This window comes from Zalophus californianus, chromosome 3 (assembly GCF_009762305.2).
Source record: "Zalophus californianus isolate mZalCal1 chromosome 3, mZalCal1.pri.v2, whole genome shotgun sequence".
NCBI lineage: Eukaryota > Metazoa > Chordata > Mammalia > Carnivora > Otariidae > Zalophus > Zalophus californianus.
In genome coordinates, this window is record NC_045597.1 from 193,645,429 (window position 1) to 193,716,905 (window position 71,477).

Consider the following 71,477-nt stretch of genomic DNA (forward strand, 5'->3'; position numbering starts at 1 on the left):
GCACCCGGTGTGAGACTGGACCGTGCCCTCCTATGAGAAAGCAGCTGCCCGCCTGCCTCTTTGTTCCGACATGTGCATGGCTGCGAACCACCGATCCAGAAATGGGTAGCTGGTAAACAGGACACAGACAGATCCCAAGCCAAATGAGTGGCCAGCCGGCTGTTGAAAAACCTGGGCTTCTGACAAACAAGATGGGTTTTGGCAAGCAGGACAGGAGCTTCCTTTGTCTCTGCTGTAGTCCAGAACCCAACGTAACCAGAGTCTGCTGCCACACCTGCTCGTTGAGGGGGAAGCCTCCTCACCTGCTGCTCTGGCCACGCACCTCGTCTGCAGGAGCGGGGCTGGCAGAGCCAGGCGGCCTCAGGAGCACCCGGCGAGGCCTGCTTGCGAGGTGGACATAAGTAACTAATTCCCTCTGAAAGCACATGGCCACACCGACATCGCTCCTGGTCCTTGAAGCACTGAACCTTCCAACACGGAGTATTTAAACACACGTGACGTTATTTCAGCTCTGCAGCTTTTAGGCGTTATAGCATTTTTGTGAAACTAAATCATGGCTGCTCTGAAGTAAGGAGACCTGACACGGGCGTCCACGAAACCCTCCAGGTCTCCACCTGGAGAGAAGGCTGGGTCACTGTTTATTTGCTTTTCCCTGCCCAGTACTCACACGGGAAGCACGGGGAAGTGACACGGAGCCTTTCTCAGCACCTGCAAACCACCAAGTGTGCAGGCCGGCAGGGAGCGCGCACCCCAGGGGTGAGACTCGGGCCCCACCGCGGCCCCTGGTGCCGTGCGCGCACAAGCTGGGAGGGACGAGTCCGCGCTCGGAGCGAGCCGGCTCCCGCCCCAGCAGTCCTGACCCCACGGCAGGCCCGCCAGCCGTTGGGGATGCTGCCGTGGAGAGCGAGCTCAGTACGGCCGAGACATCAGGGACAGCCAAGATAATTAAAGATGTTTTTCTTTTGCTTCCTCCTCTCCTTAATGGTTTGTGAGGCACTCAGTCCAAAGACACCCCACAGCTGGCTGGGTGCCGCGCACTCCCATGCAGCAATTAAAGCAGGGTGTCTCAGGGAAACGCAGAGCTTCCTGAAGTCTGACTCCAACTCAGACGCCGCGGGGAGACTTTCTTTTCAACTGTTAAACACCCTCTCCCCAAAAAGTAAGAAGGGATGGGGAAAGGAAGGAAAGAGAAGAGGGGAGGAGAGCAGGGGAGGGGAGGGAGGAGGAGTAGGGGCACACAGGAGAGAGAGAAGAGGAGGGAGGAGGGGGGCGATGGAGGGCAGGAAGAGAGGGAGGGGAGGGGGAGGGGAGCAGAGGAAGGGAAGGCAGGGAGGGGGAGGGGCCGGAGAGCGGTCTGCGGCCGCCTCTGCACTGAGCACTACTGGACGGCGGGCGGGTGCCCACTGAGCACCTGGGCGAGCACGGGGAGCGGGTGCCCAAGCGGCGGCCAGTGAAGCCCGTGTGGCCGAGAAACCGAACTCTATGCTGCATGAACTTCAAGTACCTGAATTTCAACGGGGGGCGGGCGGCCGGGGGCCTGTGAGCGGCCGGGGGGGGGGGGGGGGGGGGGGGGGGGGGGCAGCTCCAAGGGAGAGGGCTCTCCGCTCACAGCCGCCAGCCGCCCTGAAACACTCACCTCTACAAGGAGCTCGCAACAAGTTTTCCTCTCCGTCCAGAGCTCGTTCCTGTGCTTCCTGAACCTGCGCTCCCTTCCCAGGGAGCAATGTCAAGGCCAGCTCCGTAAACACGTGGGGACCTCTTCCCGGCTCTGGCCTCTCCCCCTCACGTCATCCCGCTCACCCGGCCCCCCGCTCACCCGGCCGTGACTATGCCGCCAAATCAGGTGGGATCAGCGCTTCAGAAACCCTCGGAGTCCTGGCCTCCGTCTCAATAAAGCAAACCCATCATAGTACACAGTCAGAGACGTGTAAGCAAACACGTGTGTGCACACACTTATGTGACGTGTGCGGGTGCAGAGGGAGGCTGGAGGGAAACGCCGTGGCATCAGTTTCATTTCCTGATGTCTGAAGAAACCAAGTACCAACTCTGCACGACCCACAACACAACTGTAATGAAACGAAATTCTTCCAGTAATATCTGGTCTTTAATAGCAGATTTTTCTTCCCAGTGATAATTATGGATCATTGCCAAATAAAGCCAGAAGGCCGCAAAGCCTCCTAAACCAAGAGGCCCCATCCCTCGCCAGCTACTCTACGGGGCAGCCTGCTCCCGGCCAGGCCGATTCTCCCACGGTGCCGCTTTCGGGCTGTCTACCCGCCCCCTAACCTCACACTGTAAAGCACGGAGTCCACAGGAGCGGGGCAGACAGGGAGTGTCCTCGCCATCGGGATGCAGACCGTGGAGGACGGCCCATCACTTCAGCCAGATCCACTTGTCGCCCACGTCCGCGTTGTACCCGGGGCAGTACTTGCGGCCCGGCAGCTGTGGGAGGAAAGGCCACGGTCACAAGGGTTCACAAGGCACTCGAGCCCCCAGCTCGCCGCAGCGGCCTGCTCGATGGCATATCCCGCTGCGAGTGTGAGCTCCCCGCGGGAACAGAGCCCAGCTGGCCCACGCGCGCCCACAACATGCAGCTGCCTTGGGTGGCCTCTGGCCTGGGAAGCAGCATGTCTGTTCTCAGGCTTTGAGGGTCATGACTGGAAAAACCTACTCACACCTGCGGAGGGCACTGCTTTCGGCAGCGTTCTGGCTGGAACAGCACACTCTCGGGAGAGCTCAGGTGAGTTCACCACGGGGCCCTCCGCCCTCCGCAATCTCTGGGGCAGGTTACGGAAGCGGACAAAGGAGAGTGGTGGACACCAGGCCCCAGCTCAGTGGGAGCTCCCAGGAGCGGGGGAGGAAGCGGACCGGACCCGGGAGGGCTGTCTGTCGGGGTGGCAACGGGACTGGGAGGACAGAGGTCTCCTGCTGGCCCTCCCACGGTGCCCCAAGACACCATGCCACACGGCCTCAGGCCCACTCCCACAGGCAAAGGAGTCTGCGGCAAGAGCCAGGGGCCGTGGGCTCTGGTGGCCACAGCGCAGGGTGGGCCTGCAACGGAGCTGCACACGGCCAGGGAAACACTCGAGCACACTGTTTTGCCATGTTACATGAGTGCGAACAAAACACTGAATTTACTTTTTCATATTTTCAAATCAATGTGGATAAACAGATTTGGACATACTACCTACAAAAACCTTCCACGTTCTGCCCTTAAGTACTAAAGTATTTAAAAAAATAAATCAGTCTCCCCTTCTCCTACTCAGCAAAAGGCATCCAAGTGCAGCCACAGCAAGGGCAGTCGGGGGCTCCGCACGCCACCAAGAGCAGACTGAGTTCTGACGACTGGCTGGCTTGAGGCCCCGCACCCACACCCTCTCCCATGCGGGTCACGCAGGTTTGCAGGGGGATTCTGTAGCCCGCAGAGGAGGTCGGGCTGGCGGGGGGCTGGCGGGGGGCTGATGGAGGTGCTAAGCCTGTGCATTTCAGAGCGGAGGACCAGTGTAGGCTGGCTGCTTTTTGGCCCAGGAGACCCTGTTAATGGGGCCATCCAACGTGCCAGGAGCATTCTGGGAATGCAAAAGGAAGACAAAAGACGAGACCCAGCTCCCCAGGAGCCCAGAGTCTTGGGGAGAGACTGGCAAGGGAGCAGGCCTCACAGCCCCACGGCCATGGCAGCAGCACAGGGAGCCCAGCGGGGGGCGTGTGCGTGTGGCTGCCCGCAGAGAGGGGGGCACTCTGGGGGGGTGGGGGCAGGTGCCCGGGTTGCTGTACAGGCCACAAGATGCGGCAAGTGTTAGGAAGATGTCGGTTTCTCTGCTCTCTGATCCCAACATGCACTTGGGCGTAAGGTGGGTGCAGGCGCCGCAGTGCGCCCGGGTGAGGGCCACAGGGACTAACACCTGTGTCTGGCTTCCTCGGGCCCCGGGAAGCCCTGCGTACCAGGGGAGCAGGGGGAGGGCAGGTGGCGGCCCCAGGGAAGATGAGCGCCCGACCTGGCTGCGGACACTGCGTGGAGAAGGTGAGGGGCAGCGGGAAAGTTGTCTGAGGCTGCAGAGGCAGGGCTGTGCTGAGGATCCACGGGTACGCTGCCACCACCCAGCAGCCCAGAGGGGACGCCACCCAAACTGACGAGGGTGCCCGGGGAAGAGTGCAGGGAAGCTGCATGGAGACACTGACCTGTGGATGAAGAGGGTCTGGGCAGGGACGGGGCAGCTCGGGGAAGCTGGGACTATGACGATGACTAAGAGCGCGTGTGTCCGCACCCTGAGAGTGGGGGTGACAGCCCCTGTGCCAGGGAGGGGGAACTGTGTCAGGCAGAGCAATGCCCCAACCCCCAGATCCTGTGCCTGCGAGACCTCACACGGCACAGGGGCCTTTGCGGATCACTTGGATTGTCCACGAAGGCCCAGGGTCGGCACAAGGGGCCCATGAGAAGGTCAGACCAGAGGAGGAGATGAGACCACGGACGCGGAGGCCGGGTGATGGGGCCACGAACCACAGGGTGCAGCTGCCTCCAGAAGCTGGAAGCGGGCAGGAAACAGACCCTCCCCTCAAGTGTCCACAAGGAACACAGCGCGGCCAACACCCTGATCTCCTACTCCCGACCTCCGGAGCCCTGAGACAACACAGGTGAGCAGCTTCCCAGGGCACACATAGGAATGCTCTGCTCTTCGCGATGGAGACACTGGGGCACTTCTGTTCACACTATGGGGCACGCTGATGGAGAGGCCCCAGCCGCGGGAGACAGTGGGCAGCCTGCTGAGAACAGGCTAAGGAGGGAGGGCAGGCCGGAGCGCCCTGGGCTCGCGCCCCCCGCCCCCCGCCCCCGCCCCCGCCCGGGGCCCCCATCCAGGAACACCCAGCAAACGGCCGCCACGGCACAACAGCCCCAGCAGGAAAGAGCAGTGTGGCTTTGCAGCGTCCCAACAGTGGGCCTACCAGAAAGGGACTTCTCTTCCTGAAGGACCACCCCCAGGCACTGTGTGCAGGGAACAGAGAGCTGACCTGTCAGGGGAAGAGCTCGGGAAGGCTCTCAAATGTCACCCATGCCTGCGGCGAGCCGCTGAGCGGCAACAGTCCCCAGCCTCCATCAGTGGAGTCCCCGGGGCTCTGAGATGTCCCAGAGCGCAGCCGAGAGGAAGGGCTGGCGAGCAGCAGCAGCGGGGCTCTGCTCACGTCTTGGCATGGCGGATTTTAAGCCACCGAGCAACTAAAAGCGGGCAGACCAGCAGCAGCTGCGCACGACCTCACACACCTGCTCCCGGGACCACTCGGGCTGGCGGTTCGCTGGCCTCTGATTTCCCAGATCCTCAGGGTCCCTTTCCAGCACGTTTAAGCTAACAGAGACCCCAGGGAGAGTTTCTGTTCGGAACATTTCATACCGAGGGAACGCAGAAATAAGCTTTTTCTTTTCCGACACTTCCTATCCGCATCTGCTCATTTGAATAAACCTGCAAACCACCAAAACCCGGTTCACACCTGTCACATGAGAGAACACGCCTGTGATATCCCGAGAAGAGAGTGTGTCGCCACCTTCCCACACGGGGAGCAGCACTCAGGAACCATCCCTCCCCGCACACCTGCCTGCAGGTGCGCTGCTGGGGAAAGGGCCGTCAGCCCACCCCGCGCCGTACCTCCTACTCTTCCTTCGGCCCCTCACCCGCTCCCCGGAAGGTGGGCACCGGCCCGCCCACACAGACAAGGGCCACCCCTGGCGAGCGCTGCGGCACAGCCGGGAGAGCTCTGTGGGACGGGGCTGCCAAGTGCCTCCAGAGCACGGGCCGCCAGCCTTGTGCAGGAGAAATAACCACCTAGTTTATTCAAGCCACAAATATTCTAGCTTGTGTTTTTTGGTTCTCCCAGCTGAACTTACTTCTAATCTTAATTTCTTCCTTCTTGCACAGGAAAATATTTCAGAAGAAATTCTGACTAGTGGAAGGCCCCCTCTTCACTACCTACAGGTTTTCATTCAAAACCTCTGTGGAAGTATTACGTCAACGGTTACTTATGACGTGTTTAGAGAAGCAGGGGAGTGGGGGAGGGGAGGAAGGGGAGGAAGGCGGCGGCGGGGTGGGGGAAGGGGGAAGGAGGGGGGGGGAGCAGGAGCAGAGAGGAGGAGGTGGACAGGGAAGGGAAGGAGGAGGAGCAGCAGGAGGGGTGCGCACACTGAAGTGGCCTGGGCCCGGCGGCAGGGACACCGGGGAGGGAGGAAGGAAGACAACCAAGGCCGCCCAGGCTCCAGCGCCCCCTGTCCGCAGTCCCACGTGGCACACAGCACCTGAGGACAAGGGCGCTAGACATCTGACTTGGAGGCACCGTGCCCAGTCTAATACTTTCAGGAGGCTGTCTCCCCACCTTCCCCATTTTCCATTCAAAGTCGAAGAGTGAGTTTACTAAAGAGAAAAACTCGGCAAACCACAAAGATGCAGATTCACATCTCTCGTCCATGGGGTGGCCAAGCTGCCCTGTGCCCAAAAGGGTGGTGAACTGGCCCACCTGGGGCTCTCCGTGCTGAGTGGGCCCCACGCCCCCATGAGCCCAGCAGCCTGCACCGGGGGGCCGCCCAGAGAGGCCGCTGCTCTCCTGGAGGGGCATGAGGTTGGGCTTCCCCCCAGGTTCCCCCTGCGCGGCCCCCGTCAGGGTTGTGGGGGAGGCATGCAGCCCTGCAGCCCAGAGACCAGGAGCCTGGATGCACAGCAGCTTCCTCCCCAGGGTCAAGTCTCCTCCTGGTGGCACCATCCTGACTGGCACAGGACAGACGAAAAGAGTCAGGGCACCACAGTGTTTGCAAAATCATTCCCAATTTCCCCAGATTATTTAATTGTACAAAATCTGTGTCTCAAAGGTCATGCCTAATTTCAACTAACATTTACAACTGTGGAAACTGCGATATCCCTGACCCTCCTGGTAAGTAGCACGCGACGGCTTCCTGGAAAACCCCCAGCCACGCACGCACACGCACGCACACGCACGCACACGCACGCACAGCTGGCACACCAGCCCTGGGAGGGCACATGCAGAAGCAAATTCTCGCAGGGCTGCCTCTCAGGGCCCTGGGGGCTGGGGGACAAGGAAGGTCAGTTAGTGCTAACTGCATACTTTTCATACGTTTCGTATTTTCTAGCACACAGATTTCTTTCTTTCTTTCTTTTTCTTTCCTTCCTCCCTCCCTCCCTCCTTCCTTTCTTTCTCCTTCCTCCCTTCCTCCCTTCCTTCCTTCCTTCCTTCCTTCCTTCCTTTCTTTCTTTCATTCTTCCTTTTCCACAAAAGAAAGGCTGAGTAGCTTGTCCAGGCCAACAGCTAGAATGTCCATGGAGCTAGAATGCAAACCCATGTCCTCCGGCTCTGAGTCCGCCCCGACCCACTAGGCCGCCAGCCCCGCTGGCCCCGCACACGCACCCATGGGCCCATCACCTCCCAAGTGGCCAACCCCTGCTCTGAGCGCTCCTGATGAGAAATAACCCTTCGAAGTGCCCCTCCAGATTTATGTGCTTAAGGTGAACTTGTAGAACTGGAACTGCTTACTTAAGGAGAAAATAAACAACAGATGCTGACACAGCAATCAGAATGGGTTTTAATATGCAGAAGACTCTGGTCCAGATGATGACGCTCTGCTCACATTGTGTGGGTGAGTCAGGGCTCCCACGTTCCCTTGTTATTTACTGCCTAGTGCAGGGTCAGCAAACTACGGCCCGCAGACCAAATCCGGCTGACGACTGTTCTGTACAAACAAGGTTCGCTGGGGCTAGGTCCTGCCACTTGCTTGCACTCCACCCCGCGGCAGAACTGCGTCCTTGTGACAGAGGGGGCGGGGCCTGCAAAGCTCAACTCTTTATTCTCTGGCTCGTCTTAAAAAAAATGCCCGTTGCCCTAAGAGAAAGTGACCAAGGTGACAAGGAGATTAGGGGACAAGTGAGCCAGGCAGCTCCAGGGGAGGCTTCAGAGGTGGCAGAAACAGGTACCTTTTGTATGCAAAGGTGCTACAAGCCAGGTTGGGATCTGTGCCCTGAGGTGGCTAACGAGGTTGGAGGTGACACACGGAGGCTTCTCCCAGTCGCTTCCCTCTCGCACACAGCGGGGACGCTCCACAGAGCCTCACATGCCAGTGGCTTGGAAAGACCCAGATGAGAGTACATTACACACATTCACTCACTCTCCTGGGAAAAAACTCTTGAGTTCCTTCTACATGTGAAGCACACTGTGTCCTAGTGGTCTTGAGGGGCACGAATAAATCCCATTTTCTCTAACCTCATGAAATACAGAGTACGTAAAGCTAGTCAGAAAGCGGAGGTGCCGGAGGATGGAGAAACCGGGCCTGACCAGAGGCTTCAGGTACAGACAGGATGTGGTCAGCAGAGAGAAGGAAGTGGCTTAGGGGGCAAGCTGGCCAGTGAGGGCGACAAGACAGTGCAGAGCACGGCCTGTGGGAGCAGCCGCACTGACCGCAGCCACCTGGATCCCAGCAGCCCTGGCCGCAGCTCTTCTGCTGGGGACAGGCCACGTGAGGGCCACCAGACCAACCCACGCCACGTACCGGCCACAGCTTCCCCCACCAAGGACACTGGACAAACAGGTCAGCCTGGCTAGCATCCGTGGGCGGAGAGCTAGAGGGCCATGGGCAGAAAAGGAGGCCTGTCAAACTGAAGGGGACACACCTGGTCTGTGGCTGCGCACGACCCTGCACGTGTCGGGTGATGCTCCCGGAGGCGGGCAGAGGACCCCGGAGGAAAGAGCGTTCCTGGGGGCTGCTGGGTGCTCCCCTAGGGCCGAGGGACTGAGCTCCCAGCAGCCAGGGCTCACCACACACCCAGGTACCAGGCTAACCCTTCCCTACAAGTCAGGCTGCTCAAGACTCACCAGAAAGCTAAGATACCAGACCCCAAAAGCTTAAGCTGATTTCCACGTATCTTAGCTCCCTGCCAGAGTATACACTCTAATGCCCCTCAAAGGAACGAAACAAGATCAAGTACGCAAAAACAGAGACCTCACAATGGACGGCGACCACTGTAAAGTCTCCAGCCCTGGAAAGAGGAAAATGTAACCCGTATCCAGGGGAGAAGAGATCAAGCCGACTCAGAGGTAACAAGGATGATGAATTAGAAAACAAGACCGCTGAGACAGCTATTATAAAAAGATTCAGTATGCTCAGGGAATTAACTGAAAAGTGAAAGTAATAAGAAAACCAGAAAACATAAAAAGAAACAAAACTTCTAGAGTTAAAAAAAAAACAAAAAAACAGGACTTCTGAAATAAAATGCCACCGGATGGGTGTGGCGGCCGCAGCAGTATGCTGCTGACATGCCCAGAGCACCAGCTCTCCCCGTGTCCACCCCCCGCACACGCAGGGCCATGCCCCACGGAAGGCACCCGCCTGCAGGACACAGGACCCCGCCGGCCCTGGGCCACCCCGCTGGCCTGGCCAGATCCACCGGCACTGCTGCCTCCCTCCCTCTCCTGTCCCAGATGTCACATGGCACCAAGGACTACGGGCTCCCCTGCACCTCACATCCCTCCCCTTGACCCTCCACAGGTGTTTCCCCAAAGTCTCCTCAACCTCTGACCCTATCTCGGCTGCCTTTCTCAGAGGACTCAAACACAATGTAACTAATAGCGCATTATATATACACAAGAAAACATCTGTGAACTTGAAGACAGGACAACAGAAACTATCCAAGAGAAAAAACAAAGAAAAAGAAAAGGCCAAAAACAAACGGATGGAGTCTCAGTGACCTGTGGGTCGCGAACTATCAAGAGTCCCCAAAAGGGAATAAGAAACAACATCTGGAGAAATCATAACTAAACATGTTACATACAATATGGAAACGATGGACTGTTCACACCAGAGACGCTCCGTGAACCCCAAGCAGGATAAGCACAAAGAAAACCACCTGGAAGCACGTGGTCACCAGGTGGCGGGGAAGTAGTAATAAAAAGATGGAGAGAGAGTCTCAAAAGCAGCCAGAGAGAACAGGTCCCTCAGGCACAAGGATGGCACACAGGAGGACTTCACGCTTGTCCACAGAAGCCGCGCAGCCAGGGGTCCAGGAGGGGTCTCAGGGTGTCGGAGGAAATGAACGGCCAACTCAGAAGTCTATACTGGGTAACTCCATCTCCGAAAACCAAACAGAAGTACGGGTATCTTCTTCGAGCAAGAGCTAACGATGTGTTGCCAGCAGACCTGGGCGGCGGGAGCAGCTGCCACAGGAGGTGACTCGGGCCGCCCGAGAGCCGCCACACGGAGGCCTGGGCCTGCAGAGATGGCGCACCACACAGCACAGCTATGAGCCAGGGCCAAAGGTCACAAAAACACCTTAGCTTGTTTTAAAGGTAACTGACCATGGCACAGGCCAGGGGAGCTGGACAGAAGTCAGCCCACTGCGTGTGAGCTGGCGGGATGTGACTGGCCACGCGTGAGCAGACACTGGCGAGGGACAGACACGCACTGTCAGCCCAGACCAGTCGTGAACGGTGAAACCAGAAGGTGCAGTTAATGAGTTAGCAGCAGAAATAAAGTAGAAGAAGATGATCAATTAAGCCAAAAGAAACCAGGAAAAGAGAAAAGATGTAAATCTGAACCTCACTTGTTACAAGGTTGAAGTGTGAGGTGAGAAACAGCAGGTCCCCCGCTCGAGGAGCCCTCGCCCCTACCCAGGGAAGCCCCTCCCCCAGGGCCAGAGGGCGGTGGCAAAGGCCGCCGAATCATCCACTCACGCACGGACCCCTCGGGGCCAGGGCTCTGGCTCTTGCCGAGACGGCCGCTGGCTCTCGCAGCCCCGCTCACCAGCCGGCGCCGTCCTCCTCGAGCACGGCCTCTGCGGGGACGTGCAGCACAAACCGCCGCTTGGTGAGAAATCACGCCGGGGAAGAGCGTTCGGAGAGGCCCAGGACAGGTGACAGGACGCCCTCAGCGGGGAGCCAGCCCCAGCGCTGGCACAGGCACCCCCCCATCGGCCGAGCAGCGGGTTCTCAAGCATCCCCAGGCAGCCCTCCCTGAGCGAGCAGGTGACCGGCTATGCCAGCCTCTGCCTCGTCTTCGCCCCTTGCTCTTCTGGGGACACTTCCAGTGGCCAGTTCTTCCTGCCCAGCTCCTGCCGCTTCCTCCAGGAGCCCCCTGACGCCAACAGGGTGACTGTGTCCTCTCTTCCCTCGTCTCTCCTCTCAGCGCCCAGTGCAGTCACTTGCCTGCTTGTCAATGCGAGCGGGCAGTCACCCAATCCCACCACCAGCACCACCTCACACACGCTGATGCCACGAGGGGCAGGTGGGTGCTGTCTCTCCTTGGGAAGATGTCAAGTGACCTGCCCGTGCCACCTAGCTGCAGGCAGCAGGCTGGACCCTCAAGTCTCAAGCCCAGGAATATGTTCCACGACACCGTATACAGATTAGTAAAATTAAACCGCAATACCTAGTGTGAGGTAACTTTGGGAAATGACGTAATAGGCACCTGCACGCTGCCTTCATTTTTACTGAATTCCATGCCTTCCCCCCAGTGTTCCGTTTGCCCCCCCGGTCCGTTATGTCTGGACCTCTGCTCTCCAGTTTCTAGCTGTGAGGTGCCTGGCGTGTTCAGGGCCCGGCCCCCACTCCACGCTGGCCTGGGGGGTGGGCTCTCAGGGTCTCCAACCCCCTTTCAGGTTGACTGCAAAGTCCCGTTGGAGAACTTCTGGCTCCAGGCAGGCGTGTCAGGGGTGCTCACGGGAGCTCACAGTTCCTTAGCTGAGTTCTCCTGGAGAACTAAAATAGATGTGTTAATTCCAGCATCAAGTCCTCTGTTATGGGACTGTAAAAAGGTGAGTTTTTTTAAAAAGGGTCAAATGAAACCCTTCCTGTTTTGGATCTGTTTCACCCCACTGGGGGTAGGAAGTGGGTTGTATCAGGTACAACAGACTCTGCTCTTTCCAGATGCTCTGAGGAGCTCAAACGGCTAAGGAAGTTTGGAGTGACTTGGGGATTCCAACTTCCAACTTCTGTTATCCATTATTGCATATAAATGCCAATGAGCCCTAAGAATTTTTCATTAATTTTAAAGAGCATTATAGAAATTTTTTAGTAAAGTCACTTCTTTGATACACTATTTCCCCGATTTTACATTACTGCTAAGCATAAATCAAGTCTAAAAACTCTGAAATCAACCCCCCAATCTTGTTTTATCAAGGACAATTTTCAAAAGCCATCTTTTTAAGAATAAGTATCTTCTATTTTTAGCACAAACACCACGGTTTGTTACAAATACATCCATATTTAGCTGCCAAATCCATTGCCGTAAGTATTACAGTATCGTATACTTTAAATGACTCATATTAGCTGTGAGTGGAAAAGCTCATAACTCAAGCCCTTGTTTAAATACCTGAAAACAGTATTCTTTCTAGAAATTCTCAAACAGAAGAACTGAGGGCGCACACCGCAAAATCCGGGCACCCGTGGTTTGTCAGGTTGTTTGCGAGGACGTCACCCTGTGACTTGGCACCAGCAGAGCCCCAGACAGCACGTGATAATCCGCAACCACACTCAACCCAGAGCACCCGGTGAGAAGTCCATGTTTTACACTAACTTTCCTGCCCAGGGGATGCATGTTATCTTCCACACGCAGGAAGCTAAACAACGGGGAACGCGGACCGATGAGTCTCAGTCCCGCGCTCCGCAAAGAGCTGCAGAAGCAGCATACATGAGCATGTCCTCCAGGCCCGCGAGCGAAGGGCAACTACAGACCCCACGCATTTCCTCTCACACTCAACTGAACAACTTCTAAACGGAGAATCCGTAATTTAACACAAAAAACAGGTACCAAATTAAGTTCTGAGGCCTGAACGTCAAGAGGAATCTAGGAAGCTTTCTCCGTCAGCAGGCTAAGGTCAACTGACCCCGAGGCTTCCCGTTTACTGCGAGTCTGTCTTTATCCAAGTGAACCCCACAGAGGCAAGAGCACACGGCGTTAACATATTCCAGCTAGGAAGCATCGCTATTCTAGACGATGCTAACTTGGTGCTGAGACAAAAACAACTTGCGATAGTAAAGAAATAAAAATAGCAGGAGAGAAAGCGAAGACTCTGTCGTCCTGGCAACTGTCTCGGACACAATCGGATTTGTGGAGGGAGCACAGTATCTTAATAGCATCTGGCCTCCCTAAATTGAAAAGACACCGAATCGCTAAAGCAGAAACCAATTCACAGGACTGCACAGAAATAAAAAGTGACCCAATAAATACAGTGTTTGAAAAATGACTGAAAAAATTAGCAGGCTGCTATGTACACATCAGCATTCACGGGAGTGTTCACAGGTCCGTTCCAACGACAGAATAGGGGCCGAGTGAATGGGAAACGTATGGATAGATATTCTGAGACTCCAGACACTCGTGTCCCTCTGCAAACGTCCCTTCGGGAGAAACCTAAGACTGCCCAGGCAGTCACCTGGAGCATGATGGGCGCATGAAAGCCACCCTGACTCCGGCCAGAGCAGCGAGAGAGCGGAACAAACACCCAGGTCACAGGATCAACAACACAAAACCAAAATTTACAAATCCTATTCACATGGAATCTTAGATCCCTTCTGTCCTGAAAAGGTCTGGCTTCACTCGTCTGCACCCTTGGGTCACCAACACAGCTAAGCAGGAAATGCTCACCCCCCACGCTGTCACGCACGGACCCCGCACCCAGGCGCACACGGCGTCCGCCCCAGCAAGCCCTCTGCTGCTGTGCACAAGGGGCTGCAACGGGCTGGAGCCCGGTATATGTGCCCTCCAGGGAACGTGCTGGCCTCCAGCTCAGACAGCCTCTCTGCGCCTGGCGGCTCACTCACACTTGGAAAGAATAACCCGGCCTTCCTGTGGCAGCAGCTTGAGGCCCATACACCAACACTCGAAATTGGCTGTCCTTGTGCACAGCTTCCCCGTCAGCCCTGCCTCTCTACTCTCATCCCTGCCCCAGGCCCCCCTTGTCCTAGGCACCCCCCCTCCATCCTAGCCACCCCTCCAGAGGTCCTCTCCTTCTTACTGCCAACCAGCACGAGGGCATCAAGGCCCTCCAAGAATCTAGCCCGTGCTGCGTACCTGCTACTTGCCAACGGAAAGCCCTCACCGGCCAGGACAACGTCTTCCGAACCATCACCCCGAACTTCTGTCCTCCACATCTTCCCTCATTAGGGTGCTACCCTGAGCCAACTAACCTCTGGGCCCCACTGCTTCACCTCAGAGGATTTCTTGTAATCAATGAGTAATCCCAAATAAAGCCCACGGATCATCATAGATTTAGGACTGATAAAAGTCCTTTCTACCTCTTCTCCTTTGCTTTCACATAATACATGACTCGCTACCCCCAAACCAGCCACCCTGCCTCCAGCCTTCACAAATGTTGCTCCTTCTCCCCCAAAACAGGGGGGAGGCCCCTCTTCTATTTGGAAAGGGACCCCAGGCCCCTCTTCTACTTGGCAAACCATCATCCTGTAAATCTCGAGATTCTTGACATCTGACACTTGAACCCCACCATGAATTTGGGAACTACAGCATGTGCTATGCTCACGTGTGTGTGGTTCCCACTGGTCGGCAAGCCTGCAGGGCACAGGAACTGGGTCTGTCCCTGAGTTCTCCGCATGGTATCTGCACTGGCTGTGCAGCGAAGGGGCACCAGATGGACAACTGGCCCAGGAGAGCTCCTGGCGACGGGCTGCTCTGCAGTGAGCGGCGGCCCTGCCACACACAGGCTGCACAAACTCCATCCTCGGTGCTGAGTGGGAAACTGGGTGCCTGACTCCAGGCCGTCAGAGCAGGAAGGAAACACAGAGCTGAACCCTCAGTCCATCAGCTCCCGAGACACAGGCCACTTCTAGGGGTGTAAGACTGCTGTGCCCAAGGACAAATGGCACCTCAGATTCTACGAGGACAAGCAAAAGTAAAAATCACAAAACCCCAAGAAGCAAAACGAATCCCGTGACCTGGACACCGCCCAGACGCGGGCCCTGGTGCCACAGAGTCTGCCCAGCCATGGGAGGAAGTGGGAATGTTCACCCCAAGGGTCTCCCTCAGCTCAGGTGGGCAGCGAGGCTCAGGCTGGGGGACCCAAAACAGGCAGCCGGACACAGCTGGCCACCACGGGCCTGCTTTCCTTCAAGCTGACCCCTCCGAACACACTGAGGCAGGCCAGCTATGGGGCAGGGGTCCAGAGTCTATGGGGGTCACCTCCACGGCCACTGTGTGGGGGGGTGAGCACTGCCCTCCTGTCGTCCCCACTGACTGGCTTCCAAGAGAAGCCACACAGGCGACAGGATCCACAGGGACACAAACCACCGCGCAAATGTGACACCAGGAACGTTCCGTAGCTGCAGAGTGTTACCTGTAACAGCTCGTCAAGACGCCTTCTGGGAAACTATCCCCAGAGACTCCTCAGCTATCACATCACGTGTGGACACCATGCTAAACACGCACGCAAATGTAACTGCAGGAAGTCAAACAGCTACAATCTACCCTCTACCCCTGCGGCTGGAAGGAGCGCCAGTGAGGTTCACTCAGGGACCAGAGACTGTGGAACCAGCAGCCCACGTACAGGCCGGGCGCTGGCCTGAGCCTGCTGGGCCCCTCGCTCCCCCGCCCGGCAGGTTCTCTACCAGCAGGGCGTGTCTCTGACGCAAAAAGAGCCTGCTCCACCCTGGTCTAATGGAGTGGGGCTCCGCTCCCCCTCTCGGTGGCTCCTCCCGCAGGAGTGGGCCGGCCCTGTGGGAACTCTGTGCCACTCCTCCGGGGGCGGCCACACCCGCCTGGCGCGCCCGGGATCCGTTCCGGGCCCCCGCAACCTCTGGCCCTCCTGCACCTTCTCCCTCACTTCCTACGGGCTCTCGTCCTTTGGCCTATAAACGGACTGAGAACGTCTCAGCCTTTCAAAATAAAACAACGGCCCAACCAAATATGGGAAAGCCTATTTCTACCACTCTATCCAAACTCTCCCTTCAAGGTCCAGCAGTCTGCACTGCCCTGACCTGCCCGTGGCATGTAAACAGGAGCCGTGCTGGCAGCCGCAGGGACTGGGGGTGGCAGGGCCTGCGGGCTCTGGGAGCTCCCCTGCTTCGCTCGCTTCACCCACCCCTCCCTCCCCCTCCTGCGGCAGCTCCGGCACAGTGCGCAGGAGGAAGGCCTGCCCACCCACCGGCCCACCGGCCCACCGGCCCAGGCCCAGGCCCCAGGCTGGCACACGGGGGTGGGGTGGGGGGGGAAGGGGCAGCTGCTCTGGTGGCCCCGGCACTTCTGCTCCCCACCAAGCCCCCCGCGTCGAATGGGTCAGCAGTCGGTTCAAACAGCTATGCTGACAGCACCTGTCACTGTCACTGCAGAATCTAATTAAATGTCATGAAAGCGGCGGAGTCTTTCTCTGACAAGGAGGCCTGGGCTGTACCGCTCCGGGTGGGCTGCTGAAATAAAGCACGGGGGCAGATGTAAAAGGCCGGGGGTGGGGGCGGTGCCCTGCGTTCCCAGCGGTCCTCATACTCTATAAGCCTGGGACGGCCACTGCGGGGGGTGCCACTGACAACCAGGACGTGGCCGGCACGCGGGTTGGACCACAGCGCCACTCCGGCATGCGGACGGGGTGGACAGGCGTCTGGGGTGTCAGGCTGTCCGCTGGAAAGTTCTCTAGCGAGCCACCCTTTCTGGGTTCATCCAGTTCATCAGTGAATTCAGTGAACATAGGGTCAATAACGGATGTCCATGATTAAGTGTGCCTGAGGCCCCACAATGAAAGCCACCGTCCGAACAAGCAGCTTCTGCTCTTACAAACCCCCGTGATCCGTCAGCCCAGCTCGCACCTCACAACCCGTCCACTTTAGAGTACAGTTTCTAGTGTGTCTACACTTGCTCCCAGCCCTGTACCCACCACAGGTCTAGAAGGAAAGCAGTGAGACGAACAGCACGCCCAGCACCGGCCGAGGCACCCGTCCCCACCCCTGCAGCCGCGTCCCTCCCTTGAGCACCCTCCTGTTGGAACCTTCCACAATTGCTTATTTAGCTGTAAACCTGAACATAAGAACAGATCTGACTCTGGGGAAAGGGCAACACTGGCACTGTATACAGGGGCTCTTGGATAAGGGAACGTGGCTTGCCCCGGGGGTCACAGCCATGTTCCCCACCCCCCAGTCTCTCACGCAGACTCCCCGAACACCCTCCGTTTCTCTGCCCCCACCCTCAGAATCCAACCTGGCAAGCAGAGCAATCCTTCCCGCACATAATTCAGATGCTCTCTCTCTCAAAACAGCGCACTGGCTTACAGCCTCATGAAAACGTCAACCCGGGCTTCACGGCACTCCCTACAGCCCCCTCTGATCATGCCCTGCTAGGCATGCTTTCCCTTTCCGGCAAAATAACAGCCCCAAAGCCCTGAAAAAGCCCTTGATATAAAACCTCTAGAAATGCTTTTAAATGCATTGCTGAGCTCTGCAAGAAATCACAAGGGGCTAGAAATGAAGAGCAGGTTGAAAACCAGAGTGGCGAGCTGAAGCCTCCATGGCCCTGGGGACGTGGGAAGAGCTGCCCGGAGACGGAAGGCAAAGCTGCCAGTCCGTGCGTGGTGGGGCACGGGGAGGGGCTTCCTTACCGAAGCACAGCTCCTGGAGGGCAGCACCCTCCGTGGAAGGCAGAAGGGAAGGGAGCCCCCACCCTGCAAGGAGACCTCAGCTGCCATCTGGGGAACCCGCGGCCACGGTCTGTCCTCGCACGGGGGTGGGGGTTCCAGTCTCACCACGTCGGGGGCCCGGGGCCCCTGCTGGTCAGGAGTCTCGGGGCTGGCAGCAGCAAACTGCCCTTACAGGAGTGGGAAGGGCCAGAGCTACCAAAGAGCGTTGGATGCCCCGGTGCATGAAATGTCAGGGGCATACTCACACCAAAAGAGCATCATTGTTTCTCCCAATTCAAACTTAACTGGGCATCCTGTATTTAGGAGGGACTCTCACTAAGTGCCCACGGAGAGAGGCCCACAAAGCAAGAACTTAGTGTCCAGAGTCTCTAGAACACAGAAGGGAAGAAGCCCCCATAGGTAAGAATTAGAGGAAACAATAAATGACGCAGTCCGAAGGTCCTCCAAACCTGGTATTACCAGATGCAGGACGAAGGAACTATACTTGAGATGCTTAAAGAAAAAGAAGCCGTTGAAAAATATAAGAAATAGTATCCCATCCACAAGATTCAGAAAGTGCTGGTGTAAGTAAAAAAGAAATTTAAACCCCGACCCAAAAGAGCAAAGGCAGAAAGAGCAGAAACATCCTAAAAGAGAAAGGGACACTATAACACTTAATTAAAAAAAGGTCAGCACACTGCTCCTGCTTCCAAGAATCAGAAGTGCTCTCCAATAATTCTGAACCACAAGTACCAGCAAGTTCATAGTCTACTATAAAATATGAATACGTCATGGATGTATTACAATCGGCAGAGCACCACCCTCCTGTTTCCTAAGTGTCTATGTAAGCACACTGCAGATACATTTTAAGTTCCTCGTGAAATTACGAGATGTGGCTTTAGTAATTTTATTACCTTTATTACGTGAGTCAGGTTTATAGAAACTTTTCATGCTGTTGGTGGAGTCTGACTAAAACACATTTTCAACGTTAAAAATATTTTTTTTCCTAGAAAATGAGAAAGAGCCTAGCAAGAGAGTCGTTTTCTGAGGGTCCACGCCGTAAGGGCGCCCACCATCGCACCTGTTCCAGGAAACAGCCACAGAATGGCCTCCGTTCCAACACCAAACAATTCCTCCTCTTGAAAGAAACGATTCTTTGGAACGTCCCCACACCGCTCACTTGTCTGCCAGCAGGAAACCAACCAGCGTGTCAGGTGTCTCGGAGGCAGACCAGCCGTACCTGCGGCCTCCTCGAGCATTTCTAGATGGGAGCTCCGCATCCCTTTTCTGGCCAGGGACCCCTTTTCTGGGAGCCACAGATCTCCCCAGCCCCGCAGCAGCTGCGTGTGAGATCAGCCCAAGGGCTTCGTGTCGCTCACCACTATATCCCCACCATGTGCTCTCCAGAGGGACACGTGGTAACAACGGATGTCCAAACAGAACACTCTGCGAATGAGGACAAATGGTCACTGTTATTTACATTCTAATTTCAATTTATCATTTTTTTAAATATCAAACAACTGAGTTTCCTTTGGAAACATGAGCATTCCTCTAAAGGTTCACACAATTCCCACTCAGCGGGCACCTGTAAAGCCTGTGGTACGCACGGTCACTTCCTGCAAAGGGAGCGGCACCTGCCCGGCTGCAGCCGGGGGTCAAGGCCGACACCAGCAGTGACATGGTGTGTGTGCGGTCCGTGATGTGACAGGAACGGGGCTTCACCTCTCTGAAAACAAAAACGGGCTAATCCTGAGAAAAACGTCAGACGAACCCCACCTGAGGGACAGCCTATAAAATACCTGACCGTCCTCTTTAAAACTGTCATAAAGACTAAACACAAGGAAATGTGACGGCCACAGCCAAACAGAGCTTTTGGAGACATGACAACTCAGTCCTGTGGTCCCTGGATGGGGTCCTGGAACAGAAACAAGGCATTAGGGAGACACAAGACATCAAATATGGTATGGACTCTAGTGAACAGTACTGGACAGACGCGGGTCCGTCCCCTGCCACAATACACCACACTCACATAAGACGTCAGCATGGGAAACGGGGTGCAGGGTACACGAGAACTCTCCAGCAGCTTCACAACTTCTCTGCAAATCTAACACTGTGCTAAAAGTGCTTCTTTAACATGCTTACATGTTTTTAAAATTCTTTTAATGCTTAGAAATTTTTAAAGATTAATTAAAAATTTCAGCATTTCTAAGCATTTAACTAAAATTATAAGTCCAATAGAATAGATTATCTTAATACTCACAAATTAAAAATAAGACATTAACACGTGGAACACAATAATGATGGAAAACTGCCAAATCCCCCCAGCATGCCTGTGGTTAAAATGGCTAACATACTCAGCTCCTGGGGGACCGATGCAGAAGACGCGCCCCTCCTGAGCCACGAGGAGAGATGGGCACCGTGTGGAAAGCACCTGTGCAAAGGCACCAAGGCAGGGAGGTCCCAGGTCCCAGAAGGCAGAAGAGACGGGCTGCCTGGTCCCTGCAAGGCCCCCCTCCCCAGGACCCACCCACTCCTGCAGGGATAATTGGGAGCCCAAAGACCCACAGGTGAAGGGCCGCTGGAGACAGGGGGCCAGGCCAGGACCCACCCCAGGGCGGGGCCCCACGGAGCTCGCCCTCCTCAGGAAGCGCAAAGGGCAAGCCCAGCGGACCTCACAAACCTACGCTGGGCATCAGGTGGCTTGGTCTGGGGATGGCCTCCAGCAACCTGCCCAAAGTTCAGTGCTGCCAGGAGACAGCGTCTGCGTCCTCTCAAGGTAAGAGAATGCCATCCAGAGCGTCCAGCCATCTTTACGATGACCGGCACTTAAAGGAAAGAAAACAAGGCACACGGAAAAACAGGCCAGAATGACCAACCGTGAAAGGAGCAGGGGAGAGCCAGGCAATTTAAACGGATCGAAAAGAGGTCCAGACAGTGCGGCTACCAGATAACTTTGTGACGAATGTGCTCAGGAATCAGGGGACAAAATAATTTCAGCAAATAACTCGACATAATAAAAAATGGAAATTCTAGAATCGAACAGGCTAGGATTACAATTAAACACAGAAACAAGGAAAGGCAGGTCTAGGAGCAGATGAGAAAGAGCTGGGAAGACTAGTGCCTTGGAAGCCCCATGAAAAGAACATGCCCGGCTGAAGCTCACGGAGAGACAGGATGGAAACCACACGGAAGAGCACCTGCTCACAGAATGTGCACAAAGGCCCAGAGGGCCGACTGGGGACCCAAGAAGGGGAGCGCTCGGAGAGGAGTGCAGGCCACACTGGAGAGGTTCCAGCAAGTCTTTTTGGAAACTGAGACAAATGTCAGCCAAAGAATGTTAGGGACCCCAAGCAGAGAAGAGACAAAAGTAGAGATGCACATGCAGGGGCTGGGACGTAGGTGCTCACCGTGACACATGAGCCTGTGTGCCACAGGTCACACGCCGGTGACCTCCGGTAGCACATACCCCGAGGCCGTGGGCGCCACACCTCTCGCCCTGTGAGCAGCCTACAAGTGGGGCACGAGGAGGCCGGACCCTGCTGTGCTACCCCGGGGCGGATGGTGCTGCTGCGAGCTCAGTCGCCAGCACCCAGGAGGCAGAGGCCAACAGAGGCGTATGGGCCAAAGAGGCGACCCTGGGAGTCCGCGGCGACACAACCAAGTAAGTGGATGTCCAGGGACAAGAGAGAGCACTCGCTTACAGTGAGACAAAGTGGTACTGGAGGGGCGCTGACAGAACTAGGAAGGCGACAGTTTGGCGACCGTCACAGTAATAACTGAGCCACTGGGTGAAAGTCTGATGAGGAAATGCACAAGTTTCAAAGTACTTTCCCCTGAAAATACATAAATTACAAGAAGTAAGAGAGCAACTGACAGTGAAGACAGCACCTCTACCAAGCGGTCAGAATCGGCACGACCCGTGAGGGGCCCAGGGGAGGCCCGGGCTGAGAAGACACGGTCAATTCCATGAGGCTCCTACAAAAGGCAGGCAGCTGAAGCCTAGTCGTGGGCAAAGAGCAAACAACACCAAACGGAGGGACCTTCAAACACTGCCCGTCCTGCCCTCCTCAGAAGTTCTCCTGCACCAGGTCTTTCCGCTCTACAGAGCATCTCTGGGACAACGGGGGACCTTGAAGGGTCTACGGAGTAGAGTTAGGAACATATGAACGTGAACCTCCTGGCCTTGACAGCTACACTGCGGTTGTGAAGGAGAATGTCCATCTGCAAGAAGGACACCTTAAAGCCACGGTTCTCTCCTTCAAACAGATCCTGGGCCCCACCCCCAGAAGGTCTGTGCGGGAGGCCTGGCCTGGGGCACGAGAGCCTGCGTCCCCACGAGGGCCGGGGGGGGGGGGGGCTGGTGCAGGCACCCCACGCTGAGAACCACCTCTGCACTGACTGCAGCTAAGAGAGCATCCTGAGCGCTCACGATGGTTCAGCCAATGTTATTTTTCTATTCTTGTTAATTCTGTAAATTTGAAACATTCCAAAGTAAAAAACAGATAAAACGAGGATCATGAAAACCATTTAAGAAGAAACTTTTCTGTCAGCCAGGATTCTTCAGGCTGTGGAGTGAGAGCACAGACAGCAGGGGGACGGGGTGGGTACAGGGGAGCCCTGGACAAAGCTGCAGGGGCACCGACCACAGACAATGATGAGCATCGTGTCTCCGGGGCCCACAGTGCTCGGGGGAGTGAGACAGACGACAAAAACAGCACACAAGACAAGAGCTGGGCAAACAGAGGAAAAAGCCCCGAGACCCCTGTTCCGGAACTAGAGACCTAGCTCACCGTGGACTTCAATACATCAAGGATGGATATTTAATTACCAGACTGGCTATTAAAAACTATTAAGAGAATGACAGCTAGGAAGCGAACAGAGGGAGGAAGCAGAATGACAACAAAAACCCCCTAATCCAAAAGAGGGCCAGAAGGGAAAAAACAGAGACAGCAGAAACACAGAAAACACTGAGGAGGAGGAGCTACTCAGACACAAGCCCATCAGCAGCTGCATTGCATGTGGACAGAGAGACAGTCCCAGTATGCAGATGGGATGAAATGCGAGGCACAAGCATTTCAGGGTGCACAGCGCCTGCTGGACACACAGCCATGCGGGAAGGCCGCCCAGGGAAGACAGCAGAAGGCGCCGCACTGGCAGTGAAGAAAGCAGACTTTGGGGACAAGCGCCGCCCACAACAAGGGAGGCTTCAGGGCACACAGAGCAGCGCTCCATCTACACACGTGGCCTCGGCATGTGCGAAGCACAACCGCGCAGAACCACGGGAAGGAACCAGTCCACCAACAGCGGGGGACTTGCACAGAGGCTGTACAGCAGGCCCACAGGAGACCCAGACCAGCATGGAGGAAGGCGACGTGGGCCCCACCACGACATATGTCACCTCGAGACTCCAGCAGAACGCCACACAGCACAGAGGAAGGGGCGCTCTCCTCCAAGACCCCAAAATGTCACCATGTTGACCAAATGCTGATCCAAAAAGTAAGTCTCAAACACATCCAAGGATTGAAATTATACAAAGTATGTTTGTGATTAGAGTAGAATTAAGCCAGAAATCAGTTAACAAAAAGGTCATTAGAAAGATCCCAACTGCTTTTAAGTTATCCAGTATAATTCAAATGAGCACATTGGTCAGAACAGAAATCAGATTAAAATTAGAAAATATTCTGAGTTGAATAAGGAAAACCCAACATCAAGACTTAGGAGATCAAGCCAAATCCAGAGGGCAACATGTCCAGCCTGAAACGCATCTGTTCAAGAGCAAGACAGGGTGAAAAATCAACGATGTCCTTATTCATCTTAAGAAGTCTGAAAAACAGCAAAGAGAAAAAATAAAGAACAGTCATCAGTGCACCAGAATGTGTAACATACGTGACACCCGTTAGGTCCCTGAATGACAAGCCCCTTCCGAGAGCAGAGAAGGGCAACACCAGGACCAGCCACTCGGATGAAGACGGGGACGATGGGCACCCTCAGGCCTGACCGAGTTAAAAGCACAAAAGAGGACATTTTAAACAACTCCATGCAAGAAACTAGAAAATTTAAATGCAACGGGGGCAGAAAATGCCTTGATAAATACGACTTTCCCAAAGAGGAACAGAATACTGAATAGTTCACGTCTATTAAAGAAACTGAATCCAGAGTGGAGAATATTCCAGTGGAGCCCCACCAGTCAATCCTAGTCACACTGAAGGATGACGTGATGCTCGTCTTGCACAAACTCTCCAGAGAGTAGAAATGACGGTACCCTCTCAACTGAGTGCTGATGTCAGCACGATGCAGACAATACGATCACTCTCAGGAGCGTGTCAGAAGAAAGGGAAATTTTATCATCCAGTCTCTCAACAAAATAGGTATAAAAGTCCTAAATTAAAAATGTGAATTAGGGGCGCCTGGGTGGCTCAGTTGGTTAAGCGACTGCCTTCGGCTCAGGTCGTGATCCTGGGGTCCTGGGATCGAGCCCCACATCGGGCTCCCTGCTCGGCAGGGGGTCTGCTTCTCCCTCTCCCTCTGCCGCTCCCACTGCTCATGCTCTCCTGCTTTCTCTCTGTCAAGTAAAATCTTTAAAAAAATAAAATAAAATAAATTAAAAAAAATTTTTTAAAATGTGAATTAGGTTCAGCTGCACACAAAGAGGATAATACACACAAAAGTGGGACTTACTTCACAAAACCAAGGTTGGTCTCACATTAGAAAATCAATCAATATAACTGACGTGAACAGAAAAAGGAGAAAAAAGAATCATCCAGGGCAGACACGTGATAAAACTCAATACCCACACGTGACCGAAATTCAACTAATAATAAAATGCAACTTCCTTAAGTTCTTAAGAAAGAGCATCTACGTTAATCCACAGCAAACATAACCCCTGCTGGTGAATTACTGAGCACGTCCTCCATGAGAGCAGGAAGCAGACAGGGACAGCCACCGCCGCACCTTCTACTCGCCCATGAACTAGAGACCCATCAAGGCAAGGGGAAGAAAAGGCAGTATAAAGATTAGGGAGAAACAGAGCTGTCATGACTTGCCAGCATGCCCCTGTTTTCCTTCTTACATACTGGGACTTTTAAATGTCCACTTTCCATACAGAGGTAATTCTAACAGTCCCTGTGTGTCCATTACGATGGCTGGGCCTGGGGCTCAGCTGGGAGTTTACCTGCTCTGAGCAGGGCTGCCTGGAGGTCCCACCCACTGCAAGAACACCCTCCATGGCGTGGCAGGCTGTTCCACCACGGAGGAGCCATACCTGGTCTTGCCTGGGCTGCTGCACAAGCCCCACCTGTTCTCGACGGCAGGGCACGGCCCCCACCCAATCCCTTGCAGAATGATGAGAGTCTCACGTGCTCTGGGGGCCAGTCCTACTCTCTTGGGACAATCCGGCTCACTCTTTCCTGCTTATACACAAAGACATATATACAAAACTACACTTCACTAACAGCCATCCACGAAGAGAAGAAATTCCTTGTAGGTACCACCAATCCCCCACTTGTAAATGCAATGACTGAAATAAACATACACGCGAATGCACGCTCCCTGAAGACAGTGCCGTGGTCTGGTTCTCCGCTGTCCCTCAACCTCTTGACCTCACGCTCTTCCTTTCTCTACCTGTCCTCACCACCGGTGACCTCAACCCGCACCGTGACGCCAAACATTGGTCACACGCTGACAACTCCCTCCTGTCTGCAAACCCCAGCTCACCACATGTAACCACCTGCTCAACACCTCTTTGTGGGTATCATAAGCATCTCAAACAGGTCCGTCGAATTCTTCACCCTTCCCCGAAACCTGTATTTCTACGTCTTGCAACACCTGCCAGTTCCAACTCGAGTTCTGGTTCCCGAAGCCAAAACCCAGCAAAGAGCTTACTTTCTCCTCTCTTCCAAGAAGTTTCAACAGACTCCGCTGGTTGTACCCATAATCTGACCACTTCTTGAACCTTCTGTGATGACCATCATGGTCCAAGCTCATACTACCCCTTGGCCTACATTCCTATTAAGCCTCTTAACTGGCCTCCCAGCCTCTATGCATGCCCCTATTCAATCCAATGTCGGGTTAGAAACCAGAATGTTCCCATTACGAAGTATGTCACACACACCCTCCCCTCCATTGCTGCAGAGACCTCACACTGGCCCAGGAGGCCTCCTCCCTGTGTCTGCAATGTGCTGGAAATGCCATGCCTCACCTCCATCCCTGCCCGTCTCCCCACCTGGGCCTTTCCCCACCGTACCCCACTGGCTCCCCTCACCTCCCACAGCTCTCCAGGGCTCCGGGAGCATGACTCAGGCTTTCCAAATCCAGCCCCCACCTCATCAGGCTCTGCCCTACCTTCTTCTGGGGACTGAATTGTCTCCATAGCACCCGTCACCATCATCTAACACATTCTCTGTTTTACTGTTTCCTTCTACTCTGATGTACACCCCATGAGGGCAGCCATGTCCCCAGTGTCTAGGACAAGTGTGGCCCCTGGCGCGCTCTCACAAAGTGTTCAGTGGAAAGAGTAACTGCACTGATGAACAAAGGCTGTGAATGTGTGGGAAGACCAGATGAAAGGGCCTGGTGCCCACAGAACCTGCAGCGAGCAGAGCTCAGCCACTCAACTCATCTGAGGCCCCTCCCCACTCGGGTCACAGCTGCACGCCAAATCCCTTGCTTACATTTAGAAAAACTGAATACATTTAGAGAGGAAACCTTATCAGTAACACAAGTGGAAAGCCAGCACCACTCATAAACGAGAGAGCATTAGAAAAAATTACTCATCATCACCACATATCAGTGACTCCAAAATCTCTAAGCTTGCTCGTTTAAAAGTGAGGTCACCAAAAGTAAGAGACGTTAAAGACCTATTATCAGTAAATCGACACACTGACAGAATCAGATGAATTTTTTAAAAATTTAAAAGGGCAAAAAATTCTCACTAGGTAATTGAGTATTTATCTGATTTTAAATCCTCCGTGCCTGCGCCACCTTACAGCCCGCAGCACCGGTGCTCTGGACCAACAAACAACTTCGGGGGGATGGCGGCGGACGCCCTCGGGGCTGCGGTGGGGAAGGAGGCTCCCTGGAAGCCAGATTGCCAGTGTCCCACGGCCTGGCGGGGGCCCCAGCGGTGGGAGCGGTGGCAGGGCCGGAAGGGTGGGCCACGGGTTTTGCACGCAAGCTCACTAGACATGGGGAAGGCAGAGGAAGCCAGAGCGCCAATCCAAGCACCATGGTGGCTGCCTAGACGGAGGTGGCAGTCGTGATGACACAGAACAAAATGAGGCCACTCGTACACGGGGCTCAGCAGGACGTCGGTGCACACGAGGCACCAGCGGCAGGGGGGAGCCAGCCCAGGCCCCGGAAAGCACAGCCGCCACCACCGTCCTGCGGAGTGCCACGCACCTGTACGCCGACAGTTGTCAGAAGAGACCTCCAAACATACCAACTGTGGGGACTGTTGAGTGACAGCCTCTGGTTTTGTGTACTTCCCCAAATCCCTACAGTGAATACAATCACTTCCAAAACAACCAGAAGAGCTTCTATTAAAAAAAATGCCAAGTATCTCAAGTAAGATAGCAAAGCAATGGGATATACTCGGACATCCAATCAGGGCTTCAAGCAACCTGCATGCGTCAGAGAATTGTAGCAATGCAAAAACATTTAAGATTTAAACTTACCTAAATGTTGGCTGCTCAGCTTGGTGATCTAATTTAAATACAATCCTTTCACACATCTGCCGATAACAAACCCAACCACAGCTGATGTAGAAATGGATCGTGCCCTTAGTCTTGCACTGATGTCAGGATTCCCAGAGAAATCTCTCCCTCATCTGCTGGCTTCTACAACACAACTTATAAGTGTCCTCTAAGTTCATGAATTTTGCCTGAAATGACTCTCCAAAAACAACTCTGAAAACAAATAATTCACTAAAAAGGTATGAAAATCAGAGAAGACCAGTAACACAGGCAGAACCTCCTGAGCCCTGCGTCATCCTGACCCGGCTCCGCGCCCCACCCCTGCGCTCTCCCACCGGCTCTGCAGACCTCCTGCAGACATGCACGTCTCCATTCTTTATGCATGGACATACCATAAGGAGTACAATCTGACATTGAAGAAATGTAGACGAGAGCTAGAGATCAGGCAGCATGTCCCTATCAAGATAACACACTGACAAAGAAGGCCGCCTGCCACACGTCTCCCCTGCTGAGGGAGGAGCTACGCCAGCATTAGATCCAACGGTGAGGAGAAGAAGGGAGAATTACTTCAATGAAAAGGAAGCTCTTTCACTAAAACAAACAGGCAAAAAACAAAAGCCACTTTTTGGGGACATGACCTTGGTGCCAGTCACGGGGCCCACAGCAGACAGCTCACCTGGCTTCAAAACCTCACCTCTATGAATTTCTGGAAGACACGGTCACTCTGGTGAGCTCCAATCGTGACTTCCGGGAGATAGATAGGAACGGTTGTGTAATTCAGCACCTCCAGCTTATTCTGAACCCTACAAAATAAGACAAATAGAGATCACACTAAACCATCAAAACAAACATAACAAAATAAGCTGTAAAGCTGATTTTTTTTTTAAAAAAGTGCCTCCAAATAAATGCCCTTCATCCCCAGGCAGCCTCTGGACGCAAACCTTCATCCTAAAGACCATGAGGTCTGTGTGCAGCTGCTTTTCTGACGTGACCTTCAGAACCTGAAGGAGAGTCTTCCAAAAGCCTGAGCCATCACAGAGGACCACCTTTCCGGAATGGATGAGGTCTGGGAGACACTGTGCTTTACACACAAGAATAGCATCAATAAAACACCACACCCCACGCCATCCACAGTGGTGCCAGGCACTTAGGTAGCCCTCAGTAAACGTGCAAATTCAATGACTATTGAGGGAAAGGCAGCCAGTAACTCCAGTCCCTCCAGATTTACCACACAGCATCCTGCTGCCCTACCGGGCAGATTCCAGGAGCAGAAGGGCCACAGGGGAGTCAGGAGCACAGGGTGGAGCAGGCCCACACAGGACGGCCGGGCGCACCCTCGCCTGGAAAGGTCTCACGCTCTGCCTCGCTCAGCACCGACAAATACAAATTATCAGATCTGCTCCTTGTTTCACCATTTTACTTTGCTGAACACTAAAATATTTATACTGTGCTATAACTGCTTATTTCAAATTAAATTTAGTCTGAATATGACCACTAGAAGATGAAAAGCATTTTTGGGGCTTTTTGAAAGAAACATTTAAATAAAGTCTCCTCTCTTAAGGGCTCAAAACAAAGCAAATAATTACTTTAAACGACCACTTTCCCATTAATGAGTTATGATGGCAGAAGAAGTTTTCTGTTTATAATGGTCCAAATGGAAGTTCTTTAAATGCATCTGGCTTTCAGCTACTTTGTGATAAAATGAGTCCAGACCCACGTTCCCAAGGCCAGTGCCCCCTGGCAGCCGGGGCAGACGACCACAGTCAGAACGCCCCGATCCGATCCGGGGCCGGTGCTCCTCAGGCCCCTCCCACCGAGGACCGTGGTGCATGGAGAACCTGCGGCAGGTTGAACAAGAGCAGAGAGCAGGAATGGGCACGTCCTGCTTGTCACCAGTACAAACTGTGTCACTCCTACATGGACTGATAATCTGGCAACAAATAGCACCTGAGGAAATGCACCCGGGGAACCGTCTCTTCCCGTATCTCCACGATCACACAACTGGCTACAACGGACGTACTCCACGAGCAGGGCTCGTTCTCAGCCCTCCCAGGAAGTTGTTCAGAGGACAGAGCTTTGTAAGCAGCGTAGATAATGCACAAGTACATGCCTCTTTACTTTTAACGAATAGAATCATTCTTATTTTATAAAGATAATTTTTTAAAGTGATCTCAGCATAAACAATTTCCACTAAAAAGGAAAATCAGTGTTTTTAAATGTTAACAGACATCAAGGTGGAGTATGACTGGTTTCCTCAATAGTTTGAAAAGCCTACGACATTCTGGGCAATTGGAAAGAACCTGTCGGCCGGGAGCTGGTGCGCGACGCACAGAGCGCAGCGCCATCTATACCCCGTCCGGCGGAAGTACCATTTCCGTGAAACCCCCAACACACTGTCTCTTTCAACCAATAGGCTTCCAACTGTTTCTGAATATTAAAAAAATAATCTGCTGCAACTGTCTACAACTTGTTTAAACTTGGCTAAACCGCTCTGTCAACGACACCCCATGAGCTTCCGCGGCAACTGCTGGATGAACCCATGGTGTCTTGTCTCCTGTAAACGCCAAGAGTCGTAACCTTCCATCAACTCAATTTACTCTAGATTGAAGATAAGTACGGAACAGAGATGACGGGAAGCATTTTATGACCCAGGGAGCAAAAAGCAGAGAAAGAAAACATTCTGTTCACAAAGCACTTAGTCTAATTGAGGAGAATTCAAATACTGGATAACATATCCTCTTCACATCATAAGCCAAAGTACCCGAAGAAGAAGATAAAGTGCAGTGGAGCCTAGTTTACAACACAAGGCGGTGTGCCGCATATTCTAAAAGAGTGAGGCAAGAAAAGACAGAAAACACACATAGTAAATCATGTTGTACGGCTCACACTGGATCCCAATTAACAGAATGTCTATCCTCGCTCCTAAAACATGTCCACAGTCTGTTAGGTTGTCCTGAACTACAAAGTTCTGTTTGAACACTACACTCTGATACCAAATTCATACCCCACAGACTCTGCAGCCCTGGGATTTCCTACAAGGACTTGTCCCAGAGTCACAAGAAACAGAAGCCTCTGTGATGAAGCAAACAGGGTGAAGTGGGAGGGTGGTCCAGGCTCTGGGGAAAGCAAGAGGAACGGGCTCAGAGCCCTGCACACGCGGAGCCCGGCCTGGTGACCAGAGTCATCAACCCAGGAATGAGATGGGTCAAGGCGGACGCCAGCCAGGAAGTTATGGAGTATGCATAGGAACACACAGTGTTATCCACGTTGACAAATACAGTCACCGTCTCTCAGCATACGCGCGCACACACATAATTACACACCGGCACATGTAACTGAGATGGAACAAAAATGCTCTAAACCAATAATTTGGTCAGGTTCTAGACAAAATGAGTATAACTGGTAAATGGCATGTTTACAGTAATTATCTTAGAAAATTGGCCATAATTTTCATTTGAGTCCCCCAAATTAAGAAATGACACTCACATGAAAATAAACACGATTACCATTGCACACTGTTATGAAATACCCGGGGCGCGGGGGCAGGGGAGTGATGGACCGGGAGAAGGAGCGGACAGCCCATTTACAGCAAAATAAAACAGTGAATTGAATGCTATAATCTGTAAACTTCAAGGGAATTACTGAATCCTTTTCTATGCTCCGACAAAAACACAACTAAGTAACTACTAAAATCAAGATCTTGGTGAGGTGAAGAGAGGGTATTCGGTGGGGGAAAGGGTGAATACAGCCAGACTTAGACATAAGCTAGGATTCTTAGATAATTACTGGGCAAGTGGGGGAGGGAACAGAGTCAGGAAAAGGGAGAACCAGATGGTCAGGGCTCCAAATTACTTCTCGGAAACGAAATTTGGATTTGTGAATAAACAGAAGTGGGGCCACTGAAGGCTCCGGAGTGAAGGGAAAACGGCCACTGTGACATTTTTATGAAAATTAGCCTGGTGGGTGTGTTGCACACAGGACAAGCAGTAGGAAGAAATAATTAATGGCAGGATAAAGATCAAGAATGAGGGGATCAAACCCCAAAGGCAGCAGAAGTCATGAAAGAAGAGGAGAGGGAGAGAAACCGCTGGGGACAAACACACAGTCCTCGGTGTGTTACTTAGGGTGTGCGGGTAAGGGGGCCGCCCGGGAAGGGAGGGTCCTGGCAGCGTGACAGCTGGAGGAGGAGGTGACGAGCCTGCCAGGATGGAAGCCTGAGCCGCCGAGAGGAGGGCAGGCAGCATGGTTTGCGCGCTGGACCGCAGGGAGGGTCAGGTTGGCCCCTCCGCACCGTGCAGGTCAGCGCCCCTGAGCTGTGGCTTCCCTGTAAAGTGAGGGGAGCGCCCACCGGGCAGGAGTGCCGTGGCATCGGGAAATGTTTCTGGAACACTCTCTGGACACAGCGCTGACCTGTAACTGTGATTCAGGCTAACACCTCGAGGCTTCAGACCTAGAGGCAAACACTACACGGCTGCTTAAAGAAAGGGTACAGGATCTCCAGCAAGGGTCAGAACGATACCACATATAATCTCATTAGGTAAGTTTACGAAAACATTTACATCCATCAGCATCTAGACAAAGTGAACCAGAACTTTCAAAAACAGAGACTTCCAGTTTCAGCTCCAATAAGGAAAGAGCTTGAAAGTCATCACTCCCGTCCTTACAACAAGAAAACATGCCTGCAAATCAACTACTTGTCTCGGAAGAAGAGCTCTGACAGACGTCAGCACGTGGATGAAGGGAGGAAGTGCAACGCTCTGCTCCGAGGTCCCCGCACCACTCTGGAGGCGGCAGGGCCGTGGGAAAGTGCACCGAGATGACTGCACATGGAGCCCGGAAGCCCCACGGCCACGACAACCGCGCGGCGAGAAATGCAACTGCTCTGCTAGGGGAGAGGAACACGGAATCATCCAGAAGGCTCAGGCACAACCAGAGAAGGCAGGAAAACGAAGGAAACAAAGAACAAATGCAACAAACGTAAAACCTTCCATGACAGACACAGTAAATGTTAATCCACATACATCAATACTCCTTTTAAACGTAAACTGTCCAAACACAGCCATTAAGACACAGAGACCGTCGGAACAGAGAAAAACACAGGACCAGACCTACGCTGGCTACAAGACGCCCGCGGTAAGCAAACACTCAGGTTTAAAGGAAAGGGATGGAGGAAGACGCCTACGCGAACCACAGCTGGAACAGCATGACCCATTCAGACACGACAGACTGCAGAACAAGAACAATCATGAGGGATGAAGCGGGGAGTTCTGTGAGGAAGGGGTCAGTTCTCCACCAAGACCTTACAACCCCGAACACCTAACAGCAGAGCATCAAAGTACGTGAGGCGAGGAGCGCCTGGGGGGCTCAGTCGGTTAAGCGGCTGCCTTCAGCCTGGGTCAGGATCCCAGGGTCCTGGGATAAGTCCCACATCGGGCTCCTTGCTCAGCAGGGAGCCTGCTTCTCCCTCTCTCTCCTTCCGCTTGTGCCCTCTCTGTCAAATAAATAAAATCTTTGGGCACCTGGGTGGCTCAGTCATTAAGCGTCTGCCTTCGGCTCAGGTCAGGGTCCCAGGGTCCTGGGACCGAGCCCCACATCAGGCTCCCTGCTCGGCGGGGAGCCTGCTTCTCCCTCTCCCACTCCCCTTGCTTGTGTTCCTGTTCTTGCTCTCTCTCTCTCTGTCAGATAAATAAATAAAATCTTTTTAAATAAATAAATAAACAAATAAATAAATAAAATCTTAAAAAGTCACACACGTCAGCAGAGAAAGGGCCACAGGCTCCCATGGCCAGAGACCTCGCCACCCCCTCCCTCACTGGCAGAGAAGCCTGGGGCACGTAGATGAGCTGAACACCCCCACCCGCAATGCAGCCTGGTCTCCCCGACACTGAAAGAACGTCCCACTCAAGGCAGGATGCACATTCTTCTCACGCTCGACCAGAACGTGAATCTAGAAGGAAAGCATGCCTGACCACGTAAAGCTCCCGCGCCCATGCAAACAAGCAGACGTCACACACAGTGTCTTCTCAGATCACAAGGGCAATTAAACAGGAGGCACGTATGATGAGGATCTGGAACCGAGCATCCAGGCCACTGAAAAGTAGTAATAATAAAAACTAGAGCAGAAATCAGACTGAAAACAGACAAGTAAGAGAAATTCAAAAAAACAAAAGGCTGTTTTGTTAAAAAGATCAATAAATGTGAAGAGAAAATTCAGAAAGGAGAAATAAATGGGCAGTAAAAACAAACTGAAGTTCAGTGTTTATAAAATGCAAAGTAAAGCCAGCACTTTTCTCTTTGGCATCAAAATCACAAGTTTCTGTCTGCTTTTTGTTCGAACTACATGGTCTGTGTAGGACTTTGGGAAGATGGTCAAGCTCGCAGCATGTGTTTTCCGGAGCACAGTTCTCATACACGGAGAGTTGCAAGGTATGTGCACACGCCCTCACCCGGTGCACTCAGCTTTACTCCCAACGTGGAGCAAGATCAGGTGCAACGTGCTGGAACCACACGGGAACCAGGTCTGAGCCTGTGAGGTGAGCGGGCGTGACTCCGACCTCTAACCCACTGGCTTCCACCCACCTTTTCTGTGCTCTCCACCCCGCCTCACCCACGTCAAATCTCTCACTGTCACATTCTTTCGGTTTTGTACATTCTCCTACTCGCCGATCCTGTTGGAATCCAGAGCCCTGCCTCCTCCCTGCCGGCCCCTGGGGAGCTGCAGCTGCGGGAAAGCAGCCCCCTCCGCCGGACGTCAGGACCGCCGCGCCGCCTCAGTCCGTCCTCCCCACACCGACGCCTAGACAATGCTTCCTACCTTGGCTCCCTCCTCATACCTCCAACACATCCTTCCCCCCACAACTGCCACCTGTGCTTGATGACCCACTGCCCATCACTAGGAAGACAGACCGACCGTCAGAGAACGTCCACATGACCAAGGCACATCCCCACTCGCCCGGCCCCTGCTCACACCCCTCCGCCCCGTGAGAAGCATGGATTGCCATGGAGCACCAGGCCACACCTTTGGAGGCCACCCCAAAACCACAGGATCTTTCCGATGAGCTGCTATTTCTTCCATCTTAAGCATACAACAAAAAAACTGCTAAAAATGACTAAAATGTTAGGTCCTACTTTTAATAACTAAATCAATAGGTCCAACTTGAGAAATTATTGAAATATATGGACTCTATATATGCGGACATTAGGGTGCATCCAAGCATATCACTCATACCAAGAGAAACACTGCGAGCTAGCAAACTCCCCAGCACACAGAGGAAGCTCTGACCCTTGGGGCCCAGCTCTGCCAGAGCTTATCCAACGGGGCTGACAGGCAGAGTGGTCACCAGGCAGGATGGACACCATCCGTGGACTCAACACTCAGACTGGTGCTCCTCAAACTGATGCTGCCCGGCCACTGTGTGTGTCCTGCGTGGTGGAGCAGAGGCCGATGCTGAGCCTCCAGCACGGCCCGTCCCTGAGGACAAATGGGGAAGTCAGTAACACGGGGTCCCACCCTTCATGAAGGGGCAGCCACTGACCCTCCCAGGAAACTTTCATTTCCTGGGTTCAGATGTGCCTTCCTGCCCAAGACCTGCCTGCCAGAAGCCCAGCTCATGTGCACGTGGAATGCCCTTCCACGGTCCTAAACAGAGCAGGCCTGAAACTGCGGTCTCCCTCGGCTGGGAGGGCTCAGTGTCTCATAAACGCTGCCCTAAGGCTGGGGCACCACCCACTGGGCACGAGGTTACAATGTGATTTATGGGGAACGCCAGCCTTCTTTCTGGAGGTCAGAACTTGAGCAGCTGCTAAGGCCAACATGACCAGCACCCAGTAAAAACTCTGGGCACCGAGTGTCTGATGGGCTCTGTGGGCAGAAATACTGCCCAAGCCCATGTTACTGCTTTTCTCGTGCCCAACGAAGCAGCTCATTTGGCACGTCCCTCGTGCGAGGGAGGGAGCCTCAAACACCTGCAAGTGGACTGCTCTAGATTTGCCGTGTCTTTCTCCTCACCGACCAGCTAGGTGTCCTTGCTGATTCCCCGTGAGAACCTTAGCCATGAGCGTAACCATCTACTGTGATTCCTGAGTCCTTCCAGTGAGTTCCCGAGTGTGGGGTTGCGCTCAGGACCCCTCAAAACACATGGTGTACTGAGTTGAATAGTGTCCCCCCCAAAATTCATGTCCACTTGGAACCTGTGAATGGGATCTTATTTGGAAACAGGGTCTTTGCAGAGAGAAGTTAAAATGTGATCACAGGGGACTGGCATGAGTCCTAATCCCATGACTGGTGAATTTATAGCCAGAGAAAAATGTAGACAGAGAGAGACACGCAGGGAAGAACGCCCTGTGAGGACAGAGGCAGAGTGGGAGTGACGGAGCCACACGCCAAGGAACGCCAAGGATCACCAGCAGCCACCAGGAGCTGGAAGAGGCAGGAAGGATTCTTCCTAGAACCTGAAGAGCAGGGCGGCCCTGCCAACACCCTGACTTCGGACTTCCGGACTCCCGAACTAGGAGACTAAACTTCCACTGTTTTCATCACCCCCAGCGTGTGGCTGCTTGTCACTCACACACACGGTCACTGGCCTAATGTGGCCTGACCAAGGAACTCATTTCATGGCCCAGGAGGTGTGGCAATGGCCCCACATGTGAGACACTCACTGTCCTGACGCAGCCGGCCTGAAAGAACAGCGAACGGTCCCTTGAAGGACGTCAAGGCACTAGCCGGAGAAAGCACTTTGTGGAGTGTTTGCGAGAGTCAGGGAGCTGCTCAACAAGCAAACCAGCAACAGGATTGACAGCCATCTCCCCACCATCCTGGGCCCGGGGGCTGGAGGACAAAGTGCCCAGAGGAGATACAAGCAGGAGTTTTGATTCTAAATCCTCTAAATCTGGAACAGTGCTTGGCACAGGGTGGAAGCAAGAATCTGTTGAATTAATATTGGAAATCAATTAATTGTCAGACTGGAGAATGCAAGAGACTGTTTGAAGGGCACAGGAAATACACCTCATCATTGGTGGTACCGTTAACACTTAACTTAAAATAGAATTCCTTCAAAATTCTCTAAGTTTCTACAGCAGGTGAGGGACTACACTCAAAACTCCAGCCCCTCATCCTATCTGGCCGGTTCCCAAAAGCCCGGAACTTACAGCATCCGCAGATGGTGAAGAGTACGGTCATCCTGCTTGAGCCACGGCCCTTTGTCGTACTTGAGGTATTCAATATCCTCTACCACCTGAGACAAAAATAACTCCAATTTAATACAGAGTCCCATTTTGAAAATTTAAAGGAGATAAATTCTAATACAGTATAAGCCACAAATATCTAGCAGGAACAATCACCACAGAAGTCGAAAAGAAAGGAAGTCGGACAGATGGCCTTCAGTGAAGAAAGGAGACTGAGTACTGACCCTCAGTGTGGGCACCAAGCCCAGCGGGTGCCGGGGTCAGGGGGTGGCGCTGACCCTCAGTGTGGGCGCCTGGCCCAGCTAACACATGGGTGGTGTAGAAATTACATGGGAGGCGAGGAGCAGCAGCCCAGGACAAAGAAATAATCAAGACCAGGGGACCCAGTATTAGTGACAGACTACACATGTCCTCCCCAGGGACTTCGTTCTAGAACACAAGAGCTGGCCACTGAAAGCAACAAGAGAACAAAAAAATTGATGCATTTCCTAGAAAGCTCCAAAAACCTGTTTCCAGCCCCACACCCACAGCCTGCAGGCTGAGCTCCCAGAGCGGCAGTCTTTTCCGATGCATTCTGTCCCCAAACACACCAAACTCAGGGTCCTCTCCTAACTTTCAGGAATTCTGAGTATGAACTCAAAACACAACATGGTCTTAAAAAGCAAATGCATTCTTCTACTCAGACCCATGGCATCTGAACAGACTATCAGGGTGTAAAAACAGCCTAAACACAAACACATCCACACCACAAAAACAGAAGCACGTAGAATGTAATCCCTCCGAGCGGAATGGGCCGAGTGCCGTCCTCAGAGCCGTCGGGGAGCCGGACTGCGGAGTGGCCTCCGGTCCTCCGGGAGTGCGCTCCTCTCTGTGGAAAAGACCTCGCTCCGTAGTCTTCTCCTCCTCCCACACCCAGAGCCGGCCGGGCAGTCAACTCCGCAAGCCGTTTCCTATCACCTCCTAGGCCTCAACCCCAAATCATAAAACCGGCATTTTCTTCTAGAATTTTTATACCTTTTGTTTTGCTTTTTAGTAATTTATGATTAATATATAACATAGGGGACTTTTTTTGCGTAATGGATGATCCATTTCCTCAACGCCATTTAAGAAATAATCCATTTTCTTCTACTTCATTTTTCTTATTCTTTAAGCGCTGCCTTTACCAAAGTCAAGTCACACACACACTTGTTTCTCCACTCGCTGTTCTGTTCCATTACATTATTAATTCCTGCATTAATACCACAGTGCTTTCATCACCATAATTTTGCAGTATGTTTTAGTATTTGCGAAGGCAAATATTCCTGCATTATCCTTTTTCAATTTTTTTGGCTCTTACTCGTTAAGTTCTCTTGAAAACTGCACGGAGATTGACTTGAATTTTACAAAATGCACTTACTAATGTACCTTGTACAATTTTAAGATCCTAGAAACTGAATTATTTAAATGAAAATCAAAATCTCAGTGGGGTGCCTTAGTACCTCTTTTAGCTTATGAAATACAGACATTTCTAAGACCAGTAGGAGCTGAACTGATTACCTGATTTACAAGAACCTTATATATGAATCAAATTTTAAAAAAATTATAAACTTTTCAGCCCATTTCTTACCTTTTCTGCATCTTGAGCTTCCCTTGCACTATACTGTAAAACCTCACATTTCTCACTGTAAGAAAAGGCAAGAAAAAATTCAATGTAAATTTTCCAAGCTTATACTAATGCACAAATGAATACATGACAGTAAAGTCTACCGCTACAAACATTAAAGCTGGCCATTCTTTGAAGGGGACAGTGTGCTGCTCCCGTGGCCTCAATGGCTGAGGAGGACCTGCTAGCGACCAACTGGACAGTGATGACAGCAGGTGTGTCTCCCGACTTCCCTTCTGGCTACCCCGCCCCCACCCCACGGGCATGAGAAACCAGGGGCTGAGGGGGGCAGGGCGCACGGGTCACTGCCGCCGTAGGTCCATTATCAGACTGGACGAAGGCACCCAGTGCCTCACCAAGACGTGGGCACAGAAAGCAGCCAAGTGGTGGAGGAGGAAGGATGGGCACTCGAGCTGCTAGAATCTAGGGGACAAACCGACTCCGCAGCAGGAAGGCAGCAGCCCAGTTCCCTTAGTCCTTGGCCCTTCGTCTGGACACTGAAAAACCATCGCTAGGTCCCGAAAAGAAGGGGACAGCAGGATGCTCTTTCCAGCACTTCTGCCCGTGCCCCCACCACGTTTGACGCAGACGGCTGGCTGCCCGGCCTGGAGATGACCAGAAGCCGACAGATGGGTAAGTCTGTACCCGACAAATGAAGAGGCTGCCTCTGCTACCACCCCGAGACCAACCCGTGGGAGACCTGAGGCCTTGACGCCGGCCAGAGAGGCCAGCGAGGCCGCCCAGGAGGCCCATCACCGCAGAAACGTCTGACCCCCTTCCAGCAAAGGGGCCAGCAGAATGTCAAGGGCAGACTACTACTCCCCCCGGGTCACCTGCACGGCACACACGAGGAGATTACACAAGGGACACTGTCTCGTTTAGGAGTCTACAGCACAGCACCCCCTACTGATGGGGTGTAAATCCATAGAGAGTCCAAGACTTCACAAGCTATGCTCAACCTGAAATCCGCATCTGACCCTCCACAATGGTATCCAACTTCTCCAACCACGAGCCACCGTCGGCAGGCCACGGCTTAATGAGCTCAGTGCCAGCTAAAGCGCCCAGATCAGTATCACTACTACAGACTCCGACGAATCCCCAACTTCTCAGGTGCTGCGATTACAGATAACGCCTGTATTAGACATTCAAAGGAAGTCGTCCGACTAGATGACAGTTTCTCGCTGCAGCCAGATCACTGCATTTCCTGTCTCACTAAAGACATATGAAAACGTCAGAAACCGCAGGCACAATGACGTTGGATCCATAAAGCCAGAAATCCGCCCTCATGGCTGGAGCACCAGCTGCCCCTCACGCGAGAGCTCAGCATAGTTCCTCCCCAAGGGCCCGCGCCTCCCACCGTTGCTGAAGAGAAAGGCATAAAGGGCAGTGATCTCCCCCTACAAGCCACACGGAGTCCGACGTAAACCACGTGTGTAGGCGACAGAGTCGTGGACACGCCCCGATGACCGAGGGAGGCCGGCTGGTACGGAAGCATTACTGTCTACCACACAGCCACGTAAGCGCTCACCATTTGGCATCCCTGGAGTAGCCACCCCAAGCACGAGCACGACGGTCAGGAGAGCAGTGACAGGTGCCTCCGGCGCACAGAACAGCACATTTCCAAAGCCCCCGCCAGGCGGCAGGCGCTGCGTGGGTGTGCAAGGGGGACAAAGACAGGACTCCAGACCATCTACTGAAAACAACTTACAGAGCCAATTTCATAGCCTAACTTTTCCATCTTCCGTGTGACTCGATTCAACGAACATTTATTTTCTGGGTGCCTATAACAAGCAGCGTCCCACGGCAAATGCCTCAGTAACAGACAAACTGACAGAGGACACGGGACACAACAACCCCTCATTCCCACCGGCTTGTCTGTGAAGGGAGGCCGAAACAAAGAGGGTGGCCAACAAGGGTGTCAGAGATTAGGGACACCGTCAAGACCTGAGGAGTGAATTCAAAGCCACCTGACCCCCCAGGCCCACCTCTCCCAGGAACCGCCGGGTCTCCTGGGAACAGCAGTGCTGATGGTGACATTTACAAACAGAGCAGAGTAAATGTCTCTTCACGAGTGAATACACGGATGTTTGCCAAACCCAGCTATACTCAAACTTAAATACATTCAAAATCAAGGTAATGAAGATAAAAAACATATTCTCCACCAATTTTAAGCATAAATGTTGACAGAGTCAGAAAATACATATTCCTACGGTAGTTCACTGTGCCTCCTAAAATCTCTCTATATGACTCTGGCCAAAGCCGCACCGCTCTTCACGCATTCACAAAGGACGCATAACAAGACAGCGTCCCGGTCGTGAAAAAAGAGCTAACACAGGAGAGACCAGCTCAGGTGCAGACAGGCATTCAGAGCCCCTCGGATGGTGGCCACCAATCATACCCAGTAAATCCGCTTTGCTTCAAATACTGACATTCAAGCTAAAACACCCTTCTCTTATTTAATTTTGATTTTATCCTAAATTACTAATATTCTAACAATTTTATCTTCTAAGGTTAGCCACTATAAATATATAATATGTAACTAAATGACTTTAAATAAACAGACCTAGAAAATCTAAAACGGTTTCTGTGGGGAAATACCTCCTGAATTCGAAAACACGGAGACTTATAAACTTTAGATAACCTATTCATGATAGGTTTCTTAAAATTTCATGTAAAAATTGTTAGTTCTAGTCAAATTTCCCAGTGAACTTCCAAGAGAAAACCTCAAGATGCAAGTACATCACCGAGCTGAAGCAGGATCCTGGTCTACAATCGAACACTTACGTAAGACAGGCTGCACAGAAACTTTCACGTAGGTGTCCTTTTAAATGCGACAAATGACCTCTAATGTAAGGGTTTCCGTAACTCCACACAGCTTGAGCTACGACAGCAGACAGACCATATATATGTTCAGGAGACAGAGCAGACAACAGCAGGACCGCGAGGGGAGAAACCAATGCCCGTGGCATAATGAGTCTCTGTGGCAGGAGAGCGCGTGACCTACAACTTTTAAAAATCTATACTATGCTATTCATTTGGAAAAATCAAATTAATCCCACACAGACATTCACAGATCCATCCACTGTTCTCATACAAACTGCTCAAAGCAGAGCTCCATTAGACTCTCCTGAAGCAGGCAAGGGGATGGTCCCCAGCCGGGAGGCCAGCCCACGCAAGGGGTCTTCGAGTGAGCATGCTACAGTCTGCAGCGTGACCATCGGCCGTGGAAAGGTGCCCGCTTTTCATGGAGCCAAGTGCATAACCTCAAGCCTGTCCTGTTTGCTACCGTGTGCTACACGCATTACTTGAGAAACACACACCTATCCAAAGTGCCTCTTCTCTCCTTCACCTTGGTTTGCCCGATGCACAGCGAGACAGGATTACCAAAGCAAGTGCGCCACCGTCGGGCGTGCGGGGACATAACCAGGGCAGGTATCCGTGCCGGAACAGAGACAGATGAAACCACACCGTGGCTGCTTATGAGCGCAGCAGCACAACTCGGTGCCCATCACTGAGCGTGCCAGCCCCACAAACACGGCCAGACACTCCACTCAGACGTGTACTTTTCCCTTCCCATCCAGGTGGTCGATGCTGGTGACAAAGAAAGCAAGCAAGCAACCTGGAAACTTGGTAAGGATTACAATGCAAAACAGAGGTCCGTTTTCTCCGTATGTAAGTCTAAACCTCCTGACCCATGGTGGCGTGAGCCCCTTGGACCTGAGAAACATCCAACCCCCCTGGGAAGAAAGGAGGGGAGCTCTTTCCCCCAAAGTGCAAGTCTCTGCTGCTCATCAGAGGGGAACACACTGTACTACTGGGACTTAGCAAAGGCCGTGAAGGCCCCATATTAAGTCACAAGAACACAACACTCCACACCAGAGCACCTCACATCCTCCGCACTGCCTGCTTAACAAGGACTCTGAATGCCAAACTGGGGCTTCTCAGTGATGCACGGAACACCCCGACCTGTCTGATTTCTCAAAGCGGCCTGTGGGCAATGGCACCGTGGGGAAGGACTGCACATCACCTCCCAGGCCGACAGCATTTGTGACACTGTGCTGAAACTCATGGAGCTCAGCACACTGAGAGGGGGTGGGGGCACCAAGCAATGACTTCTGAACTCCATGAGCAGCCACAAGGCCTGCAACTGACTACGGTGGTAGTTAACACAAAACACAGAACAAACACAGAATCGCCTGCCCTGACTTGTAAGGATCTGAGCACTGTTCTGCTCCACACAGGGATTTGGCCAGAGAGAAACGTGCTCAGCTGGGCTACCCAGCCGAGGAGGAAGCAGTTGGATGCCCAACACGGAAAGCGGCGCCCCCCTGGGCCATGGAGGGGCACATGTGAGCCATGGAACACAGCGCGTGAGGCTTCAGGAGCGAACTCCCACTGCAAATCAAGTCTGAGCAACCAAATGATGCAAGGGACGCCTACGATGGCCGCTAAACATACTTCGTGATCAGGAAGCCCTCGAGAAGTTCTTGAAAATAACCGCAAAGTAAAAGAAAACCTCACCCTGATGACAAGTTGAATTCAGGCATTATTCGCTAAAAATTCTATTTGAAAATTTGTCAGGACACCCTTTCTCAATTGATGTTTTGTTGTCCAAAGATCTCAAAGAGTTGGAACTGACATGCAAGGGTCAACCATCTCTGTTTCTTCTGCTTGTTCACGTATGTCTATACCTTCTCCTGAGCATAGATTTACAAACCTGATTTTTTTCTACACCTCTGATCCTACAAACAGAGCAGTACAACAGGAAGGCAGAGACCCAGAGCTCACCCTGCTCTGTACTGCTGCTAGGAAACAGCACAAGAGCGAGGCAGGAATGTAAGCATCAATGCTTATGGTTAAAAAAACTAGTTTTCAATTTACAACTTTTCTTCCAAAGTTACTATAACTTACTTTGTTTTTAATCACAATTTTATACATTAAAGTCTTAAACAAAGGCATGAGATTTTTAGGCATCAAGAGGCTTAAGTTTAAAACAATTTCAGACAAGCCGCTAGAGATCAACAGGAAGATATCAAACACCTCCTTCCGGTGGGACTCGAGGGACAGTGGCCCCCGACTTCCCTCTCACACGCCGGCAGCCCAAGACCACAGGATGACAAGCAGACAGAGTGGGGGAACACTTCCCTTTGTGCTTTCAGAAAAGAAACAATGAGAGCGGGAGGAAGGAAAGAAACCGGAGGATCCGGTGGGATTTCATTTAGTCCAAACCACCATCAAGAATAACTTTTGAAAGGATCTCAGGGATTTCTTGTCCTCCATGAATTCTCTGTATGGATTCAAGGAGCACTTTTCAAGCAAGCCTTCCAGGAAAGCAGCAATGTCCGGCTGCCCCCTCAGGTCAAAACACAGGAGTTCTCTGATGCTAACACCCCGTCGTGGAATACAGCATGGCTTTATTTCCAGCCTCAAATGATTTTAGAAATAAAACAAAGAAGTATGGACAAAATAAGCAAACCGAAAAACCAAAAAACCCCACCAATCAGGCTGAAATGTGTGCTGGCATTCTTGCTTATAAACATGAGATTAGAACACCCCAGACATGGGGCGCCTGGGGGGCTCAGTCATTAACTGTCTGCCTTCGGCTCAGGTCATGATCCCAAGGGTCCTGGGATCGAGCCCCACGTCGGGCTCCCTGCTCCGCGGGAAGCCTGCTTCTCTCTCTCTCCCACTCCCCCTGCTTGTGTCTCTCTCCGTCAAATAAATAAATAAAATCTTTTAAAAAAATAAATAAAATAAAATAAAACACCCCAGACAACATCCATTGTAGTAAGAGTGAACTCCTGGGCTGCTGGGAACAGGGACCCATGTGTGGAGACGTTGCAGTCATAGAAATCAATCGTGCATTTAGCTCACCTCATCTCCGGCAGGAAGGTTTTCTTATAGGAGTTCTCGATGTCCTGCAGATAGGCGGAGCTGATCTTCATTTCATGTGGCTAAAAAAAGCAGGAAAAAACAAGTGGAACGTTCGCTTTTTCTTTTACTTGTGCACCTGTAAAAGGTGAAAACAAGCAACAGACACGGTTTTCTTGGAACAGCTCATGGGTGTTGCAGAGATTATAGGAAAGAGGCCTTGATATTGATCAGGGTCAACCTCATTGTACCACAGCGAAGCACCCACGTTTGCCCAGGGGATCCCACGGCATAACCTTTCACAGACGTGAAGACGCATGCTTAGAACGGGATCAGGAAGAATCCCCTTTTAAAGCACGCACGTACAGCACGGCATGGGGCGTAGCGCACACACATACAGCCTGGCAGCTAAGGCCACAAGGGGACCGGCCCACTTCTCCCCCAGCCCTCACACCGTCCTCTCCTTCACCGACTCCCTCCTGCCTTCTCCCTTCACTACTCACACACCCCAACCACCTCTCGCACTTCCTCCACTGCTCGCCTCCCCAGTCGCCTGAAGCGTGCTAAGCCAAATTCAGAAACCGAGACCTCCACGTCTGAGCAGCCAGTCTCAATATCTAAAACCTCTTACAATGTAGCAATGCTATGGGCAGGTCGTGTTATCTTCTATCTCGCGTCTCTTCCTGGCATTGACCTCCACCTGGTACATTCCTTTGCTTCCCTGTTTGCTGCTGACCTCCCCCACACGCAACTCTACACTTGCATCACAGCATCAGAAAGCTCCACTCTGTCCCAGGAAGAAACACTCCAAGTGGGAGAGGTGTCTGCAGACAAGAACCAGACCAAGCGGCAGTGACGTCTTCGTGCTCCGCGTCCTGCATCGGGCCCACCAAGCCAGTGAGCAACAGCAATCCCCGGCTTCAGGCCACCTAATGCAGGCTCAGCCAGCACCACATGGTGCAGAGATCGAGGCCCCACTCTGTTCTAGGGTCACTCTGCAGGGAAAGGGGGGAGAGGGGCTCACCCCGAGTTAGGAGGGAGGAGCTGAAAGGATGCTAGAAATCACATTCGATCCGCAGACAGAAAATAGGGTGCAGAAACCCCGCTAGAGGACTGGAAGGTGCAGGGCAGGGGGGCCTGCCACGGGGACACTAGCCCCTCTTCCCGGGGTGGCTTAGGGGACGGGGCGACGGCGGGACGGTGCTCGGGGCTGCAGAGCACTGCTGGAGAGCAGTGACTGACCGGGGCCCCTTCCATCCTCCGCACAAGGGCCCACGCTCAGGGGCCCCACTGTGTGGGCCGCCCATCTCTGTGAAGGCCAGCAGCGCCTGACAGCAAACTGCCGTGACCACCACCAGGAAGGGCTGATCTACAAGGACACGTCGAGCTAACGAGGACACGTGAAAGAGCGTGGTCTGCAACTGAAGAGCTGAATTACGTTGCCTTTCTTCTGAATCCGACTCTGGATCTCTGGAACGGGCATGTCGATGTAGATCACCACGTGCGGAGGCAGATATTCCCTGATGGTGACCTTCTTCACCTCATTGTAGTGGTCCACACCTGCACACGAGAGAGAGGCACGTCTGTCATGTACAGGCCACCACAGGCGCTCCCAACACGCGCCCTCGCGAGTAAAAGGGCAGAGAGAGACGCAGTGCCCAGAGCCACGTGTCGATCGGTGAATCACAGAAAGCACAGCTGTCAGTACGGGCGGCACGCACGCGACGCAGGACCCCCTGCAGGTGCCCAGGATGGCGCACGGCGCCCGTGGCCCTCCCGGCAGCCCCCACCCCACAGCGCTTCTCATCCCCGCAGAACGCAAGCACCGGGCCCAGAGACCGCACGTCACAGCCACAGAGCGGGATGATGCGACTTACACGCTGGTCTTCGGAACATTCTAGAGGCCAGATTCTAAGGGCATCTTGGCCACAGAGAAGGCCAGGGGAGGGCACACGAGTGTCCACTTTGGTAGCCTTTGGCCAGAAGGCATCATATACACCTGCTGTATCTTCTCTAGCGAGCACAGACCCTTCTTCCTTTCTTTTTCAAATAACTCAACTGAAAAATGGGAAGCTACATTTACCTGGTTTCAATGTACTTCAGTAAACTTAGCCAGCTACACAGAACTACCTACTGAGGCAGATTTAGTAACACAAAATAGAACAGAAAACAAGTAAGGCTGAGAGATCACTCTCCCCGGGTTATTGCTGTGCAGAACAGCCACGTACAACCTGCGGTGCTAAAGAACACATGTGCTGTTTTGAGGACACTGCACCTCGACGTCCTCTGGCGTACGAGGACCTTACTAGAAAGGCAGCACACACTCTGGGTCTCACTGGAATGAAACCACCACCCTCGCCTGTCACAAGAGCAACATCAAGAAGCTGCCATCTCTGCAGAAGCTCACATGGTGGAAACTTCCAGAAGCGACCAACTTCGGGGCTCACACTAGGAGCCACAGAAAGACAACCATTTTGCTCTAGAGGAAATGTTCAGGTGACCACTGCAGAGAGTCCGGCTTCAGCGGCCACACGAGACAGACCTTTGACCCAGGTCAGCAAGGGTCTGAGCTGGAGGAATACAAAGACACACGGGTGGTGCCATCACAGTGAGTGACCGCGGCTCCCGTGGGGGTTCTCCTGTCTGCGCAGGAGACACCCGGCCTCATCTCGGCTTCCTGCCTGGGTAGCCCGAAGCCAGGCCAGCCACACCCGCCCTCAGGTAAGCATCCTGCTCTGTGCTCCTGGGAGCGCTCCCACTTCGGAGACGACCTTCCACCTCGCGGTACTATCTACTCCGAAGTCCTCTGTTCCCCCCAACCCAACACAGAAACGACTCTCACTGGTCACTGGCCTCCCCCAGGGCCCTCTTCAGTTCCTGTCTCACGAGACCCTGCACACTCCATGTGACGACTGTCCCCCTGCCACCCTCACTGACCCCACTCAGCTTAATCCTGCAGCAGGCTTCCCTCCCCAGAAACCCAGAAGCCCAAGAATCCTGGCCTCAGTGCTTGCCTCTCACTCTGGGGTTTCCAGGGACGAGTGCATCTCTGGTCCAGGGCAACCCCTCCAAACCACATCTGTGACACGCAGCCACCTGCCAGCATCTCACCCCTGGCCATCTCGTGGGGACCTCAAACTCAGCACACCCGCGCAGGACCTCCCTCCCAGCCCGCCGCCACTTCCCACCCTATTCACGGGGCAAGAAGCCTGGTGAATCGACTTTTACTCCCCGCCTTCCTCCCGCAAAGCTGCCCGCCCAGCGCGGCCATCAGCCTAACGTGCGCCGTCCTGCTCTGACCTCCCGCACCTCAAGTCTCCTTCCCTTTGACTTCCCCTCCCCAAACGCATCCCTCAGATGAACGAACTCGACACAACCACATCCTTCCCACACCTAACACCTTCGGTGGCTTCTCAGTACTTTCAGGGAAAATCCAAGCATCCTCCGTGGGAGCACAAGCCTCTCCTTGTTCCCCCCATCTGCCTCTCCCGGGCCACCCCCCGGTAGCACTGGCCCTTCCCACCATCAACACCGCAGGCGCCTCCAGCCACGCTTCCCCTAGCTAAGCCGCCTCCCTGCTGCACTGCTGCCCCGGGTTCCCTCCTCCAGGACGCTGCTGCTGACAGCACCCCGTCTCCCGGCCAGTGAAGAGTCCTCCTGTGAGCTCCCACAGCCCTGGAGGAACAGGCATCGATGCTGCTTTTCATGCCCACCCCGGCCAGGACGTCAAGAGCCTTCCTTATCTTCTATCGTCTTCCCCCTGGCAGCAAGGTCAGAGCCTGGCAACCCAGAAACACTGGCCAACGGACCTCAGCTGCTGCTCGGAGAGCCCGGTGAGGACCAGTGCCCTGGTCAGAAGCAAGGGCACTGGCTGCTGCTTCTGCAAGCACAGGCGAGCCGCCCTCACAGCAGAACATGGAAGCAGACAGAGTGGAGCGCCTCAATCCCAAATGGTCTTCTGGCTTGCCTGGCTCTCCCCAGTCACTAACCAGCCCCCCGGACTCGGCCGCCCAGGGCTAAGCTGGCCGCCAGCTGCAGGCAACCGAGCACTCAGGCAATAATGTCCACGGGCGGACCGAGCACAGGGCCCCCCAGCTCTGCCCTGGCACACGCCTCCTTAGACACCCCGACCCCACCCTGACATGCTTCCCTAACTCTTCGGTCAGGCCACCTTTGACCAGCCCCCAACCTGTCTATGGCCACTGCCAGACCTCCAACGACCCCACACGGTGCCGCTGTGTCTGGAAGCACCAGAGCAGGGCCACACCAGACAGAAGGAAAAGACAACGAGATGCTGCCTGTCACGCAGGTGCAGGCACAAGAAAAATAGACGTCCTAATGACATACAAAATCATACACTAGAAACTGGTTAGTTCAGTGAAATTCAACTAGATCAGAGACAGTGGCAAGGCTGAAGAGAGACAGGGCCGGGGAGACACGATTTGGGGCAAGGGTGGGTGGAGCCCCTATGCTTTCACCGGGAGATATGAATTTAGGAGGAAAAGAGGGTGGAAGGAACCCTCTTTCTTCCTGTTAATGTAACAAGTAATGGCACCTATACATGTATTTTACAGACGTGCAAAGTGCACACTAACTGCACAGGAAGTCTGCGAGAGCCTTTACAAAGCGACACAACCCATCCAGGAAGGCCCGCCTGCAGCCCCGACTCACACTGCTTCCGGATGAATCCCTGGTTATACATCGCCTCCAAGAAAACAAAGTCACTGAAGATGGAGCGCTCCAATACAACACCTTGTCCTGTTAGAAACAGGAAAACAGAATCAAAAGTCAGATAAAAACCAAGGCACTGGAAACGAGTAACTTCATTTTAGAAAGGCAAAAGTTATTTACGACACCCTTTGCATGCTAAATATTTTCAAAAGCACAGACGTGCTCTTCTAAGTGAGAAATCATTTTCAAAAGCGAGAACACTACTGGTTTGGGCGATGTAACATTCTGTCTCACCCTGTCAGCTATAACCTAGCCAGTTAGGAGGAAGGTATTTCTGTCTGAAACCACAGCTTTCCCATCCCGTCTACCCACCCCAATCCCGCCCCGGCCCGACCACTCGGCCAGACCCCAGCGGCATCCACAACTCTCCCTCTGTGCCCCATGCCCAATTCACCAGTGAACCACCAGCTTCCTCCCAACCACATCTTTTTTTTTTTTTTTTTTAAGATTTCATTTATTCATTTGACAGAGAGAAACACAGCGAGAGAGGGAACACAAGCAGGGGGAGAGGGAGAGGCAGAAGCAAGCCTCCCACCAAGCGGGGAGCCCGATGCGGGGCTCGATCCCAGGACCCCAGGATCACGAACCGAGCCGAAGGCAGACGCCCAACTGCTGAGCCACCCAGGTGCCCCCCAACCACATCTTGAACCCGACCATTGTGCACGGCTTCCACAGCTCCCCCCCCAGAGCAAGGCCTCCTTGCTGCTGGCAAGCTCCCAGCCCCAGCCGCCAGCTAGGCCCTGCCTCCACCCTTGCCCCCAGCCACTCTCCCAGCAACAGATGGGCACTGTCAGAGCTTGAGCCAGCTTACACCTCCAGAGGAAAAGCCACCTTGCCCAGGCAACTTCTCTGACCCCATCCCATCCACTCCCAGCCCACTGGGCTCCAGCCAGTGTCCTTGCACTCAGCCCTGCTGTGTCAGCAGAGAAGCCTCACCCACCTCCCCACCTGGAAGCACGGCCCCGGCCCCACTGCAAAGCCCTTCGAGCTTCTCATTCCCAGACGCGACACTGAACGTACGCACATTTACACTTTCTCTCCCGACCACAGTGTCAGCTCCAGCAGGCAGTAGCCTGCGCTTCCTCCGCCCGGGCTCCTAGAACGCACCTGGCCCACGGCAGGCACTCACACAATGTGCAATGATTAGTGGAACACAAGAAGAAACGAGTTTCATTTAAAGTGCTCCTTTTTCACTCTAAGAAATAGGGAATCCTAAGATAGGGTTGAAGTATGCTTCGAGAGGAATCTGGGGTAAGCCAAGTCTCAGTATTAAGTCTAAAGACCAAGCAGTTCCTGCGAGCCAGGTCCTGGTACAGACCATCGGAAGGGAGACCGCATTCTTTTTTTTTAATATTTTATTTATTCATTCAAGAGAGACAGAGGGGGAGAGAGAGAGAGAAGCAGAGGGAGAAGCAGGCTCCCGAGGAGCAGGGAGCCCGATGCGGGACTCGATCCCAGGACCCTGGGATCATGACCTGAGCCGAAGGCAGACGCTTAACCATCTGAGCCACCCAGGCGCCCGGGAGACCGCATTCTTTCTCAGGAGCAGCACTAACCAAAATCAGGGCTTATGTTCATCTGAGGAAAAGTATCACTAAGAAAATTTTGGAAAAGCGAGACAGTCACTAGACTCCTCTGTAAGTGTTCAGATAAAGCGACTCCTGCACCTCGGGGCACGCACTGCATACAGGGACCCCACTGGCTCAGCGCAGGTCTGTGAACAGTGCCGTCCGCTGCTGGGGGCCCTCGTTACAAGACCTTCCCGCTCACACCCACGAAGCATACACTCGAGGCGGCAGCAGGGCTGTCCGTAAATGAGCTCACCGAGTAACTGACGGCCGCCCTGGTATGGCCACCACAGCCGTAAGAGGCGGGCACAAGGCTCCTGCGTACAAACACACCGTTTGCCACCCACAGCTTCAGCGCCTCCAAGGCCTGGGCGCTCTGGCCAAGCACGGCAGTGTCTGCGCGCCCCCGCACGCTCCGCGGGAGGGGCCGAGTTTAACGCACACTGCCGGTACCCAGGATGCTGCCGTCCCTCCCGGACCGGACCCTGTTCTGCGCTGACTTTACGCCCTGACCACTGCCGCCTGTCTCCCCGACCCCAAACAGTGCCTGCCCCCATATATCCCCCTTACCCAGTTCTTGCCGGCTTCCAGAAACACACCCCCCTTTCACTGGACGGGCCCGTGGGGCCCCGTGTGCTCTCCCTCCCCACCTCTGCACTTTCTCCAGGGTTAGCTGCAACCAGGGGACAGTGAATCCTGGCCCAGCTCTGGTCCTCAGAAACAGGCCCGTTTGGGGGTCCCATCTCTGCGTGACCACAGCTCTACCGCACGGGTGGGATTCCTCTTCGTCACAGACCTTTACAGGCTCTCTTTCCTGCATCTGTGGATACCTCTCCCCCGGAAGCCTAGGGCAGCGGCTCGGAAATTCCCGACACTCCATAAACCTCACCCCAGGGCACAGGAATGAAGTAATAGTAAGCGCACTTTATTCTGAAGCAGGAATGATGTGAACCTCGGGGAATTTATGATCTTATTAAGAAGACAGAACTTGCCTCATCAAATACCCTCAAAGAAAAGCCCTACTTAGTGGCAACCTAACATGGCGGGACTGCAAAACAGGGGCCGCACCCGTGCTCAGCAAGTGCTCCAAGGCATCCGCGTACTGCAGGAGGCGGCTGGCATACAGCCAGGACTGTAGGCGGTAACTGTTGCCGTCATTACTCCTCGGGTCGTCGTAGAACTTCTCCACGCTGCAGCTGCCGCTGAGCTCTATGTCCAGGGCCCTTCCATCTCCCGTAGTGCTGTCTGCGTAATGCACCCCTGCCTCCGGGAAGTGCTTTAAGCCTGAGAAGAAGAAATGCGACATGAGCGCCTCACCTGCCCTCCGCGGGCAGCCGGTACTCACAGAAACAAAGCCCCATCCGGACACACCGCAGAGGTTGGTCGGTTAGGACCCGGGCAAAGTTACCCTCACGCCTGCGTTTGCACAGGACGCTGGAGACAATGTGTCCAGAACAGCTGCGTTACAGGGTCCCCCTGGTGCCCCCATGGGAGACCCTCCCGAAAAGGAGAGCAGGCCCAGTGCTGCAGGAGCCCCTCGTGTATGAGTGGGCACCAGCCAGTCAACTACTACAGAAAAGTACAACGGACAAACATCTCCACCAGGAGTCAGGGAACGGGGTTCAAAGCCTGGCTTTGCGCTAACCAGCCGTGTGACAACAGCTTCTTATCCATCTGCGAATGACAGCAGTAATCACGGCCCTACTCAGAGGAATGCTACAAAGCTCAAATAAGACCGCTCATGTGAGAATGCTCTGCGGACATTGTGAAGAAAAAATTCCAATTCAAACTGACAACCAGTAGGGGTTTTTTAAATGTTCATTAAACTTAACACATTAAAAACAGCTTTTAATGTATTTTAAAAATGTAAAATACGTACCCAGGGCCCAATTCTACCTAGTCAATGTGAAAGTAAAATCGAACTCAGACAAGCAACCGTGCACCTGGGAGGAAGGTACTCCACAAGACAGAAGTCCGTACCTAATTTCTCTGCTATTTCTTTCGCGAGCTTGCCTTTTCCAGAACATATATTGCCATCTACAGTTATCACTTTGCTGTGTTCTGTGAATCTTTTGGTTGTTCTTTCGCCGAGTATGTAGGCCAAAGGGCCATACCGTAGCTTGCATTGTACACTTGTATGAATTCTTCCCTGAAAAACACAACAGCATCTGGTTACTGCAGACACCTGCAGCTATTAGGTAAAAATGTCAAGAAGACCCTTGGTGACAAAAATGCCAACACCTACATTTTTATTACCTATTTACTTGTTTAATTACCGGTCTCCCTACCCCACCCCCAGTGTAAGTTCACAAGGATAGGGGAACTGTCTGTTCTATTCACAGCTAAATCCTCAGGGCCTGGAACAGGGCCTGGAACAGAATATGCATACCATGTTCAATAAAAGTTGGATGGATGGATGGATGGATGGATGGATGAAAGGAAGGCAGGGAGTTAGGAAGGGAAATAGAGAGGAAAGGAACAGAGCATTTTTCTAGGCCAGACTTCTATCCTGAGCTCTGGACCTGGTTACCTGCCTTTAAACAGCTCCATCTAGAGGTCCTGAAAATATCTGAAAGCTAGCAGGCTTAAAACTGAAATTTAACATCCATACCCTAACCCCCGAATATGCTTTCCCCCCACGCTCCCTATCCACTCTCCAGCAAGCAAATCGGAGCACACATGGGAATCACCTTAGATATCCTCCACCTTCCTCCAACCCTATAATCACTCACAAAATCCTGCTGACCTTAACTCTTAAACCTCTCTGGAGCCAACCATCCCCTCCCTATCCCCACCACAAGGATTCTGCAGACATCTCACACCTCTCGTCTACGGTGCAATGCCTGCCTCATGTCCTATCTCCAACAAATCCAGTCTACTCTCTGCTCAAAAGGCAAATGACCTACCCCCACCACCACACGCACAAAACACACACACACATCAAGAAAGAAACACAATCAAAAGGCAAAAAATTAAGAAAATCCTTAGCGTCTATAGACTGTATGGATCAATGGGAAATACTGATAGAAGAAGGAAAAACAGGAATGCACAGCTTAATTTGAAAGATTAAAAATAGCCAAAAACCATACAAAAAAAATGTTCACTATTTATTCATTCAACAAGTATTTATTAGGAGCCTACACAATGCAAAGCATGTTTTCTAGACAACGGGGATATGGAAATGAGCCAAAGGAGTCAATGGGACAACAAAACAAAGAAGTAATTACAGTTGAGCCCTGAACAATGCAGAAGCTGGGGTGCTGACCTCCTCTCATCTGTGCACTTGAAAATCCATGTACAACTTTTGACTCCCCAAAAACTTAACTACTAATACCCTACTGTTGACTGGAAGCCTTACTGATAACATAAACAATTGAATACACATATTTTGTTATATGTATTATTCACTGTTTTCTTACAATAAAGTAAGCTAGAGAAAACATGAAGGTCATAAGGAAGAGAAAATACATTTACAATACTGTACTTGTTAAAAAAAAATCATCAAGTAAGTGGACCCATGCAGTTCAAACTTGTGTTGTTCAGGAGTCCACCGTACACAGCATATTGAATAATCGCCGTGGAGGGCAGCATGGCATATGGGATGGGCCATAGGCTATACTGGGAGGCCAGGGAGCCTTTGAAGAGTGACATTTGAACAAAGACTGGAAGGTGCCAAGGGAACTGGCCAAGTGGACATCTGGAAGAGGGTCTTTCAGGCAGAGGAAACAGTAAGCAGAAAAGTCCTGGGGCAAGAGCACTGCAAGATCAGCAAGGCCAGTGCAGCTTATGCCAAGTGGACTAGGGAACAGATGAGGTGAGTAAGGGGGTGTTAACCATAACGTACCTTGCACCCTACAAATTAATCACTCTTTCCTCCAGGCTACCTATGAGCCATGTACAAACTGCTTCCATGTGTGTCCACGACTTGATCATAGCAAAGATTTGGCACAAAGCAGGTGCACAGTAATGTTTGATCAAGCAATCAGCCACGTACTGAAATCTTTAGAAATCTTTAGAAAGTGCTTTTTTATAGAGTTATGGTACAATTCTCTATAACTTCCCATCCTCCGTCCTGTTTACCGCTCTCTAGAATCATGCAGAATAGATCTTTCATGACACATGTCCAATTCCTTCCACTATTTAAGTAACAAGGCATATACCCTTTCCATCTTACTCATTTTCCTCCGGACTTACTGAAGTTCATCTACATCCCCTGTAGAAAGTACCAGGAAGTGAACACACTGTTACAAGGGGGTCTGTCTAGTGCTTGCATTGCCGCAGAGTATCATCCCCTTTATTCTGGGCCCCTCACTTCCACTAACACAATTCCCAGGACACTGGATATTAAAAAGGTAACCACTTTTCTATGCTTCTCCTCTTTGGTGGCCTGAATCAGCTCCTGAAAACACGTATATGACTTTTTAACAAGACTATTATTCAAATCCTTTGAACAGATTCTTTAGCACGGAGATCAAGCAAGTCCCTTTACAATCGATCTGACACGGACGCAGTGCCAGGCATTAGCAAGCAAAGAAGCGATTCTACAAGCACGGTTATAAAATAAAGTTTCGTAAGGTTTCTGGCCTCAGTTCCTTTGCTGCTTGTGTTCCCTCTGCGTTGATGTCATCCCGCTGTTGTCTGCCGTGGGAAGTTCTCCTAAGCCGTTCTGATCTAACCGAAAAGCCTCTTCGGGTTTTGCCCCACGTCACATCCCCGCGGCGCCTAGCAAGGGCTGAGCCCTACCCGGGTGTGACAGCGCCGCGACGCTCAGGCTCTCCCTGGCTCACCCACACCTGTTCGTGCGTCCAGCGCGCAACTGCACGGAGGCACCTGCAAGCTGACCTCCCACACCAAGGCAGCCAGGCGGCCGATGCACCTCCGTCCCCAGCGTTCCGCTTGGAGAACATGACCTGGGGAAGCTCCCGGCCCCTTTGAGCTCTGCCGCCACTCAGGGCCAAAACTGCCGAGGGCAGCGGGGGTCCCCCAGAGAGTGACCCTAGGAGCCGCTGCCCAAAGGCCCGGGCAGATGAGGGAGGGTCGGCGCCGGGAGGACAGGCCAGCACCACCCCCCGCCCGCCTGCTCCCCGCCTCACCACGCGCTGGGCGACCACCGCCAGGCCCTGCGCCGACGCCGACGCCGACGCGGGGACCACTCTCAGCAGCCTCGAGGCCATTGCTCCGCGGTCGGCACCGGCTCAAGGACCCGAGGGGACGCGGTCGCGACGGGGTCCTCTTCCGCGGCCGGCGCGCCGCAGTGACGTCACGGCCGAGGTGCCCGGGCGGCGCCTGCCGGGAGCTTCCGAGCGACGGGCGCAGGCGCCAAGAGCGGGGTTTGGGCTCCCGGCCTCTGGCCGCTTGGGGCTCGCTACCCCCCCGCCTGCGTCCCGCCTGGGCCTGGCAGGGTCCGGCCGCCCGAGCTGGGCCTGGGGCCGCGACAGAGGGCTCTGGAGACCCTCTGCGGGGGTTCCGAGGTCGTGCGGGGCGCGGAGCCGAGGCCTCCCCTGGGCTGGCAGCTGCTGCGCCCGGGACGCCCCCCGCCCTCCCACATACCCCGGGCTGGCAAGTGCAGACCTGAAAATCACCTGGACCTCTCTCGGTGGCCCGAAGCCCGTCCGAGCCCGGGAGGTAGCTCGGGACCCGGCGGGGCAGGGCCCGGAGGCAGCCATGATGATGGACGTGGCCTCTCCGCCCCAGGGTGCTGGGCAGGGGTCTCCGTCCTCGTCCTCCCGGCTGGGTTTCGAGGGACCCCAGGCCTGCTAGGGCCTGTAACACCTCGGATGGCGCCCGAACACCCAAGCGCCGTGGGTTCTCGGATAACTGCGGTCCTCCCAGGGGTCAGGTCAGCACGAGTTGACTTCAACGCGAGCTTGCTTTCCTACCAGCCTCACGTTCCGAAGGGTTTTAGCATCGCACATTGCCGGGCTCGTGGTTCTTAACCCCCGAAGTTTTCTACCGTTTAACTTCCATTTGGTTCTCAGCTTTTAGGAATGATAGTGGAATTGTATGCTAGGGTGGGAATGCGGTTCTGGAAACGAAGGTCTTTCAGCAGATTTTTCCCTAAATCGAAAATTCCTGCTCGACCGAAATGCAGAGTCCTAGTCCGCGGAGCCAGAGTGACTTAGAAGATCTGGGATGGGCCCTGAACTGCGATGGAAATGGCCTGCATTGAGAGCAACACTGTTCTAAACCCTTCGTTCCCGGAGAGCAGCGGGCCACGTTCACGTCCTGCCCCGTGTCCCCAGCCCCAAGCAAAGCTCCTGACACGTTGCGGGTGCACCTCCAGTAAAAGCAGGTGCGACCAGGGAGCCCTAAGCCCTCCAGCCCCGTGGGGTCACCACCTACCCAAGGCCTCCCTCCACATCCTGTGTCTCGGGTCGGAGTTCAGGGAAGGGCTCTCTGTCCTCGTGGTGCTTTATTATCTGTCCCATTCACCTATTGCCTCTAACGCTCCAGTTTTCTTTTCCAGCTTTACCCCAGATGAAGACGCATCCTTTAAGTTCTTTCCCAAGACAAAGCCCTTGTGTGAGCAACTGGTCCTGAGGGCAGAGTGAGACAGGGAGAGAGACCGTAGTCACACATCCCTGCCAGGTGATGCGCAGTCAGGCCTCGCAGGCCCTCTCCACCACTCTTCTGGGAGCTGCCTCCCTGTCAAGGCCTGTTCCAGACCTGGCCTCCTCTCCCCCCGGTACCTCCTCCAGGGACAGATCCTGAGACAGAACGACAGCGGACAGAGTCCATGGGGCACAGCTCTGAACACTGACATTCATGATGAGTATTGAAGTAAGGGATGTTATATATAATGCTTCCCGACTACTCTTTGTAAATCAAAATTTATTTAAACAGGTTAATCTTGTAACTACAGTAAGTCAAGCTCTTAGTACACAGAAATAGATAATACGTTTCAAGTGTTCCTCGTTGTGAGACTATTCATAAACACTGTTATGGGACTTTGGTAGCCAGCTCCAACCAGTACTGTCCTTCCCTGTCCAGAAACACTGGGAAAGGAAACCATGCACTCAGGAAATTCACTTCCGAGTGAGCTTCATTTATAAATATGCTGCAAGTTACACTTCTGTCCAGCTGCAGTTTGAGTGATTGTATAATCACTGCCACGGTAAAACCAAATGAGAGAAAATTCAATATTGATTCATAAGAAAAAGTTGACGTTTCTGGATCAAGAGGAGACACTTGCTCTATCCTGAGATCACGTGACCTTTGAGACTTTACTAATGAGATTCACATTTATGTAGTATACACTTATAGAATACTATCCCCCAAATCCTAACCTGTCCAGTCTCCATCCGAGATACTATATAATACCTGACGGTCAGCACTGACTAGCCGTGTAAAGCACATGGTGGAAACCTCGCCAGACCCAGGCAGTTCCGTGCACACATCCGGCTGCAGGTACAGCCTGATCTAGGTCTCAAGCAGTATTTTCCCTGTGTCACCTCTGACTTCTGCTTCCCTGAGAACGTGGGTCCCCGCAAGACCCCCAGCATGGATGTTTGTGGCCGCTGTATTACAATAGGCAGATGCTGGAGTCAGATGGGATGTCCTTCAGAGGGGGAGTGGTGAGCAGACTGACAGGTGCACACCGTGGAGCGTGGTCAGCCCGGAAGTGGAAAAGAAGAACAAATGAAGACTTGCACCACGTGGAGAATGACTCCCGGGAAGGTGTAGCTCCATTTACACAACGTCTTGAAATGACATTTTGGAGACAGTACACATTAGTAGCTGCAGGGGTTAGCAGTGGGGGTAGGTTTGCAGGGAGAGGGAGGGAAGTGATGCACTTATAAAAGACCAGCTCGAGGAATCCGTGTGGTGTTGGGCAGTGCAGTGTCTTGATTGTGGTGGTGGACCCCAAACCTACACAGATGGAAACATTCTATAAAACAGCACACACACTGACGCAGACACAAGTATGGGAAATGCGGGAAGCCTGAAGAAGGTGAGTGGCCCAAATCAGCATCCACATCCTGGTGGCACTACTCTATGATAGTTACGCAAATGTGATTACTGGGAGAAACTGGGCAAAGTTTACAAAGGATCTCTGTGTTATTTCTTAACAATTGCGTGTGAATCTCCAATTACCTCAGTATAGTCTTTAATTAAAGATGTCGGTAGTATTTATACGGGACTTCTCTGTTCTGTCCCATCATCTATGCGCCTCTCTCAACAAGACTGCAGACTGAGGACTAGCTAGAGTCATCTCAAAATTGATAGGCTAATTCCTCCAACTTTTTACTCCTTCGAAATTGGTTTAGCTGTTCTACTTCTTTTGCCTCTTCATAGAAATTTTAGGATCATCTCTGCATTTACAGAAACTCTTGCTGCAATTTGGGTAGTAATTGTGTTAAAACTGTGTAGCAGTTTGGGGAGGATTAGCCTCTTTCTGTGCTGACTCCTCCCATCCATGCGCAGCAGACACCCCGCATTTATTTGCGCCCTCTCTAACTCCTGCCACCGGCACCGCACACTTTCCAGCATGGGAGTTCTGCAGTTTTGTTAGATCTATACCTAAGTACTTAAAAACCGTTTAGTGCTTTCAAATGATATTTTAAATTTTGTGTTCCTTGTGTTCATTGCTAGTACATAACACAACTGGCTTTTGTATGCTTAGTTTGTATCCCGTGCCCTTTCTGAATACACTATTATTTCTAGAAGATGGTGTGTAGATTCCTTGGGACTTCCTATGCAGACAATTACGTCGTCTGTAAGGAGCAGTTTTATTTCGTTCCTTCCAGCCTGGATGCCCTTCACTTCTTTTCCCGTCTTTACTGCACCAGGGCTGGAACTTCCGGTTCTGTGGGGGACAGCAGTGGCAAGAGCCAACCTCCTTCTATTCTTAGGGGGAAACACTCGGGTTTTGGTTATGTGTGATGCTAACTCCAGGAGACTTGTAAATGCTCTTTAGGAAGTTGGAGCAGCTCCCTTGGTTCTTTGTTTCCTGAGAATTGTTCATTGTTACCATGAATGACGTTAGATTCTGTTAAGCAGTTTCTCTGCATCTGTTGATAGAAGCATATGACTTTTCTGCTCTAGCCTGTTAATACAGTGGATCTCAGTGATTGGTTTTTGAATCCTGAACCAACCTGTATCCCTGGACTAAACCCCACATGGTCATATTCTGTCATACTTTTTGTATATTGCTCAATCCCATTTGCAAATATTTTAAAACAATTTTAAATATTTTAAAACAATACTATCGGGATAATACTGGATTCATAACATTACCTGGGAAGTGTTCCTGTTTTACTTTCCTCAACCACTTCTTTTTGGTGGACTCCTGACTGCCCCTTTTGCCAGTGATGCTGGGCTCAGCTGGTGGCATTGGGGGGACTGTCCATCCACACAGAGGAAGAAGGAGCCCCCTGGGCTGGGACTCCTGCACCCAGCACAGCTGTCCTTCAGGTGTAAAGGGGGAAACAAAGACATTCTGAGGGGAAGGAACACTGAGAGACATTGTTTCCAGCAGACCCCACCCCTAAAGTGTGGCTGCAGGAGAACCGTGGCGTGGGCGTAAATAGAATAGACCTCCTTCGTGAGCTTCTCAGATCCCGTTGGATGGTTGAAGCATGTCTGTGTGGAGGAAACGGAACAATCACATTGAGAAAGTCGGGAGGGTACAAGGACGTCAACAGAAGTTGACTATTCGCCCGAAGTGGTCAAGCAGGGATATGACATTGTGAGCAACCACGAGGGAAACCGCACGGCACAGGACGGCACTGCCCAAGCACCGCCTCCTAACAAGTGGAACTGTTATTATGACACTATAACTAAATCAAGATGGATCTCTCAAAAATGTAAAGGTTTCCAACCAAAAGGTAAGAGGAAAGAAGCAGAGGAAAGAAAGAAAACGGAAAACAGACATAAGCCCTAACAATTATTTGATAACCTAAATTATCCAAATTGAATTTATAATTTCAAAACTGCCCCTCCCCCAAAAAATTCCCACACCCAGATGATTTCACTGGAGAATTTTGCCAAACGCTTAAAGACTTAACTCCATACAGCCTCCTCTGGAAAATAGAAGAAGAGGGAATGCTCCGCATCCCACTTTATGGTACCCAGACAGAAAAAGCACCAAAAGAAAGAAAAAAAAACATTATAGGCCAATATTTATCACGAACTTAGACACCAAAATTCACAAAATGTTAACAGATTGAATCCAGCAATGAATAAAAAATGAAGACCACACCACCACCAAATGGGATTTGTTTAAAAGTTGCAAAGCTGATTTGATACTCAAAGTCAGTCACTGCAATCCACCTTAACAGGTAAAGAAGAAAAATCAGTGGTCAGAACACCTGCAGTAGAAGAAGCATTTGACAAAATACAACACTTGTTTGCATTTAAAAAAAAAAACAAACAAACAAAAACATGAAACAGACCCTCCTGGCAAGCAGGGAAGAAAGGAGGAGCTGCTTCAACTTCGTAAAGAATGTCTACAAACCCCACAGCTGACATCACACTTGATGGTGAAGAGCTGATGCTTTCCTGCTTATGCTTATACAGGAGGAAGCAGCAAAGATAGCCGCTTTCCCTGCTCTCGTTCACCAGAGCCTTGGAATCCTAAACAGTACAGAAGGGCAGGAATAAAAAGGATATGAAAGGAAGAAATTACACTGCCTTTATTCATAGATTACATGATTGGCTAGGTAGAAAATCCAAAGCAATACACCCCAAAAAGCCCCTACGACTAATAAATGAGGTCTGTGAGCTTGCAGGTTACAAGGTCAACACACAAAAATCTGCATTTCTATATATTATGAACAAAGTGGAGGCTGAAATTTAAAAATCCAATACCATTTATGATTGCTCCAGAAAAAAAAAAATGTAATACATATCATCTAGCGAAGCATATATAGGATCTGTATGCTGCAAACCACAAACCACCAGAGAAAGAAGTCAGAGAAAACCAGGCTCTGGAGAGACTTGCTATGTCACTGTGTTGGAAGACTCAGCAGAGCAACAATGCCAGTTCTCCTCAAAATGACTGTAGGCTTCATGCAATTCCTATCAAAACCCCATCAAGATCCTTTGTACACATAAACAAGCTTATTGCGAAATTTATAAGGAAACGTACAGGCCCTAGAATAGCTGTAATCATTTCGAAAAAGAATAAAGTGGGGGGAACTAATCATTCTTGCAATGTTAAGAATTTACTAAATAGCTACATTTCTCAAGCCTGTGCAGTACTGGTGGAGGGACAAACACATAGATCAACAGAACAGAGGACTAGAAGTAAACCAACACAGATATCCTCACTTGATGTTTTATAAAGGTACAAATGCGATTCAGTAAAGGAAGGATAGCTTCTTGCACAATGGTGTCGCAGAAACTGGACATCCTTGATACGACCTTCACACCATATGCAAAAATTAACTCAAAACAGATCACAGACCTAAATGTTAATATAACCATACAGCTTTCAGAAAACAGTCCTAGAATAAAACCTTCAGGACCCGGGATGAGGGGAAGAATTCTTGAACTTGACATCAAGAGCATGATACACAGAAGGAAAACATGCTACATTGGAACTCAGCAAAATTTAAATGTTTGTTCTACAGGGACTTTACGCAAACAGGCAGACATCAGATGGGGAGAAAAAGTGTGCAATTTGACAAAGGATTTGCATCCAGAATATGTAAAGAGCTCTCAAAACTGAACATTAGCAATCCACTTAGAAAATGGGAGGCATGCCTGGTGGCTCAGTCAGTTAAGCGCCCAACTCTTGATTTTGGCTCAGGTCATGATCTCAGGGTCCTGGGATCAAGCGCTATATTGGGCTTCCCACTCAGCTTGGAGTCTGCTTGAGATTCTCTCTCTCCCTCTGCCCCTCCTCCTGCTAGTGCTCTCTCTCTCAAATAAATCTTAAAAAAAAAAAAAAGAAAGAAAATAGGAAAGAGATGCTAACAGACTTCACTGATGAGGTAATGCGGATGGCCAGTAAGCACAGGAAAGGATGCTCAACATCATTAGCAGCTAGAGAAATGTAAATTAAACCACAATGAGACACCACTGTGTACTTTCCAGAAAGGCTAAGTAAGACACAGTGATGACACCGATGCTGGAGAAGATGCAGAAACTGCTCACTTGCTCACTGCTGGCGGGAACAGAAAATGGCACAGCCTTTCTGCCGAAGAGTTGGCAGTTCCCTTTAGCACTAAAAATGAGCTATAATACAACAATGATGCAAATGAGCACTTGTTCTCCTGGGCATTTACCCCAGAGAAGTGAAAACTTAGCTTCACAGAGAGACTTGTACTTGAGTGTTGCTTGCACGTTCGTGCCTCACAGCTGGCAACTGGGAACACCCCCGCTTGTCCTTCAACAGGTGAACAGTTCAGCCGTGGTGCAGAACACTTGTTGGCAACAAAAACAGACTGTTGACACACAGCCTGGATAGACCTCCAGAGAATTTTGTTGAATGGAAAGAACCAGTCTCAAAAGATTGCACACACTATGATTCTGTTTATGTAACATCCTTGAAATAACATTATAGAGACAGAGAACAGATTCGTGGTTGCCAGAGGCTAGGACATCAAGTGTGTGTCCTGTGGTGATGGAAACATTCCACATGCTATGAAGGTGGTAGTCCACAAAGCTACACAGGTGATAAAACTACAGAGCTACATGTGTGCACACACACACGCACATGCACCCACACAGATGAGTGCGTGTATAACTGGTGGGATGTGAATCCATTCTGTGGGTTGCATTGAAGTCAGTGTCCTGATACTGAGCTGAGCTAGTCATGCAGGATGGTGTCATCCAGGAAGGCTGGGCAAAGCACACAGAGAACCTCCCTCCATATTTCTCTGCAACTTCCTGTAAATCTATAGTTATTTCAAAAAAGAAAGTTTAAAAATTGTGTTCTATGGACCAGCAACAAAGGAACAGAGGTAATTTAATTTAAAAAATAAAAATGTTTAAAAAGTTGCCATTTGTGTTAGTTTAAAAAACCCCAAAACTCATATATCCAGAAAGATGTGAAAGAATCACTGAAAATCACAAAACAGTATTGAGAAGTAGAGGAAGTTGTAAATGAATATAGGCGTGTGCCTTGCTCTTGGATTAAGAGTCTCAAAATTGTAAAGATGACAGTTCTCTCCAGATTGATCTATAGATTCATTACAATCCCAATAAAAAATCCAAGAAAATTTTCTTTTGTTGAAATTGACAAGCCGGGGGCGCCTGGGTGGCTCAGTTGGTTAAGCGTCTGCCTTCGGCTCAGGTCATGATCTCAGGGTCCTGGGATCGAGTCCCACAGGCTCCCTGCTCAGCAGGGAATCTGCTTCTCCCTCCCCTTGCTCGTATGCACTCTCTCTCCTTCCCTCTCAAATGAAATTGACAAGCCAATTCTCAAATCTATTTCCCCCACCACCCATTTGGGAAGGGCTAAGAATAACCAAGGCAATCTTGAAAAACAAGACCAAGGATGGAGGATTTAGTACTAGATATCAGAATATAAAAAAGCTATAGTAACTACAACAGCCCAGCATTGGTGCAGGAAGACACACAAAGACAAATGGAACAGAATAAAGAGTCTGAAAAGAGGAGGATGGATGGATAGATAGATGGGTGCATGGGTGGATAGGTAGAGATGTGGTTTATGGAAAGGGTGACAGTGCAGAGGGGAAGACATGGTCTTCTCAATACATGGTGGGTGCGGGGTCAATTTGATATCCATATAGAAAAGGATGAACTTTAACCCATATCACATGCCGTAAAAAAAAAAAAAAATCAGTTTCAGTTGGGTTGTAAATCTAAACATGAAAGGTAAAACAATAAAGCTTCTAGAATTAAATAGGAGAATATCTTTATGTCTTGGAATAGGCAAGCACTTCTTAAATGGAAAATAAACCAAGTGTAATGGGAGAAAATGGACAAACTAGATGTCATAATAAAGCAGTGCTCCTCATTGGGAGACATGTTTATGGGAATGTAAAGGCAAGACTTTCTAGGACATTTTTGCAGTAAATGCAACAACAGAGGCATGTAAGAATGCCCATGTGTTAAAAAGAAACAGCAACTATATCTGAGACTAGGGGACGCCACGGTGATGGGCATTCAAGAATGTACACACCCAGGACAACAGACCCTAACATCACCGGGGCACTCAGCATTTGTCCCCCGGGGAACTACAATGACACCAAGTGTTGGGGAGACTCCAGACTGCTGGGACCCTCACACACTGCTCATGGGAGCGGAAAGTCGGTGCACCCACCCTGGAAAACAGTTTGGCAGTTCCTACTAAACCTACACAAACACATACCTCATGTTGGAGCAATTATCAGTGTCATCTACATGTACCTCGGTCCAGCCTAGGCACACAGCTAGCAAAACTCAGTGTACATTAGTGAAAAGAAATGTTTACCACGGTATTAGCCATAATAATAATAAAAGCACCATCCCTAACACTGTCCACAGAGTCAATGCCTAGTGCACTGTGATACGTTTACACAGTGCAATATTACACATGATATGCATGAATCATTGCTACATGCGAAAACATCAAGGATTCACTCAAATATCATAATGAAAGAAACATAAAAGCATCTTCACAACTGCATTCATAAAAACCTCAAAAAATACCCAAAGTGACTGCTGCCCTTTGTGAAAACAAAAACAGATAAAGGTTTATTATTTCTGTGTGGTTCTATAGTTTGCTATATTTCATTTGCAGATTTACTTTAAAAAGCATAAAGTGCAATATAAGATAGCATTTTATTATCACTACAAATTAGATTTCAGGATGTTTGATTGTCCTATTGTGAAGAGTGACCTAGCCCAAGAGCCTTTTTCAAGGCAGCCTTAAATTCTTTGTTCCTCAGACAGTAGATCAACGGGTTGATTATTGGGGTGAGGACAGTGTAAACAGCAGAGATGAGCTTGTTGGAGCTCCGGGAATCGATGGCCTGGAGCCGGACGTACATGAAGATCATGGCCGTATAGAAGATGGTGACCACGGTGAGGTGGGAGGCACAGGTGGAGAAGGCCCTCCAGCGGCCAGTGGCTGAGGGGATGCGCAGGGCAGCCAGGGTGATGTGTCCATAGGAGAGCACGGTGGCCATGAGGGGAAACACCAGGATGATGAAGGCCAGGATGAAGTCCACCAGCTCTGCAGTCGAGAAGTCTGTGCAGGCTAGTTTGAGGATAGGGGAAATGTCACAGAAGAAGTGGTTCAGGATATTGGAGCCACAGAACGTGGCGCTGGAGATAAAGTACACCTTGATGGCGGAGATGGAGAAGCCGCTCACAAAGGAGAAGACCACCAGCTGGACGCAGAGCCCCATGGTCATGATGACTTGGTAGCGCAGGGGGTGGCAGATGGCCACGTAGCGATCGTAGGCCATGGAGGCCAGGAGCACGCATTCAGTGCACACCAAGGAGCTGAAGAAGTAGAGCTGAGTCATGCACCCAACAAAGGAGATGTGTTTCTGCTGCAGGAGGAAACCACCCAGCATCTTGGGGATGATGTCAGATACGTACCAGATCTCCAGGAATGACATAATGCCCAGAAAGTAGTACATGGGCCTGTGGAGGGAGGAGCTGGTCCGGACGGTGAGGATGATGGCCAGGTTCTCCACCAGCACAAAGAGGTAGGTGAGCAGGAAGAGGAGGAAGAGCACATACTGCAGCCGAGGGGCCGTGGGGAAGCCCACCAAGATGAACATGCTGACCTGGGTGACATTCTCTCCCCTCATCCTTGTGAGCTGGGAGTCTGCAAAACACCGCCATTCCAGAGTGAGGAGTTGTGGGGCCTTGGGGGGGAGAAGGCAGAGCTCACCCTGCAGGAGAGTTTCAGCCCAAAGATCAGACACCTGGCTCCATGAGCAGCAGAGGGAGCAGAAACTGTCTCCAAGTGAAGCCTTTCCCATCAGGAAGTTCCTGGTGTCCTTGGGGCTGGTCACACTAAGAGTGGGGCTCTGGAATGCCCACCCACGTCCTCCCCCAAATATCCCACGGTGGTCCTGTTTCCCTACAACCTGGAGTTCTCCAAAGATTCTAAAGATGATAAGCTCTCTGCAGCCAGTGTTACCTGGGCCTGTCGTTGGTCATTGGGCATGCTTTTTCTAAATCTGTGGATACTGAACCTTCCACCTGGTTTCAGAGTTGATTTTATAAGATGAAGGGACGCAGCAGGGCTCATGGGATGGTAAGATATGGTGTCCCAGTTTAGACAGACCCTGGACCCAGACATACCCACAGGACTGGGGGTCTTTGGGAGTAGCAGAAGTCTCCCACACCAAGAGGGGAGAGTGGTCACATATCTATCTTTGTGCCACCTCAAAACCCCTGAAAATATGACAAAGGAGTAAAAAGATAAAAACACAGGGATGCCTGGGTTGCTCAGTCAGTTAAGCATCTGCCTTCGGCTCAAGTCATGATCCTGGGGTCCTGGGATCGAGCCTGGCGTGTGTGGGGCTCCCCGATCAGCAGGAAGCCTCCTTCTCCCTCTGCCCCTCACACTGTTTATGCTCGCTTGTGCGCTCTCTCTCTCTCTCAAATAAATAAATAAAATCTTAAAAAGAAGATAAAAAGCCATAACATCAGAACATCAAAAGAGACAAGAAGGGGGATAACAGCAAGGGAAGGATTTTGAACCAATTCTGGGGGAAAGAAAGCAGATGGCAGAAAGGTGGCTGGGGCAGCAAGAGTAGAGAAGTCTACCATCAAAAAGGAGAATTACAGACCAATATCCCTGGTGAACATGGATACCAAAATACTCGACAAGATGCTAGTCAACAGTATCCAACAGTACATTAAAAGGATTATTCACCACAACCAGGTGGGATTTATTCTTGGGATGCAAGGGTGGTTCAACATTCGTAAATCAATCAATACAATAGGTCATATTAATAAAAGAAAAGGCAAGAACCATATGATCTTCTCGATCAATATGGAGAAAGCATTTGACAAAATACATCCTTTCCTGATTAAAACTCTTCAAAATACAGGGATTGAGGGAACATATCTCAATATCATAAAAGCCATCTATGAAAAGCCCACAGCAAATATCATTCTCAATGGGGAAAAACTGAGAGCTTTTCCCTTAAGGTCAGGAACACGACAAGGATGCCCACTCTTGCCATTATTGTTCAACATAGTCCTAGAAGTCCTAGGCTCAGCAATCAGACAACAAAAAGAAATAAAAGGCATTCAAATTGGCAAAGAAGAAGTCAAACTCTCACTCTTCACAGATGACATGATACTTTATGTGGAAAGCCCAAAAGACCCCATCCCCAAAATACTAGAACTCATACAGTAATTCAGCAATGTGGCAGGATACAAAATCAAAGCACAGAAATCAGTTGCATTTCTATACACTAACAATGCAACAAGAAAGAGAAATTAATGAATCGATTCCATTTACAACAGTTCCAAAAACCACAAGATAGGTCATAAGATAGGAATAAACCTAACCAAAGAGGTAAAGGATCTGTACTCTAGAAACTACAGAATACTTATGAAAGAAATTGAGGAAGACACAAAGAAATGGAAAAACATTCCATGCTCATGGATTGGAAGAATAAACATCGTGAAAATGTCTCTGCTACCCAGAGCAATTTACACTTTCAAAGCAATCCCTATCAAAATACTGTCGACATTTTTCACAGAGCTGGAACAAACAATCCTAAAATTTGTATGGAACCAGAGAAGACCCCCAATAGCCAGAGGAATGTTAAAAAAGAAAAGCGAAGCTGGCGGCATCACAATTCCGAACTTCAAGCTCTATTACAAAGCCATAGTCATCAAGACAGCATGGTATTGGCACAAAAACAGACACGTAGATCAATGGAACAGAATAGAGAGCCCAGAAATGGACCCTCAACTCTATGGTCAACTCATCTTCCCCAAAGCAGGAAAGAATATCCAATGCAAAAAAGATGGTCTCTTCAACAAACGGTGCTGGGAAAATTGGACAACAACATGCAGAAGAATTGGACAACAACATGCAGAAGAATAAAACTGGACCATTCTCTTACACCACACACAAAGATAAACTCAAAACGGTTGAAAGACCTCAATGTGACACAGGAATCCATCAAAATCCTCTGACTTCAGCCACAGCAACTTCTTTCAAGACACGTCAGATGTCTGACAGGTATGATAGGGAAAGGTGGAGTGGGTGAAAACCAGGCTCCTACATGCGGTCTGCTTCCAGAACAGTCTAGTGGCTGCCCCCGCATGGCCCTCCCCATCCCGTGCGTGGGTCCCCAGAGCCGGCCTTGATGGGACAAAGGGCCATGTCACCCTCATCATCCTCATCACTGACCAAGTATTTTAACATGAAACACGTCCTGTCATGGTCACCAGGACCCTGGAAAACAAGGCCGACATCTTCACGTTCAGATGAGTCAGACTCAAAGCGAGATGTTTGGGGGCTCACCCGGGATCGTGGCAGCACCAGGACACAAACCCGGGCCCTCCGACCCCCTGGTTGCCACTTCTCCCACAGATATCGACAAGAGAGAAAACAAACCCATCTGGCTGTGCCCAGAAATCTGGAATTGTTAAGATGGATAGATGGTGTTGTAGGCTGCCTTCTGACACGACTCTAATAGGCTATGCGAACCAAAGGTCACAAAATAAAAAGTGTTTTTCAGCAGGACAGGCAAACAATGCCCTTTAAGAAAGAAATGCTGGCTATGTACGTTTGTCACGTCTGCACTTGGAATACCATGCAGTCACTGAGAAGGAACCCATCTCTCTACAGATATGGAATGATTTCCAAGACACACAGATTTTCTAGATATTCTTAGCAGCACGTACAGTGGGCCTCCACTGGTGTACGTAAGGGCACATATGTGGGACGACTGTGTGTGGCCGTCACACAGGGAACTCGGCAGGCCCGTTGCCCTGGCTGGGAAGCAGGTGCCTGGAACACAGTGGCGGACGGAAAGATTTCTACGGTATATTTTTGCTACTTTTTCCATTTTGTTTCATGTGTGTTACCTATTCAAAACAGTGATCCGTTACTTATTTTTAAATTCTCAAATTCTTCTTTAAAAAGAAGATGTTATGTGCTGGATTAAACATTCAGCAGGTAAACATTGCCCTAAGCCATGGTTCCACATCCATACGGAAAACACACAAACAGACTGGGTCACTGGGAGTGTGCCTCTCACGTGGCAAAAGCCTCAAATGTGGCATTGTGCAGAATAATGACACAAGGAGGTGCCATGAGGAAGTACAGAATCACAACAAAAGCATCTGTCTTCCCAAAAGAGTAGAGAAATGAAAACACAGAAAGGAAAACCTGAAGAGAAGTATAAGAAACATAGCCGACCCTTGAGTAAGTCGGAGTGATGGGCACTGAGCCCCATGCCATCAAAGATCCATGTTATAGCTTCTGACTCCCCAGAAATCTAACTACGGATAGCCCGCTGGTGACCGGGAGCCTTACCGACACCATTAACAGTCAATGAACATGTATTTTGTATGTTGTATGTATTATACATGGTATTCTTACAATAAACTCAGCTAGAGGAAAGAAAATGTGATTAAGAAAATCATACATTGGGGCACCTGGGTGGCTCAGTTGTTATGTGTCTGTCTTCGGCTTGGGTCATGATCCCAGGGTCCTGGGATCGAGCCCCACCTCAGGCTCCCTGCTCGGTGGGAAGCCTGCTTCTCCCTCTCCCACTCCCCCTGCTTGTGTTCCCTCTCTCACTGTCTCTCTCTGTTTCAAATAAATAAATAAATAAGAATCTTAAAAAAAAAGGAAAATCATACATTTACAGAACTATAGTGTATTTATCGAAAACATCCGCATGTAAGTGGACTGCTCAGTTCAAACCTCTGTTCTGCAAAGGTCAACTGTGTATTAATGGCATTATCAGGGCATGAATAAGTAGGCAAATTATTAAGAATCTAGATAACTTAATATGAGTCTAACAGATCCTTAGAGAAAAATGTGTAGGAAATACCTGGTCAATGCCTGGCCTACAGAGAGCATTTTGTAATGGTGGTAGTAACATGCACAGGAGTTGAATTAATGAAATACAGTAAGACAGTTTTCTTGTCCATATACTGGTTAAACCATAATGTACACCATAACAGGGTGTGGGACGGAACTGGGCAAAGCGGAGGCCCCCAGCCCCGTGCTCACCTTGCTTATGCTTGGGGTGCTCCCGGCCCTCCCCCACCCTGGCTGGTCCTGCTCTTGGGCACGTCACCACGCACTCACCGTCACGGTAGCTCTACTCCCCTGTTTCACCTGCCTGTGTTCTTGGTCTCTGCCCGCTACACTTCCCAAGGCAGGAGCTATGCCTCCTCGCTCCCCACTGGACCGGGCACCAAGCATGATTGCTGACACACAAGATGAGCTCCACGAACCCTAAGGGGGTGGGAAGCACGAGACAGAAGAGTTGCAGATGATAATGCGACTCAGCCAAAGAAGCTGAAGGAGAGATGGTACCAGCACACAGCCGCTCCTCTTCCCTCTCCTCCTATAGTCCTCAAATCCCAGAGAGCTCTCTTAGAAAATACAAGAATAGAGGGAAACCCTCATGATGCAGGAAGCTAGGGAGGAGAGCGGGCCATGCCCCAAGCACCTAGAGGATGTCACCAGACTCCTGAACACAGAAGAGAAGAAATGCTAATGAAGCCAACGTACCCGCAGAGCTCACAGAAGCCCCATGGCTCAGAGGACACGAGGCGGGAATGTGACCTGAGTTCTCTGACTAGGAGGGCTGGGAGGAGCGGGCTGTTCAACTCATGGAGGACCATATGTCACTGCAAATAAGCAGGACTTACAGGGCGGCTGGTGGCTGGCCCCGGGCTCCGGAGGTTGTAACGAGGTTGAGGCGCCAGCAACCCTAGGTCCCAGGGGAGACCAATTTTGGAACCTCAGGGAAAAAATCGTAAAGGCATCTAGACAGAATAAAATACACTTTGTAAAATGGAAGATCACCAGAGTTAGCTTTACTCTTCACCCAATCTTTAGAGCCCAGGAAACAATACAGAAACCTCCACACACTTCTGGGACGGACAGCCGGCCGGTCCAGCAGAGGGATGGCTGTGGGTGAGAACACGGTGTCCAGACCCATTGCATGAGATGCTCTCCACACGACCCGTTCTGAGCACGGGGCTGACCAGTGCTTCCTCATATGCCAAGTCATATGCCAAGCGTCATAGCCGTCAACCTCAGAAGGGGCAGTCCCAGCCCAGGCTATCAGCACACAGAGAG

At 51.6% G+C, this 71,477-nt stretch overlaps 2 protein-coding genes and 1 long non-coding RNA gene across 3 annotated transcripts; 1 reads left to right on the forward strand and 2 right to left on the reverse strand.

The window, feature by feature from the left end:
- Window positions 1–2,083: 2,083 nt before the first annotated feature.
- Window positions 2,084–55,523, reverse strand: NDUFA10 (NADH:ubiquinone oxidoreductase subunit A10). The gene is made up of 10 exons (XM_027590821.1): window positions 55,369–55,523; window positions 52,256–52,424; window positions 51,344–51,559; window positions 48,648–48,734; window positions 45,415–45,536; window positions 43,980–44,059; window positions 38,070–38,124; window positions 36,428–36,513; window positions 27,975–28,083; window positions 2,084–2,442 (listed from the first exon to the last, which is right to left on the reverse strand). The coding sequence occupies exons 1-10, from the start codon at window positions 55,447–55,449 to the stop codon at window positions 2,374–2,376; spliced, it is 1,074 nt and encodes a 357-aa protein (XP_027446622.1). The 5' UTR covers window positions 55,450–55,523; the 3' UTR covers window positions 2,084–2,373.
- Window positions 55,524–55,571: 48 nt separating this feature from the next.
- On the forward strand, window positions 55,572–57,184 carry LOC113919234. Its single transcript, XR_003518901.2, has 2 exons — window positions 55,572–56,567; window positions 56,742–57,184. It is a non-coding gene; the product is annotated as an uncharacterized LOC113919234 (long non-coding RNA).
- A 7,865-nt stretch (window positions 57,185–65,049) lies between these two features.
- Window positions 65,050–65,988, reverse strand: LOC113920679 (olfactory receptor 6B2). Its single transcript, XM_027590940.2, has one exon. It carries the CDS (start codon window positions 65,986–65,988, stop codon window positions 65,050–65,052), a length of 939 nt encoding a protein of 312 aa, XP_027446741.2.
- Between the last annotated feature and the right edge of the window lie 5,489 nt (window positions 65,989–71,477).

Coding starts and splice junctions, on each gene's coding strand:
- LOC113920679 (XM_027590940.2), bottom strand. CDS start 65,988: ATGAGGGGAGAGAATGTCACCCAGGTCAGCATGTTCATCTTGGTGGGC.
- NDUFA10 (XM_027590821.1), bottom strand. CDS start 55,449: ATGGCCTCGAGGCTGCTGAGAGTGGTCCCCGCGTCGGCGTCGGCGTCG. Junction 44,060..45,414: donor GGATTCAGAAGAAAGGCAAC/GTAATTCAGCTC, acceptor TGCTTTTTTTAG/CCACATGAAATGAAGATCAG. Junction 38,125..43,979: donor ACCTTCCTGCCGGAGATGAG/GTGAGCTAAATG, acceptor CTTTTCTTACAG/TGAGAAATGTGAGGTTTTAC.